This window comes from Trichomycterus rosablanca, chromosome 14 (genome assembly GCF_030014385.1).
Source record: "Trichomycterus rosablanca isolate fTriRos1 chromosome 14, fTriRos1.hap1, whole genome shotgun sequence".
Taxonomy (NCBI): Eukaryota; Metazoa; Chordata; class Actinopteri; order Siluriformes; family Trichomycteridae; genus Trichomycterus; species Trichomycterus rosablanca.
Window position 1 is genome coordinate 7,860,193 of NC_086001.1, and position 72,089 is coordinate 7,932,281.

The following is a 72,089-nucleotide window of genomic DNA, read 5'->3' on the forward strand; positions in this document are numbered from 1 at the left end:
AACTAAGCTTTTCTTCATGTCATATACAGGGGTTGGACAAAATAACTGAAACACCTGTCATTTTAGTGTGGGAGGTTTCATGGCTAAATTGGACCAGTCTGGTGGCCAATCTTCATTAATTGCACATTGCACCAGTAAGAGCAGAGTGTGAAGGTTCAATTAGCAGGGTAAGAGCACAGTTTTGCTCAAAATATTGCAATGCACACAACATTATGGGTGACATACCAGAGTTCAAAAGAGGACAAATTGTTGGTGCACGTCTTGCTGGCGCATCTGTGACCAAGACAGCAAGTCTTTGTGATGTATCAAGAGCCACAGTATCCAGGGTAATGTCAGCATACCACCAAGAAGGACAAACCACATCCAACAGGATTAACTGTGGACGCAAGAGGAAGCTGTCTGAAAGGGATGTTCGGGTGCTAACCCGGATTGTATCCAAAAAACATAAAACCACGGCTGCCCAAATCACGGCAGAATTAAATGTGCACCTCAACTCTCCTGTTTCCACCAGAACTGTCCGTCGGGAGCTCCACAGGGTCAATATACACGGCCGGGCTGCTATAGCCAAACCTTTGGTCACTCGTGCCAATGCCAAACGTCGGTTTCAATGGTGCAAGGAGCGCAAATCTTGGGCTGTGGACAATGTGAAACATGTATTGTTCTCTGATGAGTCCACCTTTACTGTTTTCCCCACATCCGGGAGAGTTACGGTGTGGAGAAGCCCCAAAGAAGCGTACCACCCAGACTGTTGCATGCCCAGAGTGAAGCATGGGGGTGGATCAGTGATGGTTTGGGCTGCCATATCATGGCATTCCCTTGGCCCAATACTTGTGCTAGATGGGCGCGTCACTGCCAAGGACTACTGAACCATTCTGGAGGACCATGTGCATCCAATGGCGGTGCCGTGTATCAGGATGACAATGCACCAATACACACAGCAAGACTGGTGAAAGATTGGTTTGATGAACATGAAAGTGAAGTTGAACATCTCCCATGGCCTGCACAGTCACCAGATCTAAATATTATTGAGCCACTTTGGGGTGTTTTTGGAGAAGCGAGTCAGGAAACGTTTTCCTCCACCAGCATCACGTAGTGACCTGGCCACTATCCTGCAAGAAGAATGGCTTAAAATCCCTCTGACCACTGTGCAGGACTTGTATATGTCATTTCCAAGACGAATTGACGCTGTATTGGCCGCAAAAGGAGGCCCTACACCATACTAATAAATTATTGTGGTCTAAAACCAGGTGTTTCAGTTATTTTGTCCAACCCCTGTAGAGCTTGCTTTGTGCACAGGGGCACAGGTATGCTGGAACAGGAACGGGCCTTCCCTAAACTGTTGCTGCAAAGTTGGGTGCATATAATTTCTTGTACAGAATTGATTTATTACACCTGATTACACCACTTTTGTCCATACAGTGTAGAATCATTTCTTACTTTTTAAAGTGAAAACGATAATTTAGTCTGTTACAAATATAGCTAGTTTCTACAGAATAGATACATTATTTCTATGATCTATTAAAATATATTGTAAATGCAGAATTCATACTGATGATCGCTAGAAAATGTATTTATTTAGACATTCCACAAATACATTTAAACTAGGGCTGTCAAACGATTACAATTTTTAATCGCGATTAATCTCAGAATTTCATATAGTTAATCGCGATTAATCGCATAAAAAAAAAAATCTGTGTAAATGTTATAGAAAACAAGGATTTTTAAGTGAAATGTTACCATTAAAATGGTGAACACATTTTATGCTAAATGTACTTATGTTAAAAACTGTTGGGACAAGAGAAAACTGTAAGAGAGTTTTATTCACTCACATACTAGGCAGTAATACTATCCAGCAGAGACCCCTGACTTCGTATACAGGTTCTTCTAAAAAAATTAGCATATTGTGATAAAGTTCATTATTTTCCATAATGTAATGATAAAAATTAAACTTTCATATATTTTAGATTCATTGCACACCAACTGAAATATTTCAGATCTTTTATTGTTTTAATACTGATGATTTTGGCATACAGCTCATGAAAACCCAAAAATCTCAATTTCTCAATATCTCAAAAAATTAGCATATTTCATCCGACCAATAAAAGAAAAGTGTTTTTAATACAAAAAAAGTCAACCTTCAAATAATTATGTTCAGTTATGCACTCAATACTTGGTCGGGAATCCTTTTGCAGAAATGACTGCTTCAATGCGGCGAGGCATGGAGGCAATCAGCCTGTGGCACTGCTGAGGTGTTATGGAGGCCCAGGATGCTTCGATAGCGGCCTTAAGCTCATCCAGAGTGTTGGGTCTTGTGTCTCTCAACTTTCTCTTCACAATATCCCACAGATTCTCTATGGGGTTCAGGTCAGGAGAGTTGGCAGGCCAATTGAGCACAGTAATACCATGGTCAGTAAACCATTCACCAGTGGTTTTGGCACTGTGAGCAGGTGCCAGGTCGTGCTGAAAAATGAAATCTTCATCTCCATAAAGCTTTTCAGCAGATGGAAGCATGAAGTGCTCCAAAATCTCCTGATAGCTAGCTGCATTGACCCTGCCCTTGATAAAACACAGTGGACCAACACCAGCAGCTGACATGGCACCCCAGACCATCACTGACTGTGGGTACTTGACACTGGACTTCAGGCATTTTGGCATTTCCTTCTCCCCAGTCTTCCTCCAGACTCTGGCACCTTGATTTCCGAAAACAGTACTTTGGACCACTGAGCAACAGTCCAGTGCTGCTTCTCTGTAGCCCAGGTCAGGCGCTTCTGCCGCTGTTTCTGGTTCAAAAGTGGCTTGACCTGGGGAATGCGGCACCTGTAGCCCATTTCCTGCACACGCCTGTGCACGGTGGCTCTGGATGTTTCTACTCCAGACTCAGTCCACTGCTTCCGCAGGTCCCCCAAGGTCTGGAATCGGCCCTTCTCCACAATCTTCCTCAGGGTCCGGTCACCTCTTCTCGTTGTGCAGCGTTTTCTGCCACACTTTTTCCTTCCCACAGACTTCCCACTGAGGTGCCTTGATACAGCACTCTGGGAACAGCCTATTCGTTCAGAAATTTCTTTCTGTGTCTTACCCTCTTGCTTGAGGGTGTCAATGATGGCCTTCTGGACAGCAGTCAGGTCGGCAGTCTTACCCATGATTGCAGTTTTGAGTAATGAACCAGGCTGGGAGTTTTTAAAAGCCTCAGGAATCTTTTGCAGGTGTTTAGAGTTAATTCGTTGATTCAGATGATTAGGTTAATAGCTCGTTTAGAGAACCTTTTCATGATATGCTAATTTTTTGAGATAGGAATTTTGGGTTTTCATGAGCTGTATGCCAAAATCATCAGTATTAAAACAATAAAAGACCTGAAATATTTCAGTTGGTGTGCAATTAATCTAAAATATATGAAAGTTTAATTTTTATCATTACATTATGGAAAATAATGAACTTTATCACAATATGCTAATTTTTTGAGAAGGACCTGTATATGTCAGATTGTAGGTTAAAATTTCACCATTAGCAAACATTGTAGATCAGCGGTGCTTTAGGTGGGATAAGGCGTAGTTATTGTAACAGACTTTTCTGTGGTTGTATCGTGACAATGGTTTGATGGACGTTTCTACACGAAGTAAGTGTGTTTTGACCCTTTGGGGCTTCCATAGTTCATGTAATAGCATGCTTGGCTAACGCGAGGACTCTCGGTACCGTAACAGAAGAAGTTAATAAAAGTGTTCTGCTTCCGACAACTTGTGAATATAGCGTGTATTTATTTCTTTATTAAGCGAGTGCATCACTACGACGCTCGGTTACATTATGATAACAAACCGCAAATAAAACAAACGGTGGCAAGTCCGCCCCACACTTTGAGAAACGCTGTCTTAATGAGAGATGCCGTGCACAGTCAAGTCTCCACATGAATTACGGATGACTCGCAGGGCCAAATAGAATTTGTGTTAACGGCACTATTTTTTTAAATCGCTAATAATTGAGATCGCGTTAATGCGTTATTATCGCGTTAACTTCGACAGCCCTAATTTAAACTTAACCTATTTTAAAAGGAGCAGATGACAAATCACTATCCGACTTTGTGACCGTTTCTCTTTACGACTTTGACCAATGGCCCAACAAACTGAACAACTGTAAAAATATAACCAAACATTGTTCATCCTGTACAGAAACGATAACACATACAGTACCTGCAGATGTTATATGCATATTTATATAATACAGCATAGTCTTTGATTAACACCCACATCTCTCTTTGTATTAAACTGTACAGGTTTGAAAGCCAGACTGCTAGCTCAATATTTAGGAAATGATTCTTTCTGTAGTACTGGATAAAAGGCAAAAATGTACCCACAAGTTTAAAGCACCCCTGAACTGAGATCATTTAAATCCCACTGATTTCTGTTATATAATAGGCAAGTAAATCCCAAAAACAGTCCTGACATCATGACGATTTATCTTTATTGTCTGCCAGAGGCAAAGATTTTGGTATTGCTAAATATGAATATTGTAGGGCTTTTGCACGTCCCACAATAAGGAAACTGTGTGGTCCACAAAAGTCAAAAGTGTGCTAGCAAGGGTGTGGTTCAACTGACAGAGGTTGCCAGTGTCCAGATAATTATGTAAATCTGGCAATGAACAAATAAATAAAAGATTTGTCATTTTGCCTCATTCTCTAATATAAAAGTAAGACTTCTGGCTGTATCTCTATTTGATTAGCATACGTAGTCGTAATACAATGATAGAATGAAGAATTTGGACTCCAGTATCAGGTTTGGTTCTGCTATTTATCTTCAAGTTATTGTACTACGGCCGCTCAGGTGGCGCAGCGGTAAAAAGAAACGCGCTGCAACCAGGGCTGGATTCTGAGAGCGTGGTATCGAATCCAGCCTTGCTTTACCGGTTCGAAGCTGAGTGGCTATATGAGCATCGATTGGCCGGTTGCTCATGTGGGGGGTGGGACAAAGAACCGGATGTGGGTCTCTCTCTGTCAGAATGCGATTGCGTTCTCTGCCGGCTGATTGGAGGCGCTTACACAGAGATGGGAGGGGGTGCCCTTAGGGTGTGTCTCTCCGCATGCAACGCTGGGTGGCGCCAAACTCGTCAATGTGTGGGTGGCAAAGATGCATCTGGCTGCTGCTCGTGTTTCGGAGGGGATACGGGTTAGCTTCAATCACCTCCGTCAGGGCAGGGTTCGGCATAGACAGAGAGGAAGCACGATGCTAATTGAACAATTGGATGCGCTAAAAAAAAAAGGAGAAAATGGGGTAAAAAAAAAAAAAATAATAATTTATTGTACTACTATATTTCTATTGTTTTGAAATGACTTGTTCAGGGGTACTTCAAATGTGTGCAAAATACTAACAATGGATGAAGGCTAGTGGCTACAAAATCAACCTTGCATAATGCTAACTGGCTATATGTTTTCCTATGCTGGCATTTTTGGTTATATTACTGAGGAAAAGTACAAACCCCTTTATTTCGGACATGCTCATTGAGCCTTTGCATTTTGTAAATATTGTGTTTGTTGTTTTTACTGTATGAGCCATTATGGTTTTCACACGTTCAGCAGCACCCATGTGTTATATTTCAGCTATTGTACAGGATGTACATTCTCACCTGAATACCAGCGAGAGCAACACTCACACCATATACTTCATTCACTGGTTTCTTCATATGATCTGACAGATATAAACCAGCACTATTTCTAGAACTGCTATTTATTGGAAAAGCACGTTACAATTAGAGCACCGAACATTCTCTCCATCGCAGTGCTCGATTCTTAAGGCAGCACCTCAGGGTCTAGCTAAACACGACCCGAACTTACCACTGAACGCTTGAATGAACCTTGAACCTTAACGATCCTCTCCTCTCAGTTCCCCTGTCAAAGCTTCAGCTCATCTGCGATCTTACAGGCGATGTTCTTGAAGGCGATCGATGTACCAGAGATGCGCTTGAATCGGACGCCGTTGAGCGAGAGGCGCGGCAGCTTGCACACCTCCATCTCCCACTGGACCAGGTTGTCGTGCCGTGCGTCGCCGTTCACGCAGAAGAGCAGGAAGCGTTCGCGCTGCTCGAAGTCGCAGCCGTTGGCGTCCAGGACCTTGCGGATCTCGCGCATCATGTCGCCGGGTTCCATGGACGATGTCGTCTTCATGCTCCACGTGAAGCGCAGCGATCGCGGCTTGGAGTCTCTGCTCTCGTCTCGGGATTCTCCTGAAGCGCTCCTGTGTGCAAGGTGGAGGGTTTTGGTGGGGTCAGGCGATAGATGCGCCAATTAAGCCATTGGTGAACCAACTAACATCACAGCCTTCTTAGCGAACACTTAAGAAGGGCGCACTAGGTTGTGACCTGAATTAATAACCCCTATGTGCCTCAGCATACAGTACTTTACATGGCCAAAAGTATGTGGACACCCAGTCATGAGCTTTTCGGACATGCCATTTCACAACCAAGGATTTTAATACTGAGTTGGACCTCTTAGTGTAGCTATTAAAGCCTTTACTTTTCTTTAATTTCTGGAGAGTGATAGGCCCATTCTGTTAATAGGTTATTTGTCAGGTGGGGTACTGATGTTGGTTGAGGCTCGCTCCAATTCAGACGTTCCAATTCAATCCAAAGGTATTTAGTAAGTTAGGGTGTTGGGTTTAGTTCAGGACCCTGTGGAGGCCACTGGAGTTCTTCCACACCAAATTTCTTCATCACAAGGGTGCTGGGTTCAACCGTTTCATCCTGGAAAGGCTGTAGCGGATCTGGTTCCAACGGGAAACACTAGGCACAAGACATGAATACTCTGGACTGGGCACCAAACTATCGCAGATCTTTAGCCATCCTCCCCTTCAGACATAGCCAATCATGTTCGTGTATACAAACGCCCTAGTGTAATAGACTGCTGACCCACTGAGACGTTCTAATTGATCCCAGAGTTATTTCGAGAGGTTGAGACCAGGGTTTTGGACAAGCCACTGGGGTTCCTTCACACCAAATTCCTTCATCACAAGGGTGCTGAGTACAGATCAGGGCCTTGTGTAGAATTTCAAGAGCTTAAAAATTAGGAATGGTGTCCAAATACCAAATACTTTTGCCCATGTAATGTAGTTCAGTGCAGAAAATGACAGCACACTAAACCTTAACTGTTGTATAGGCAAGCAAAAGGGTAAAAATAGGGTGGTGCAATTCATTTGTTGGCAAAAAAAAAAAACTCACCTTGGCGTCTCTGTCTTGCCACTTGACTCTCCTTCACTAGGAACCCTTAAAAGCAACCACAACACAATTTAGCAGCACATACTGGATTTACTGGCATACATGCACTATATGGCCAAAAGTATGTGGACACGCCTCCTAGTGACTAAATTTGGATGGCTATGGATGATATTAAGCTACAAAGGAAAGAGGGAGTAATTCAATATAAATGGCCATGGCTTTGAAATGGGATGTCCAACAAGCTCATGGTCAGGTGTCCTAATACTTTTGTCCATATAGTGTACGTTCAGGTTACATTTTAAACCATGTCTTCTCCGGTTCCACTACCGCTGGGATTCAGGGTTTGAATCCCCTGTTGGCATTGGTCAGCTGGGTGTCTACATACAGACATGTGTGACTGTGTGTGTGTGTGTGTTGGGGGGAGGGGTGTCCGGGGTGTGTTACTGCATTGCACACGTGATTCCGGGAAAGCCAGACTAAGATAAAGCCGTGGTAAAACATGAAAACGTGGTAAAACGTAAAAATATTATGCAACAAACAACCACTTGGCACCACTGACCTGCGGGCAAACTTGGAGGTAATTTTGCTGATGATGCCAGTGGAAGTGCCACGGCGTGCCGGTGTCAGGTCGCTCGTGTCGTCGCAGAGTGTGGGCGAGGCGGGTGGGCCGTTGTAGGTGGCACTGCGGCGCTCACGTAGCTGGGCTCCATGGAAGGTGCTGCGACTGGTCGTTCCTCGTGGAAAACGAGAGTGTTCTGGAGTGCTAATGCTGTGATCGGAGGGTGAGGTGGGCAGAGGCTTGGTGTTTGGACTGGAAAAAGAGTCAAACGTTATAGAAAAACAATCGAGGACACTGTGAGGGAGCTGCGTATTTGTGGTCTTTGTTCTCACCTTCCTTTGTATTCAGTGTTGTCTTCTATTGGGGGCAGGGTGGTTTTAGAGGAGGCTCCAGTGGAGGACATGGACTTGAGGTGTCTCTGTCTTGTGGATGCCAGAGCTGAAGCAGTGCCTGGAGCTGAGGTAGTGCTGCCAGAGACCTCTGATAAACTGGACACAAGCAAATTCCACTCTTTAAAGCTGTACAGTAGGTTCTAAGTCGACTAATTTTGATAAAACTAAGCTGACGCTAGTTGTTTTAAAAATTCTAAATCCAAACAAACATATAGCTCCTGCCTCAGTGTCAGTGTTCAGCTTTTACATGTTTTTAACCCTGAATTATAGAAAAATAATGTAGTGCATTATTAAGAAACAGAACTTATTAATTAATTAATAACCCCTAAGTGCCTCAACATACAGTACTTTACATGGCCAAAGGTATGTGGACACCCGCTCCTGAGATTTTTAAACGTGCCATTTCACAACCATTGAATTTAATATTGATTTGTACCTCTTAGTGCAGCTGTTAAAGCCTTTGCTTTTTTGGAAAGGCTTTTCACAACATTTCTAGAGTGTGTCAATGGGAATTTGTACCCATTTTGTTAATAGTTTATTAGTAAGGTGAGGCACTGATGTTGGTTGAGACTCGCAGTAGACGATTCAATTCATCCCAAAGGAATTTAGTGAGACTGAGGTCAGGGTTTTGGACAAGCCACTGAAGTTCTTCCACACCAAATTCCTTCATCACAAAGGTATATATATATATACCGATGAGGCATAACATTATGACCACCTTTGTAATATTGTGTTGGTCCCCCTTTTGCTGCCAAAGCAGCCCTGCAACTGTGATGCACTGTGTATTTTGACACCTGTCTTTCAGAACCAGCATTAACTTCTTCAGCAGTTTGAGCTGCAGTAGTCTGTCGTCTGTTGGATCGGACCACACGGGCCAGCCTTCGCTCCCCACGTGCATCATGAGCCTTGGTCGCCCATGACCCTGTCGCCGGTTTACCACTGTTCTTTTCTTTGGACCACTTTTAATAGATATTGACCACTGCAGACCGGGAACACCCCACAAGAGCTGCAGTTTTGGAGATGCTCTGACCCAGTTGTCTAGCCATCACAATTTGGCCCTCATCAAACTCGCTCAAATTCTTACACTTGCCCATTTTTCCTGCTTCTAACATCAACTTTGAGGATAAAATGTTCACTTGCTGCCTAATATATCCCACCCACTAACAGGTGCCGTGATGAAGAGATTATTGCTGTTATTCACTTCACCTGTCTCACACACACACACACACACACACACACACACACACACACACACACACACACACACACACACACACACATATACTGTATATACCTGATTCACTTTTATATTTAAAAAAAAAAGGACATTTTAAGGCTGTATAGTGTTAGTCAGAACTGAGGTCTGTTGATATGTGCATTTACCTGCTGTCTTTGCCATTGGTGATAGCCACACAGCGGTCAGCTAGGCGCTCACACACATATGTGTTTCTACGTGCCATGCCCCCATTGGTCTGCATAATAATTCCAAAATGGGTTGAGTAACAGAGAGAAAAAAGGGCATTTAATATCTGATATGACATAAATGTAAACATTTGACCACAATAGAACATGTATTGCTAAGCAGTAAACCGAACATGAGGTTCAACCATAAGAAAACAATGTTGGCTTGGGTCCTTACTCCAGCTGTAGAAATGGCTTTTTTCCTTTCTGGGACGTTGAGAGGAGAGGCTGGAACATCAGGCTTTGAGCTGGAGCTCAGTAGCTTGTGTGATTTCTCACATTCCTCCTTTTGCTCACTGTCCATACAGCTGCGTTTACTGTAGGACACGACCGGTGGCATCAAGGGACCCACTAAAACATAAACATAAATCACTGAAATAATGAAAACGGTGAAGAATAATAAGTTTGTATAATAGAAAATTGTATGACGTTATTAATTGCTGTATGGTTATATGCAAACGTTTGGACACCTCTGGTCAAATTAAATTGTTTTGTTGATTTTTACATATTAATAGAAATTTTATATAATAATACACTGTAGCATTACATGAGTGTACTTTATAATATAAAAATAGCTTAAAAAGATTATACGCTTCTACAAATATCAGTACTCAGATCTATTGACAGAAGAATAATTAGCATAAATAATTCGAGAATCAAGGGCGACACGGTGGCTCGGTGGGTGGCACTGTCGCCTCACAGCAAGAAGATCCTGGGTTCGATCCCCAGGCGGGGCGGTCCGGGTCCTTTCTGTGCAGAGTTAGCATGTTCTCGCCTTGTCTGCGTGGGTTTTCTTCCGGGAGCTCCGGTTTCCTCCCACAGTCCAAAAACATGCAGTCAAGTTAATTGGAGACACTGAATTGCTCTATTGGTGAGTGGGTGTGTGTGTCTGCCCTGCAATGAACTGGCACCCCGTCCAGGGTGTTATTGTGTGCCTTATGCCCATTGAAACCTGGGATAGGATTTAATTGGATAAGCGGTTAAGACAGTGAGTCAGTGAGTGAGTCAAGAGTCAAGGCGCTCGGGTAGTGGAACGGTAAATGACACTAGCTCACACTAGCTCCAAATCAGCAGTGGCATTGGTCAGTTGAGTGTCTACATACAGATGTGTGTGTTAGGGGAGGGTACTGGTGTCCTGTCCGGGGTGTGTTACTGCATTGCGCCCAGTAATTTCAAGAAAAGCCGGACTTGCCCCGCCCATACTGACTGAACAAATGATAGAATCATAAATACACTAATATCTAATTTATTATTTATTTAAAAAATAATTATCCAACTGATTCTATACTACACATAAAATATGATTAAGTGATCTTATTTAGCTCTACTTAGGAAAAACTTGGCAACCCTGTAGGTGTGAACTGCATGTGCTTAATTTTTATGATGTGAATTAAAACAACCATCATCCAGAAGGCAAGACAATGACCCAGCACACATTTTAAATTGTTTTGATGAAAACTGGAATTAATTTCATGCACCTCTTAGCAATGGGTGTGGCTGAAACATCGGAACTCACAAAACATCACCACTGTGTGCATACTTCAAGCCATAGTGTAGCTGCACCGGTAAGCACCTTACCATTATCACTGAACCGCCGCTGCTGCTTCTGATTGGCTGATATGCTGCGCTGCACTTTGGCGTGTGTGGGAGACTGGCTGGAGCTGGTATTGATGTCACTGATAGGGCGAGGCTTGGGACAAAGGCTGCTGTTAGACACAGACTCGCTGGCTTCAAACTACAAAGAAAAGGAAAAATACAAAAAGGGGCACCCCATAAGGTAAACAATTCATGTTCAGATCCAAAATCAGTTGCACAGAGCGGCACTGATAAATATGAGTGACGGTGACTTGCTGTAACATAATACGTGCTGAATAATACGTTCTGAATATTCATTCACTCATTCATTCACTGTTTTACCACTGCTTTATCCTGGTTAAAGTTGAGGTGGGTCAGATTCATTGGGCGAAAGAGAGGATACACCCCAGACAGGTCGCCAGTCCATCACAGGGCATACACACACATTTGCAATGTTTATTAACTTGTGAGAGGAAACCGGAGCACTCAGAGGAAACCCAGACAGAAAGAACTCAAACCCAGGCCATTCTGGCTCTGAGATGACAGCTCTACAGCCTCCCCCCTCTACAGGCCCCCCCCCCACACACACACACACCCAACGTGGGTCCTCAAGAAGAGCCGGCTCCAGAAAACAGACGCCACAACGGCTCAGGGGAAAAAGTATTCTGGCATCATGGACTGGATTTCATCAGGCATCACAGTTTTAAAAGAAAAGCAGATTTCCCAACAGAAAAGCTGCCAAATCTGTAAGGAAGAAACCGTGACAAATAGAACACTTCCACCTGGAGCGAATTAATGCTTAATAAGGTGAAGGTTACTGTCATGTCAATCATCTGCACCTCCATGCAACCTATGTGTGCCATATCTGGCAAGGCAGACAAACATGATGCTGTAACCGATTTTAGGAATTAAACAGTAATTGTATGTACTATGTTCAGGAGTGTTTCGTATGATTGATGCAACTTACTGTTGCTTGGAAAATCAACAAAACATGAAATCTGACCAGGGATGTCCAAACCTCTGCAGAGAAACCTTTGCAGACTTTATGTTTCCATTCAATAAAAGCTGACTGCTTAGCTTGTACCCTTCCCTTTGCCTGGCAGGAATATGCACAGATTAGGCTCGGCTCTCCTACATAAATAGGAAAAATCAATAGCTCATTTCAGCAGGCCACTGCCATCATTACTGTATTATCAACTTACTCAGAGTGAAAGATAGCCAAGAAAACACAGGCTGTCTCAGTTACCACAGCTAATCACTGCTACAGTCATGAGCGCCAGACGTATTACACAATTTCTGAGCTCAGGTGTTTGATCCACCCAGTGTTAACAGGGTATAAAATCAATTATATGAAATAAATGATATGCCTTTAACTTTGTGCAAATAGTTTAGGAAAGGATGTTTCCTGTTTCACCATGACAAAGCCGTTTTGGTGTGGGGGAATTCCAGTGGCCTGTACAGAACTCCGAACTCAATAACATTAAACACCTATGGGATAAACTGGAGTGTTGTTATGTTATGCCTAACAGCACAACTGCTTTTTGGACTGAACGAGCACAGATTTTCACAGACGCTCCAAAACAAGCTCACAGTCCGGTGCCCTTATGGTTTTGAGCAAATATTGTAGTATTGCGAAATCTATACTGGCGTTACGGTTCTAATACACTAATAAGCTTTTTCGACTCTCGAGAAGCTGATTCTCAGCGTTTATCAGCACCCCGAGCTGCATAACACAAGTTTAAAAGTAAAACCACCACACAGTGAAGTAAATACAGCTAAACATAGATACATGTGGACAGTTTTAAAGTAGATTTGATAGTTATTCCACATAAATGGATGTTCGTGTCGTGGAACACTTTAGTGATGTTTTACCGCATCGCTCAAGCCAAGTGTTGAGCAAAGCGGCTATTCGTGCCGAGGGTCGCAGTGAGAGCAAAGCGCAAAAGGCTTCTCCTGAGTAAGCAACAATGGCGACAAACACGAGGGACGGAGTCGCCTTCTATAGTAGTCTTCTTATCACTAATAGTTGATCAAACATCATCCGCCATCATGTTACTACTCTTTACTTTCATTGTGCAGTGCGCCCACTATTGATGACGCATGCTTGGCTCCCAAAAACTGGTGGAAGCGCAAGCTGGTTCTCTAAAAAACACCAATGTTCGGAGAAGCCTGGACGGAACCAGTTCAAAAACCAGAGTTCTTCTGTGGAAAAACGCTAACAGTGTGCTATTTGTAGGAAAAGTTCCAAATCAAAGTAAGAAAAGCATGAACTTTTGATATTCTTTACAGGGTTTAGGTACTTAACACTAAACGTCATATTAAATTACAACTTAACAGCTTTAAATCTAACATTAAGTGTGTTTTACTATTACTAATACTACTAAAAAATACTACTGCAAGTGCTCAGGTGGCGCAGTGGTCTATTATGCTGGATCCGGGTTCAAATCTCAGCAGTGCTATCAACCTGCCCCGCATCTACATAAACATGGTAGGCTGTGCCTAAGGGGAGGGGGGTGGTCAAAGCTTTGTAATGGATTGGGGCCCTTACTACAAAACAGACTGCAGCAAAAGTGTAGGGTGTACTATAAAGTGTGCAGTGGATCATTTGTTCAAATAAGCCAAATAAGCAGGTCCAAAACAAATAAAAAAAACTGCTAATTTTGTTTAGTTTGATTTAATAATAAGAGTTAAATATGTCAAACTACAACAAAACAATGACCAGTTAAATTAGGACAGCAATCAAAACAGATGTGTAATTATTGAAACAAATTTAAAGCATGCCATGCTTTATATTCAGCCTGTAAATTTTGTGCTGGGGTTATCAAGTTTGTACATTTTTAGATTTAATAATAATACATGTAACATCATACCCAGTTCATTTCCCCTACATACTAACCTCTGGAGGTTTCTGACCCAATAGGAGGTAAGTAGCCATGACCTCATCGTATTTTTGTGCCTCAAGGGCATTCGTGATCTCATCTTTCGGAAATCCCATCGTCACCATCAGCTCTAAAAAAACATAGTGAGTAGAGGTGAGCTCCAGTCAGCATTGTCATCATTATTTTCCTGTTCCATACCAAATATCTCAATTTAAAAATGCACTTTTTAACTGTGATATTTAAAATGCAATAAAAACACATCTGTGATTTGTGATCAGTGTCATTCTCATGAAGTTTTTAATTTTTTTCTAAAAAATGTTTTTCACTGACCAACTTAATTGTACTTTGTTTAAAAAAATAAAAGTATTTATTCAATTTTTGTTCATGATGTGCCAATAGGAAGACAGAATTGGACTGCAGGCAGGCTACTCAAGCACATGCACTCTGCTTTAGCAGAATGAGGCCTACAAGTGCTTCATATTGCTAAAATAATCATAGACTTAAACATCATCTTAATGGCAGCATGTGTCTTTCTAACATGTGTAACTTGTTAGAAATGAGTAAATTGTTAAGGTTACGTATGCAATTACAATTTTAACATTTACCAAATGCTTTTTAATTTTTAATATTAGTAATAAAAAATACAGTTTATGGGTTGAAAACATTCATTCGCCAGTCCATTGCAGGGCAGACACACACACACACACACCCATTCATTTATAAGCAATTCATTGTCTCCAATTAACCTGACTGCATGTTTTTGGACTGTCGGAGGAAACCCACGCAGACACGGGGAGAACATGTAAACTCGACCCGCCCTGCCCGGGAATCGAACCCAGGACCTTCTTGCTGTGAGGCGACAGTGCTACCCACTAAGCCACTGTGCTGCCCGGGTTGAAAACAAACAAATCCAGAACAGAGCTTGTAAACCCCTGAGCATAACAGTAACCTGTTTAATTTCCATTTAATTCCCGTTTAATTTCCATTTTGGGCAGCTTCTTTTACATTTATTTTCTGTTTAATTCACATTAAACTAACATTTATTTTATTCTCTTTTTGGAATTGGATTTGGTGGAAAAAGTGCTCTTTTATTAGTTCATCACTGTACTGTCCTGCTTCATAACTATTACAGAGTTGTTTCGATTAGTAGGAACTGACCGATCCTTTTGCTGTCACTGTAGTCGAGCTCGGGTTCTTTGTAAGGCAGCAGCTCCTCTTCCTCATGACCCACGTTCATCCATTTATCCTTCATGATTTGCTAAAAAGAGGCAAGACATAATTTACATGCTCAGTTACACAATTAAAGAACTAGAAAAAGCTTAAGGTATAAAAAAAACAGTTCACGTTTACCTCTAAACTGTTTCTTTTTAAAGGGTTCAACACTAAGAGCCTCTTGAGCAAGTTTTCACAGTCTGTGGACATGTAGAACGGGATGCGATACTTTCCTCTCAGCACTCGCTCTCTCAGCTCCTAAAAACAAAATCAAACAACATAAAAATACCCTACCTAATTCATGGCCGTGAAAATCACCTCACAAACCGTGAAATGAGCATTTTACCGTGTAATATGCAATTTGTTGTGAAATTTAAAGTTTAAGGTTTATGTTTAGCAATTAATCAGCAATCAAGTGCCTCACGTTTAGTGGTTAATTTGCACTATGAGGCAATTCAGTTAGCAATCAGTTAATCAAAATGTCAATGAGATGTTGAAGTCTGAAGCAGCTAAAAACACGACTTGAGTAATTGAGATTGGAAAACTCCCAACCAATTCTGTGGACGCAGAAGGGGGTGTGTAAATATATATATTTTTTTTTTTTGCATTTTCTCCCTTTTTCTCCAGATTTTTAGCGCATCCAATTTTTACCCCAATTGCGTTATGCTTCCTTTCCACTGGAGCAGACCCCGCCCGATTGAGGAGAGCGAGCCCCCTCCGACATGTGCACAGTAGCCGACTGCATTTTTTCACCTGCACGAGACAAGTTCATATGTCGATCAGCTTTGTGCATGCAGAGCCACACCCTGATCAGCATTATTCCCCAACTCTGTGCAGACACCATCAACCAGCCAGCAGAGGTCGTAATTCGCTCAGTTATGAGGAGTCCCGCATATCCTACACTATGAACAACAGCCAATGGTTATTCATGCACCCGACCAGCCCAGCTGGATGACAGAGTTGAGATTCAATATGATGTATTCGAAATCCCAGCTCTGGTGTGCTAGTGTATTTTAGAGCTGCGCCACCTGAGCGGCCTGATCTTTGAGACAGAACACGAAGCCTCACACTGTCCCTGAATGTTCTAGGTTTACATAGTTGTAGGTTTACATTATATTGTAGGTTTCATTCATTCTATTATTTAATTTATGAGTGTTATTTAATGACTGCCGTGAAATGTGGCACTTCTGTAAAAATCAGTGAAATCTGTGATTTTTGAAAAATGAGGTCCGTGAAATGAAGCACATTTTAACGTGAATTAAGTAGGGCTCTACTAATAATATAACAACAGAAAAAAATGATAATACTACATTGTTTATTTAAAAAAAAATTATCTTACAATGATCAGGGTGGTGATGGATCCAGATCACAAGGTTTTCTGACAGACTCAGAGAGTGTGTGTGTACAGTAGCTTGGCAAATGCAGTGTATGCATGTATAGAAAAACATATTTAGCTGTATAGCAGACTAGAAAAAACATAAACACACCTTCAGGTTTTGGCCGTCAAAGGGTAGCGATCCACTGACGAGTGTATACAGGATGACCCCAAGACTCCACACATCTACCTCAGGCCCATCGTATTTTTTGCCCTGGAAAAGTTCGGGGGCAGCATAGGGAGGACTGCCACAAAACGTGTCCAGCTTACTTCCCACCATGAACTCATTGCTGAAGCCAAAGTCTGCGATCTTGATGTTCATGTCGGCATCCAGTAACAGGTTCTCAGCCTTGGGTTTTTAATGAAGAGCCAATACTTGTAAATTCAAAGTTTGTGGAAGTTAGAAGTCACAGAATTCTTTTAATATTTACACATTTTTAAGCGTAGAATGTGTGCAGCACACCTGTTAGGACTGATAGACTAGCTGCCAGTTAGGTACATGGTACATAGTGGCCATTTATGTATACCTACCATACCATGCCTACTATAAGATGTCAATGGACTGTGTCCTGTCCATTAGTGAAAAGGGGGCACTATAGGATTATCAGACATCATTGGGAGGGTATTCTGTTAAAGTATTCTAGTCCATTCTAATAACATCACTGTAATACCATCTAATGGCAAGGAAAGTAAGTGCAGCGTAGACTACATGGCTACAAGTTTGTGGACATCTAAGAATGAGCATGTAGGGCATTTATATAATGCTGCCCTCTTGTTAAATCATGTCTTTACTGACCTTGCTTTGTGCACAGGGCACAGTAAGACATAATAAAACAAAAAGGGCTGTCCTAGAACTTTTGCCAAAAAAGTTTGAGTGGCAGTGGTAGCAACAGTGGTAGTGGCAGTGGTGGCAGTGGTAGTGACAGTGGGAGTGGCAGTGGTAGTGGCAGTGGCAGTGACAGTGGTAGTGACAGTGATAGCGACAGTGGTAATGGCAGTGGTAGTGACAGTGGCAGTGGTAGTGACAGTGGTAGTGGCAGTGGTAGTGACAGTGGTAGTGGCAGTGGTAGTGACAGTGGCAGCGACAATGGTAGTGGCAGTGGTAGCGACAGTGGTAGTGGCAATGGTAGTGGCAGTGACAGTGGTAGCGACAGTAGTAGTGACAGTGGTAGTGGCAGTGACAGTGGCAGTAGTAGTGGCAGTGGTAGTGACAGTGGCAGCAACAGTGGTAGTGGTAGCGACAGTAGTAGTGACAGTGGTAGTGGCAGTGACAGTGGCAGTAGTAGTGGCAGTGGTAGCGACAGTAGTAGTGGCAGTGGTAGTGGCAGTGACAGTGGTAGTGGCAGTGGTAGTGGTGGCAGTGGTAGTAACAGTGGTAGTAACAGTGGTAGTGGTGGCAGCGGTAGTGGCAGTGATAGTGGTGGTAGTGGGGGCAGCGGTAGTGACAGTGGTAGTGGTGGCAGTGGTAGTGGTGGTAGTGGTGGCAGTGGTAGTGGCAGCAGTATTGACAGTGGTAGTGGTGGCAGTGGTAGCGACAGTAGTAGTGGCAATGGTAGTGGCAGTGACAGTGGCAGTAGTAGTGGCAGTGGTAGTGACAGTGGCAGCGACAGTGGTAGTGGCAGTGGTAGCGACAGTGGTAGTGGCAATGGTAGTGGCAGTAGTAGTGGCAGTGGTAGCAACAGTGGTAGTGGCAGTGGTAACAACAGTGGTAGTGGCAGTGGTAGCGACAGTAGTAGTGACAGTGGTAGTGGCAGTGACAGCGGCAGTAGTAGTGGCAGTGGTAGCGACAGTAGTAGTGGCAGTGGTAGTGGCAGTGACAGCGGCAGTAGTAGTGGCAGTGGTAGCGACAGTAGTAGTGGCAGTGGTAGTGGCAGTGACAGTGGCAGTAGTAGCGACATTAGTAGTGGCAATGGTAGTGACAGTGGTAGTGGCAGTGGTAGCGACAGTGGTAGTGGTGGCAGTGGTAGTAACAGTGGTAGTGGTGGCAGCGGTAGTGGCAGTGATAGTGGTGGTAGTGGTGGTAGTGGGGGCAGCGGTAGTGACAGTGGCAGTGGTGGCAGTGGTGGCAGTGGTGGTGGTGGCAGTGGTAGTGACAGTGGTAGTGGTGGCAGTGGTAGTGGCAGCAGTATTGACAGTGGTAGTCGTGGCAGTGGTAGTGGCAGTGGTAGTGACAGTGGTAGTGGCAGCGGTAGTGACAGTGGTAGTGGTGGCAGTGGTAGTGGTGGCAGTGGTAGCGGCAGCGGTAGTGGCAGCGGTAGTGACAGTGGTAGTGGTGGCAGTGGTAGTGGCAGCGATAGTGACAATGGTAGTGGCAGCGGTAGTGACAGTGGTAGTGGTGACAGTGGTAGTGGCAGTGATAGTGACAGTAGTAGTGGCAGCGGTAGTGACAGTGGTAGTGGTGGCAGTGGTAGTGGCAGCGGTAGTGACAGTGGTAGTGGTGGCAGTGGTAGCGGCAGCGGTAGTGACAGTGGTAGTGGTAGTGGTGGCAGTGGCAGCGATAGTGACAGTGGTAGTGGCAGCGGTAGTGACAGTAGTAGTGGTGGCAGTGGTAGTGACAGTGGTAGTGGTGGCAGTGGTAGTGACAGTGGTAGTGGTGGCAGTGGTAGTGGTGGCAGTGGTAGTGGCAGCGATAGTGACAGTGGTAGTGGCAGCGGTAGTGACAGTGGTAGTGGTGGCAGTGGTAGTGGCAGTGATAGTGACAGTAGTAGTGGCAGCGGTAGTGACAGTGGTAGTGGTGGCAGTGGTAGTGGCAGCGGTAGTGACAGTGGTAGTGGTGGCAGTGGTAGCGGCAGCGGTAGTGACAGTGGTAGTGGTAGTGGTGGCAGTGGCAGCGATAGTGACAGTGGTAGTGGCAGCGGTAGTGACAGTAGTAGTGGTGGCAGTGGTAGTGACAGTGGTAGTGGTGGCAGTGGTAGTGACAGTGGTAGTGGTGGCAGTGGTAGTGGTGGCAGTGGTAGTGGCAGCGATAGTGACAGTGGTAGTGGCAGCGGTAGTGACAGTGGTAGTGGTGGCAGTGGTAGTGGCAGTGGTAGTGACAGTGGTAGTGGTAGTGACAGTGGTAGTGGTGGCAGTGGCAGCGATAGTGACAGTGGTAGTGGCAGCGGTAGTGACAGTAGTAGTGGTGGCAGTGGTAGTGGTAGTGGCAGCGGTAGTGACAATGGTAGTGGTGGCAGTGGTAGTGGCAGTGGTAGTGACAGTGGTAGTGGTGGCAGTGGTAGTGGTGGCAGTGGTAGTGGCAGCGATAGTGACAGTGGTAGTGGCAGCGGTAGTGACAGTAAAAGTGGTGGCAGTGGTAGTGGTGGCAGTGGTAGTGGCAGTGATAGTGACAGTGGTAGTGGCAGCGGTAGTGACAGTGGTAGTGGTGGCAGTGGTAGCGGCAGCAGTAGTGACAGTGGTAGTGGCAGCGGTAGTGACAGTGGTAGTGGTGGCAGTGGTAGTGGCAGCGATAGTGACAGTGGTAGTGGCAGCGGTAGTGACAGTGGTAGTGGTGGCAGTGGTAGTGGCAGTGGTAGTGGTGGCAGTGACAGTGACAGTGGTAGTGGCAGCGGTAGTGACAGTGGTAGTGGTGGCAGTGGTAGTGGCAGTGGTAGTGACAGTGGTAGTGACAGTGGTAGTGGTGGCAGTGGTAGTGGCAGCGGTAGTGACAGTGGTAGTGGTGGCAGTGGTAGTGGCAGTGGTAGTGGTGGCAGTGGTAGTGGCAGCGGTAGTGACAGTAGTAGTGGTGGCAGTGGTAGTGGTGGCAGTGGTAGTGGCAGCGATAGTGACAGTGGTAGTGGCAGCGGTAGTGACAGTAGTAGTGGTGGCAGTGGTAGTGACAGTGGTAGTGGTGGCAGTGATAGTGGTGGCAGTGGTAGTGGCAGCGGTAGTGACAGTAGTAGTGGTGGCAGTGGTAGTGGCAGCGGTAGTGACAGTGGTAGTGGTGGCAGTGGTAGTGGTGGCAGTGGCAGCGATAGTGACAGTGGTAGTGGCAGCGGTAGTGACAGTAGTAGTGACAGTGGTAGTGGTGGCAGCGATAGTGACAGTGGTAGTGACAGTGGTAGTGGTGGCAGTGGTAGTGGTGGCAGTGGTAGTGGCAGCGATAGTGACAGTGGTAGTGGCAGCGGTAGTGACAGTAGTAGTGGTGGCAGTGGTAGTGACAGTGGTAGTGGTGGCAGTGGTAGTGGTGGCAGTGGTAGCGGTAGTGACAGTGGTAGTGGTGGCAGTGGTAGTGACAGTGGTAGTGGTGGCAGTGGTAGCGGTAGTGACAGTAGTAGTGGTGGCAGTGGTAGTGACAGTGGTAGTGGTGGCAGTGGTAGTGGCAGCAGTATTGAAAGTGGTAGTGGTGGCAGTGGTAGTGGCAGCGGTAGTGACAGTAGTAGTGGTGGCAGTGGTAGTGACAGTGGTAGTGGTGGCAGTGGTAGTGGCAGCAGTATTGACAGTGGTAGTGGTGGCAGTGGTAGTGGCAGCAGTATTGACAGTGGTAGTGGTGGCAGTGGTAGCGGTAGTGACAGTGGTAGTGGTGGCAGTGGTAGTGACAGTGGTAGTGGTGGCAGTGGTAGTGGCAGCAGTATTGACAGTGGTAGTGGTGGCAGTGGTAGTGGCAGCAGTATTGACAGTGGTAGTGGTGGCAGTGGTAGTGGCAGCAGTATTGACAGTGGTAGCGGTAGTGACAGTGGTAGTGGTGGCAGTGGTAGTGACAGCGGTAGTGGTGGCAGTGGTAGCTCAGTGGTTAAGGTACTGGACTAGGAATCAAAAGGTTGCCAATCCAAGCCACACCACTGCCAAGTGGCCACTTTTGGGCTCCTGAGCAAGGCCCTTAACCCTAAATTGCTTAAATTGTGTGTTCAGCCATAACTGTGAGTAGCTTTAAATAAAAGCGTCTGCTAAATGCCTAAAATGTAAAGTTGAAGCCATATTATTTATTTTGTATAATAAAATTTATACACCTGTTAACAATGGGTGTGGCTACAACCTGAACTTAATGTCGAAGGGTGTCCACTTACTTTCATATAGTAAAGATAATAGATATAACATAATAAACTGGCTACAGGTGCTAATTGTATTTTTATTTTCTCATTATTCAATTTAATAGCAAATACAATGCAAAACTGAACCAAAGCTCAGGCGTACCTTGAGATCTCTGTGCACTATTTTCTTCTGATGGCAGTACTGCACCGCTGACACAATCTACAGCACCAAAAAACAAGACACAACAAAACATCCAAAGCGACTTACAATGTGACTGTATACATTGCAAGCACTTGAAAATTAAGGACCTGAACCAGTGAAATTAATGACATCAGTGACCTGATGATTACTAGTCCTGTACCTAAACCACTAAGCTACAACTGCTACCAAAAGTGTTTTAAATATCATGTTAGAAATCCTGCTGTTTCCATTTATCCATTTATGCTGCTAAAATTTGTATGAACATGATAGAACGACCCAATGGTAGATTTAAATTTAAGCAGAATGTCTGCTCACAACACATTTATAAAGCAGTTGGCATTTACTGGCATATAGGCAGCGCTTTAGATCATTAGTATGCAAAGCACAAAATGGAAAAAATGCTTTAAAAAGGTCAGATCGACAAGTAGTCTGGACCATCACAGGAAACAGGCATACCAAGAATAAAAAAGCCCGGCAGATCAGAGCAATACCAGAGCAATACCAAACCTCCTAACAGCTTACAAAGATATGCCAGTTATACATGCTGACTCAGTTTTTCTGATTCATATAAACCACAGCTGTCATGAAGAGTCAAATGGCTAATTACTCATTTTTATACATATAAAGATTTGGTTTATACTTCCCACATTTGGGCTTAATCTAAAAAACAGATCTTCAAAAGCCCTTTAGTTTGTGATATAATTTTTGTAAGGGTGTGTTTTTTATAGAATTTAAAACAGTTTTAAGAATGTTATGTTCATGTTGTAAACATGTACCATTGCACATATATCCTAAATGTATCCACTAGGTGATGGCAGGTTAACAGATTTATACAATAACCATCATGTTTAGCTGCCCTGGTTCCAGTTTATTTTCTCCAATAACATATCAGAAAATGCTTGAATAATAATATAAAACCATCAAACCAAACCAGCCATCTACAAGACCAATCATGACATAAATGGTGTGTTCGAAAACCTAGTGAGCTGCCTTGCTGTCTTACTGCCTACATAGGCAGCTGCCTCAGTAGAGAGGATTCTAATAAGTCAATGACTTATAAGGCAGGTTATTCAAACTCGCTACTTAGACAGCGATTCCATCGGGTTTCGCTTACTAAGCTAACACAGTTAGCATCTTGCCATTCAACCAATGGGATGGGGTGGCACAGCGCGCTAGCATGTCAACTAACATCTCCCTTCGTGTACCGAAAACGGTTAAACCGTCCCTGACAAGCCGGAACTTGCAAATAAAAACAATTGTGCAAGTTAATACAAGTTAAAAATTAATAATCATTTATTAACATTAAAAAAAACTTGTTTCCCTGCACCGTCAGCCATGTTTTTTGTTTTTTTTCTGTGAGAGAAGAGCTGCCATACTGAATGCTGGGATTGCCTTGATCATTAAGGACGCTTCCGATGCTCACTCGTTCTTGAGTCAAAATAACATTGACATTTTAAGATGCCTTAATAGTGAGCATATTAAGGCATCTAGGATTTCGAACAGCCTCATTCTCGGGAGCACGCGTAGGATGACGTAAAACGCTGTCCCTGTAGAGAGCTCACTAGCTTTTCGAACACACACATGGTGTATTCATGGCTTGGTTTACCTGCCGGAACTTTGCTCTGGCTTCCTTCTCTTTCATCCTGCCATGAGCCACCAAGTAGTCAAACACCTCACCTGTTACAAAATACAACAGAGGGTTTTTACATCTATCACATACCCTAATGAAAGTGTTTAAATACAGATCCATTGTTTGATTTTTTTGCATTTGGAGCCAACTACTCCAGTTGACAACTACTGTAAGTCATAGCCCATGCCAGGCATTTTGCCTTGTTCACAAAAATACTAATGTGTTAACTTAAACAAGCTTCTAATGAGTAGATCAAATCCAGTTCCTTGAGCAGACATCTGTTGCTGTAATATGGAGAAACCCTATCCAACCTTTCTTTCCTCAGTTTGTTTGTTTATTAGGATTTTAACCTCATGTTTTACACACTTTCGTAGATACTAAACACACAATAGTTACTCATTACACAAAATTCATCAGATCAAAAGGTTATATAACACAGTCATGGACAATTTTGTATCTCCAATTCACCTCACTTGCATGTCTTTGGACTGTGGGTGGACACCGGAGCACCCAGAGGAAACCAACGCAGACAAGGGGAGAACATGCAAACTTCACACAAAAAGGACCCGGACCGACCCACCTGGGGATCGAACCCAGGACCTTCTTGCTGTAAGGCGACAGTGCTACTCAACTAGCCACCCTTCCTTCCTGTTAAGTGCCTGGCAACCACTGAGTTGCCAGGCAACTCTACATGGTGGTGGGCTAACCCATTGGACCGCTGCACCACTAAGTACAAATTACTTAATAATGTGTCAAAATTTCAAGTCCTGCCAAACACTGTATTAAGTGATTGTGCAAACACTCTTTTCCTACGACTTTCTTTAACAGTCTTCTAAACATGCAGAAAGTTTCTGAAATTTATGTTGGTGAAAAAGATGATAGTTGATTAACTCACCTCCACTGGCATATTCCATTATTAAAAAAAGTGTGCTTTCACTTTCAATGACTTCGAATAACTTTACTGCAAAGGAAAAAAGAAGAACGTGTTTTAAATACTACCAAATCCTAAAGTTAATTTGTTAAACCATTACATTAAATCAAAGTTGGTGAAAGATTGTTTAGTCTTTTAGTAGCCGGACGGCATTGTCTAAGGGAAAGGACACGCCACGATCATGACTGGGACAAAGCCATTGATAAAATGAGACAGGGCACAGTCATACTGGAACAATAAGGTCCTTCTTCTAACTGTTGCTACAAAGTTTCATTTATTTATAAATTTAACTTTTTTTAACTATTGTTTTTACTCCTGTTGCTCCTTTGAACTCTAGAAGAGATGTCCACACACTTTTGGTCATAAAGTATGCACAGATTCCTCTGAAGTTATCAGTTATAAGCTAACAAAAAAAACAACTGTACTTACCTATATTTGGATGATTCAACAACTTCATTATTTTGACTTCTCTGGTAAGCTGTTAGAAACAAACAGACAAACAAAGATTTTAGGGACTAAATTACCTCAAACAAAAAGTGGAATAAATCCTGATTGGCAAAGATAAGAAGACCATGTCTGTTTAATAATTGCTAATTTCTCGATTCTTTGGCTACACTTTGTGCCATCAGGGTTGATCACTGCCATACAAGTTAAATAGAACCTTTTCTGCAATGTAAAGTAAAACAATTGAAAGAAATTCTAAAATCATTTAAATATATTAGTCAGACAAAAATTTAAAGAAAGACTCCAGCAAACCACAGTGAGAGCCATTATTTTCAAATGGCAAAAAACTTGAAACACTAGTAAAATCCCCCAGAAGTCGCTGGCTTATCAAAATTCCTCAAAAGGTGCAAGAAAAACTCAACCAGAAAGTACCAAAGTCAAACATAGAACTCACACTATAATAGAGCTATCGGTCGTCCAGGCATCTACACAGACATGATTTGATATTTGTGTGTTTGGTTTGAGCAGGGATTGTGGGGAACTAATTGGTCAAAGCCCTGCAATGGATTAGTACCCTGTACAGAGTATTCCTGTGTTGTGCCAGGTGTTTCCCGGTGCCACAGACCTGACCAGGATACAGAGGTTGATAAAAATGAAATGAAACAATAAGAAGCTTAAACCATTTAGTGTGAAAAATAAATAAAAACATCTGAGCTAAAATATACTAAAGACAAAACATTTTCACTCCCACATTTAAATAAAGCAGTTGTTTATTTCCACTCATTTCTAAACCCACAGAAGAGGAGTGTCAACAGTTCAACCATTCAACAATGCTTAAAACGAGGTAAAAGGGTCACACACTATAAGCAAATAATGAACACATAAAAAATCTCTCTGACACGGACTGGTCCGATCTGTACCAATGACCTACATACAGCTACCCTGGGGCACCTAGTCTCCCAAATTCCACCTAATTAATGAAATGTAATTTAACAACTGAAGCCAGTTTCACAGAAACATATGTTCCTGGCACAGCAGAATCATTCATTAATTCTAGAGAATAAACACACACACACTTTTTTATTTTAGATAGATAGATAGATAGATAGATAGATAGATAGATAGATAGATAGATAGATAGATAGATAGATAGATAGATAGATAGATAGATAGATAGATAGATAGATAGCAAAAACATTCACAACAACCAAAGCTGAATGGTTACTTTACTTTAAATATAATAATGTAAATAGTACAGTGACATGTGACAGGTATTGCACAATGAGTTGGGCCAAAGTAGCTTTGCGGCCAAAAATTACTTTAATTTACTATTACTATGAAGTTCAGTTCAGCACCACCTTATCCTTGTCAGGGTCGTGGTGGATCCAGCTTCCATGTATTCACTGGGTGCTCGTGTGGCCCGACTGAAACAGCCGGGTTTCAGCCCCACTTATTATATGGTGTCTTGTCATAGCAAAATAATAAAAAAACTCCCCACTACGTTCCTTTCATATAATGTATTTACACTATCCACCCACCTTATTATTTGTGACAATTATCTGTATCTAATGACAGAACATCAGTGGAACCTTCCAAACTAAATGGTGCTGTTCTATGATACATGCCTTTGTGCTCTGAATTTTAAGGGTGTGCCAACCTCTGCACTGGGCATACACGTGCAGGCACACACACAGCCTCGTTTCCTGTGCACTATTTTTGATTCTGGTCCTAGTCTGACCTCTACTACCTGGGTGTATTATGACAGGATTTCATCATTATTATTTGCTCTGTACAGGATTAAAGCTGCATTGAGGGATTTGGGCACAGCAAACTGACAGCTTGTCATTAAATTTCCTAAACCACCGAGGGATCAGAACAAGGACGTGTCGTCTTATGAGCTCATAGAGGAAGAGCTCTGAATAACACAGCAAATAAAATAAAAATAGGGAAATTTTTTTTACTAATTACTTGTGAATTTGCAGTAGTAAACAGTGGGTTCCATCAGTTCTGCATTTGTAAATATTATGTATTGGGCCATGCATGCAGATACACTGATCAACCATAACATTAAAACCACCTCCTTGTTTCTACACTCACTGTCCATTTTACCATATAGAAGCACTTTGTAGTTCTACAATTACTGACTGTAGTCCATCTGTTTCTCTACATACCTTTGTAGCCTGCTTTCGCCCTGTTCTTCAACGTTCAGGACCCCCACAGGACCACTACAGAGTAGGTATTATTTGGGTGGTGGATCATTCTCAGCACTGCAGTGACACTGACATGGTGGTGGTGTGTTAGTGTGTGTTGTGCTGGTATGAGTGGATCAGACACAGCAGCGCTGATGGAGTTTTTAAATACCATGTCCACTCACTGTCCACTCTATTAAACAGTCCTACCTAGTTGGTCCACCTTGTAGATGTAAAGTCAGAGACGATTGCTCATCTATTGCTGCTGTTTGAGTTGGTCATCTTCTAGACCTTCATCAGTGGTCACAGGATGCTGTTGGCTGGATATATTTTTGGTTGGTGGACTATTCTCAGTCCAGCAGTGACAGTGAGGTGTTTAAAAACTCCATCAGTGCTGCTGTGTCTTATCCACTCATACCAGCACAACACACACTAAAACACCACCACCATGTCAGTGTCACTGCAGTGCTTAGAATGATCCACCACCTAAACAATACCTGTCCTGTAGTGGTCCTGTGGGGGTCCTGACCATTGAAAAACAGCATGAAAGGGGGCTAACAAAGCATGCAGAGAAACAGATGGACTACAGTCAGTAATTGTAGAACTACAAAGTGCTTCTATATGGTAAGTGGAGCTGATAAAATGGACAGTGAGTGTAGAAACAAGGAGGTGGTTTTAATGTTATGGCTGATCAGTGTATTGTAAAACAATCACTATGGAGACTGGCCCTACTGGTTAAAAACCTACTGGTTGAGAACTACTGTCTTAGATGATGTTTTTTTCAGATACACTGGCCAGCACTAATTAAAGAAGAACCATTAAAAACAAGTCTGCCATAAACTAAAAGACTTACAAGACTATTAGGAAGCTTCTAAGCACTTGCTGTTGTAAAGCTTGGTTGACTGTGGAAGGTGTCACCCATATACCAGCAGTTTTCCTTTCACGACAGCCTCTTAACCCATGCTGATAAAAATCCAATCCAGCTGTATCTGAGACAGTAGTAGCTTAGTGGTTAAGGCACTGGACTAGTAAATCAAGCCCCACCACCACCACCACAGTGCCACTGTTGGGCCACTGAGCAGAGTCCTTAACCCTCAATTGCTTAAAATGTATTTAGTCGCTTTGCTAAAATTGAGGGCAGTTATAGCCTAGCGGATAACATACTGGACCAAGAATGAGAAGGTCACTGGTTTAAACCCCACCATTGAGCGAGGCCCTTAACCCTCAATTGCTCAGACTGTATACAGTTACAGTATACAGTCGCTTTGGATAAAGGCGTCTGCTAAATGAAGAATATGTAAAGGTACTGTAAGTATATCTTGTATCTTTAATCTACCGCTGCAGACTTCTATCCACAGGAGGACTGTATCAGGAAGGAAGGGCATCTGGTGTAAAAACTGTGCCAAGTCTGACATGCAGACCAAATCTGCTGTGGTAACCCTTAAATACAGAAGCAGCCAAAAAAAGCCATTGTCCTCTGGTTCTTTATTCAACCCAATGGGATTTTTAGGTTGGATTCACTCTTCAATGATCATTTTTCCTAAAAGCTGCTACAAAGCTAAGCTAGTTTCACTATAATTTGAGAGACTTTTCTGATAATGAAGTCATTTCCCAGATGGTAGCCTTGAACAGGTTTCTAGTGTGCATTGGTAAATGATCTTATGCCAGATGCCATGCACAGTGCCCAATGCAGCAGATGGAAGACCCAGGGTTTCATGTGACTGCAGCACACACAACGTAGAGGATGGTAAGATATTTTAAAACTGAGAAGATTACAAGTGGGTATCAAACAGAGCTTATGCCCAACCAATGCACATCAAACTGCCAAACAACTCCCAAACACAGCTTCACTAACACTAACTATCTGGACCTTTAAATTTAAGATTCAATCAAAATTGAATGATCTTGTTTTTGCCACACAAATGGGCTATACTAAAAGTTAAGAACTTTGCACTTTTAAGGGGAGTCAATCAAATATTTGGCAATTTCCAAAGACCCAACATGGGCTATGGGTAGTTTAGGATAGATATATATGACATCATAGATTTATATGAACCCCCCCACAGGCTCACTGCCAAACCCAATGCCCGCCAAACTCCCAAACAACTCCCAAACACAGCTTCACTAAAGCTGACTATCTGGACCTTTAAATTCAAGATGTAATCAAAATTGTAAATGATCTTGTTTTTGCCCCACAGATGGACCATAGTCCAAAGAAAGTTGGGAAGATAGGTTGTGCCACCGCCCTAAAAAAATATTAAATTAAATAGTAAAACCGGAAAACTCCTGAAATCAATACTGGTGGTGGTGGGGATTTTGTTCTCTACTCTCTCTCTCGTGAATTTTCCACTATTTTTCCCAATCTAGTCATATCCAATTACCAATGTGTAGCTCCTCTATTGCTGCTAAAGGGCTGTACTCAACATGCACCCCCTCCGACGTGTGCAGATGCCAATTGCTTCTTTTCACTTGTCACACACTGCTCTCCATTATTCACAATCTCTGGTGCTACAACTGCAGCAGTAATGAGAAATCCCTCATTACTGAGATACCCAGCCGGTCGATAGCACAGCTGAGATTTAAACTCAGATCTCAGAGTTAGTGGGATAGCGCATTAGACCGCTGCGCCACTCGAGCACCCCACTGCATTTACTATTCGCTATAACATCCTCTAAGCCATGACTCAGCAACCTTCTGGAATGCTGCTCAGGGACCATAAGCAGACTTTTAGATGTCTAACTGAATGGAGGCTAAATATTCCCAGTAACACTTCTGGAAATGCAAACTGCTATTTCTGGGACAGCGTAGCTCACTAGGTACCAAGAAAAGGCTTACATTTAAATGCAGCACATGGAAAAGTGCAGGGAGGTAAATTATAGAAAATCAATAAGTGAGTCAAGGGCAGATGGAGGAGGGGGGTGATGCATTAACGTCTGAATGTCTCCGTTTTAGCTATCCCTGTATAAGTGGCTCTTCTGAGATGCCTGGATGTGATGTAAAGGTTATTTTATCAATAGTGATATAATAAGTACTGGGGCAACACTTGCTTCTGTAAATTCTGCAGTGTATATGCAATACATTTGTAAAACTAAACAAATATAAAATGAATCGTATGACTTGCAACTTTTTTATGAATATTTAAAAAATAAAAAAGTCATGGGCTCTGTCCCAATTAAGGTGCCTTAATTCTGAACGATAATCTGACTAAAAAACAAGGTAGCATCCGATGACTCCTTAGCGGTGAATTCACTGTTTTTGGTACACGGAGGGAGATGTTAGCTGGCATGCTAGCAGGTTGTGCCACCTCAGCCCATTGGTTTGAATGGCTAAGTAGTGCATCTAAATAATCTGCCTTATAAGTTCAATGTCTTATTAGAATCCTCTCTACTTAGGCAGCTGTTTAGGTAGGCCGTAGACAGCAAGGCAGCTCACTAGGTTTTCGAACAGACACCTAATCTACAAAGCAGAGGTACATCCTGCTAAGTAAGTTCCTGGGCCTGATTCACTGGTCAGATGGCTTGAGTAAGGTCCCTAACTCTATCAGCTTAAGGTGCGCCATATAATGGCTTACCCAGCGCTCTGACCCCAGCTTCCAAACAGTGTCCATATTTTTGGTCATATTGTATCTCTTGGATATAGAAATAAAACTTACTGATCAAGAATCTAAACTACTTACTGCAATACTCTACTCTTGTGGATCTTCCCCCTTATGACTCAGAGAATAGTAGGATAAAAATGAAATGTGGGCCCCGGAGGCAAGAGAACAATAGCCAGCTATGACTCATATTTGGGCAAAATTGCACCATGGAGCCAGAATAGGAAGCCCTGACTTGTTTATCTTATAGAGAATTGAGTCTGCTACAGAGATGTGAATTGTTTGAGGTATCCGTACTCATCCGGCCACTTCTGAGACTTTTTTCTCTAAACGCTTTAAATGACGTTTTGAAACCTCGGCTCAGACATCTGACATCAGATCCACAAATCGAAGCATTTACTCAGACTTTAGTGAGAGGCTTTTGAAAACAATGATTTCCTGTTGCCACAGAATTAAATGACTGTTATGACAAGTTGTGTGGCCCTTTTTGGCCCAGCCAAAGGATTTTAGAATTCTATTGGTACTGTACATGGACTATTTAACTCAATGCCAATAAATGAATCTGTAATAAGACATTAGTATAGAATAAGGATGCAAATCGTCCCAATTGTACTTAAACCAATAACCAACTGTCACTGGTCGACATGTAAGCAATAACCAACAAGCTTAACCTTCCCCATCAAAGTATAAGTAAGTCTAATGTAGTTTACATAGAGGTGACGTAGAACAGTAACTTGAATGAAAACACTGTAAACTAGTTTCACGTTCTGAATGTATATTTTAAACAACAAAGGTAGAATAAAGTTCGTTACAATGGCTAACCAAGTGATATTGTATCTCACTGGTGATGTGCTACACTAATAAACCGCTGCGCCACCTGAGTGCTCATGCAATGATATTATTAATAAATAAAAGCTTACATTACATACAGTTGAACTGTTATTAAAAAAACCCTAATTAGAAGGTTAAAACGTTGGCACATATATTCATTGCACATTAAAGCAACATATCATGACTGAGTTATTCTTCCAAATTACTGATGGCCTGTGATCCCTTTGCTACTTTGCTAAGTATTTGTTATATTTAAATTAAAAGTAAGCTGTTAGTACTGGTTATGTAGCTGATATATTCATGGTTGTGTTTCAAACTAAATAAATAGCCTGGAATGAAAAAGCTTTACCTTTTGTAGACTTGCTTGGGTCATGTAGGTCTTGTCTATTATCTTGACAGCCACCTGTGTGAAGAAATGTTTAATTAAATGTCTGTAAAATTGTTTACAAATTACTGCTTTCTGTAATTATATTAAATAAATAATAAGTTGTTTGAACCCCAGTTAACACCTTTGAGATGAGTTAATAAGAGTAGTTGGAACAATGACTGTGTGCCGGGCCTTCTTGTCCAAAAAGGGGGGATTTTAGAGCGAGGTGCATTATACACCGATCAGCCATAACATTAAAACCACCTCCTGGTTTTTACACACACTGTCTATTTTATCAGCTCCACTTACCATATAAAAGCACTTCTGTCACTGTAGTTCTACAATTACTGACTGTAGTCCATCTGTTTCTCTACATACTTTTTTAGCCTGCTTTCGCCCTGTTCGTCAATGGTCAGGACCCCCACAGGACCACTACAGAGCAGGTATTATTTGGGTGGTGGATCATTCTCAGCACTGCAGTGACACTGACATGGTGGTGGTGTGTTAGTGTGTGTTGTGCTGGTATGAGTGGATCAGACAGCAGCACTGCTGGAGTTTTTAAGGACCGTGTCCACTCACTGTCCCCTCTAATAGACACACCTACTTAGTTGGTCTACCTTGTAGATGTAAAGTCAGAGACGATCGCTCATCTATTGCTGCTCTTTGAGTTTGTCATCTTGTAGACCTTCATCAGTGGTCATAGGATGCTGCCCACAGGGCTCTGTTGGCTGGATATTTTTGGTTGGTGGACTATTCTCAGGCCAGTCCAGCAGTGACAGTGAGGTGTCCATCAGCATTGCTGTATCTGATCCACTCATACCAGCACAACACACACTAACACACCACCACCATGTCAGTGTCACTGCAGTGCTGAGAATGACCCACCACCCAAATAATACCTACTCTGTGGGGGTCCTGACCATTGAAGAACAGCATGAAAGCGGGCTAACAAAGCATGCAGAGAAACAGATGGACTACAGTCAGTAATTGTAAAACTACAAAGTACTTCTACATGGTAAGTGGAGCTGATAAAATAGACAGGCAGTGTAGAAACAAGGAGGTGGTTTTAATGTTATGGCTGTCTGGGTGTTTAGGCTTGTGCACCATGCGTAGGCACGCTGATTGTGTCTGAAATTAGGTGAAAAAAAGCACACAGTCATGTATTTTACCGACGATGATAATGAAGTGCTTCTTTGAAACAGTACAAGGTGAGGAAGCGTTAATGTCAGGTCAGAAATAAGCTCTTTAATGGCAGCACTGTTTGTGTGGGAGGCGTCGATGGAGGGAACGGCAACGCGAGGCGAAGGACAAAGAGAAAGTCTCGGGAAAAGAAAGCAAGTTAGAGGCACGACGTGTGCAGGTGGCTGCTATTTTTGGTTCCAGTCCGGTGGGTAGGTGAACAGACAGACTGTGCATCCTCTCTGCAGCTCAAAACCACTCGGGTTCAACGTGACAGCAAAACCTCCATGTCCAGAATCTAATCACACTAAGGTTAAGCCAGGCGAGTCGTTATATAAGTGTCATTTTATCAAATGTTTTCGTATGGCAGTGCGAGTTAATACATTTAGCTGTAAATTATTCAACCTTTAGTGGACGGAAACGCAATGTGTGTCGTGGTGCATTATTTACGCAGCCAGTCTCACACAATGCATCTGCCTATACTCTAGGGAGAAAGGTACAGTATGGGTTTGCACAAACCTAAGCTTTCAAGTAAAGGACCTTCCCTAAACTGTTTCCACAAAGTTGCTATACAGATTTTCTCTAGGAATTCACCAACATATGTAGTAGTAAAAGAAATAGTATCTTATAGTATCTTATAGTAGATACACTATATAGCCAAAACTATGTGGACACCACTCCCTCTTTCTGAGTTCAGGCTTTTCTGTTGCTAAAAAGTCCATAATTTAAATACAAGTCGAAATGAATTGGCGAATCATTGCTGTTTGTTTTCATTTACCTAACTCTTATCCTACTGTCCCAACTTTTTAGGAACTTACACAAAATTCATTAGTTCAGTTTTTTAATGTCAAACACAGTTATGGACAATTTTGTATCTCCAATTAACCTGACTGCATGTCTGTGGACTGTGGGAGGAAACCGGAGCCCCCTGAGGAAACCAACGCAGACACGGGGAGAACATGCAAACTCTGCACAGAAAGGACCCGGACCACCCGCCTGGGGATCGAACCCAGGAACTTCTTGCTGTGAGGCGACAGTGCTAAAAATGTTTGGATGTGGAGAAATTAGTGGCCGGCACAGAGCACTGACCTCAACCTTAATGACCACATTTGGGATGAATCAGAACACTGACCGTGAGCCAGGCCTTCTGCCAACATTAGGGCCTCACTCACGTTCTTAACCACTTATCCAATCAGGGTCGCGGGGGGTGCTGGAGCCTATCCCAGCTTTTCAATGGGCGCAAGGCACACAGTAACACCCTGGACGGGGCGCCAGTCCATTGCAGGGCAGACACACATATACACACCCATTCATCTGTAGGGCAATTCAGTGTCTTCAAATAACTTGGCTGCATGTTTTTGGACTGTGGGAGGAAACCGGAGCTTCCAGAGGAAACCCCCGCAGAGAGGCGGAGAACATGCAAACTCCGCACAGAAAGGACCCGGACCGCTCTACCTGGGGATCTACCAGGACCTTCTTGCTGTGAGGCGACAGTGCTAAAAATGTTTGGATGTTTTGAAGTTTGATGTGGAGAAATTAGTGGCCAGCACAGAGCACTGACCTCAACCTTAAAGACCACATTTGGGATGAATCAGAACATCGACCGTGAGCCAGGCCGTCTGCCAACATCAGCACCTGACCTTAAAAAATCCCCTTTAGACACAGTGGGCACAAATTGTGGAAACACTTCGTATTTGTTGTCGAATGTCAACCAAGCTCATGATCAGGTGTCCACATACTTTTGCACGTAAATCTGTCATCTGTATGTCCTGCTACATAAGTGTGACTTTTCCTTAATTCACTCACCTCGCGTCCCGTGAGGACGTGCCGTGCCAGCTTGACCTTGGCGAAGTTCCCCTTCCCGATGGTCTTGAGCAGACGGTAGGAGCCGACATGCGGCTGCTCGTCCACGCTGGAGCCCACGTAGTTCCTGCAGCGCGGCAGCCCCTGGCGACCCGTCAGCTTGGCAGGAAAACCATCCAGGGACGTGTGCTGGAGATGGAGAAGAAAGAAGCCAGGTTAGTCCCGTCAGACATCAGCACTGTGGCCTGCTGTGTGTGTGACATTTACATCCACTCGGTAGCTTTTAAGGTCGGATTATATAAATGGCACGGTCAATAATTTAAAGAAGGGACTTATAGAAGGGATGCTGAGTATTAGATCACTATCAGATTGTAAAATATGTGCAACCGCAAATCAGAAAAAGTTGGGACAGTATGAAAAATGCGAAATAAAATAAAATTGCAGTGTTCCTTACATTTACTTTGACTTTTATTTGATTGCAGACAGTTTGAACCCAAGATAATCATGTTTTGTCTGTTCAACTTCATTTCATTTATTAATAAACCTCAATTCCTGCATTTCAAGCCTGCAACACATTCCAAAAAAAGTTGGGACAAGGGCAATTTAGGGCTAGTAATGAGGTGAAAAAACTAAATAATAATGTAATTACAAACAGGTGATTGTAATCATGGTTTGAGTCTTTGATGAGCAAAGATGATCAGAGGATCTCCAGTTTGTCCACAAATGTGTGAGAAAATGATTAAAATGTTTACAATGTACCTTAAAGAAAGATTGGAATGGATTTGCATATTTCTCCCTCTACAGTGCATAATATTATTAAACCATTCAAGGAATCGGGAGGAATTTCAGTGCGTAAAGGCCAAGGGCGCAAGCTTAAGCTGAATGCCTGTGATCTTTAATCCCTCAGACTGAACTGCATCAAGAACCGCCTCTCAACAACAGCTGAAATAACCACATGGGTGAGGGATTACTTTGGCAAACCTTTGTCAAGCACTACAATACAGAGTTACATGCACAAATGCCACTTAACACTTTACTGTGCAAAAAAGAAGCCTTATGTTAACCATGTCCAGAAGCGGAGTCGACTTCTCTGGGCTCTGAGGCATCTAGGATGGACCATCACACAGTGGAAACGTGTATTGTGGTCAGATGAATCAGCATTCCAGGTCATTCCAGACTGTTATCAGCAACAAGTCCAAAAGCCAGGGTCTGTCATGGTATTGGGTGTGTCAGTGCCCTTGGCAAAGGTAATTTACACTTCTGTGATGGCATCATTAATGCAGAAAAGTACACTGAGGTCTTAGAGCAACATGTGCTGCCTTCAAGACGTCGTCTTTTCCAGGGACGTCCATGCATTTTTCAACAAGACGATGCAAAATCACATGCTGCACACGTTACAAAGGCATGGCTGCGGAGGAAGAGGGTACGGGTACTGGACTGGCCTGCCTGCAGTCCTGACCTGTCCCCAATACAGAATGCGACAACGACGACCCCGTACTTTTGTACATCTTAAGACTAAATCGCTTGGTGTCATTGGTGCCAAAACGTCTTTTAAGTGTGGTGAAAAGGAATGGCAACATTACAAAGTGGTAAATGCTTTACTGTCCCAACTTTTTTTTGGAATGTGTTGCATTCAGATTGTTTAGCTGTTTGACACATTTTGAAACGAAAATCATAGATTTTCGTTTCAAAATGTGTCAAACAGCTAAACAATCTGATTGTCCTACAAGTGCTTGGTCTAATAACTAAACTGCACTAAGACGGACACCCGGTATAGTACCATAGTACACGTGGGTCACGCTGCATTACAAACAGACTAACAGCTAAATCTGAGCGACTGAATGCTGCAGTGGAAGCTTCTAAGTGCTCCTTGGCTCCAGTTAACTTCAGTAATAACTGCCTGAGAATGCTGGCTCACTCAAATTTAAAACACTGCAAGGCAGAAAAATAATGTTGGACCGAGATATTACTTAACCACGTCTAAGCGAACGAAGTATAGACGGTGAGGAAATATGAGAGGAACGTCTGGGTGCAATTTAGCCTAATTGAATCTCTCTTTCATGCCCACCGCAAAACAAATGACGGATTTGATTCAGCCAATACATTTGAAGATTTGTAAGTGGTGTATAAAATCAATCATATGCCTCAGATTTTATGGCAATAGTTTCGGGAAGGCTCTTTCCTGTTTCAGCATGACAAGCTTGGTGTGGACAAACTGCAGTGGCCTTCACGAAGCCCTGACTTCAACCCTATTAAACAACTTAATGATCAATCAAATCAGACCAACAACGATGTCTAACCTCAAGATAAGTGGAGGCAAGAGGGATGGAAGGGTTGAAGGAGCTCTGTATGGAATGGGTGGTTCACAGTCAGGTGTCTACATACTTTTGGCCATATTGTAGTAAAACCCACTAATGCAAAAATCACTTGCAACTTGAAGTGTTTCTATTCTAAAAGATTTCACCAACTTCTTTACTTATCTTCACTTATCTGTGTCGATATATAATGAAATCACCCGTCCACATATTTAAAATTTCATTTAAAAAGCTGTAGTTTGCATTTCCTAAAGTAGTTTATTATAGATTTTGAGATGAGCCCTTAGCGGAACCCTTTTTCACCTATGCACTCTGCACAAGCGCCTCTCTACCTGCTAATCAGGGTCCCTACACATCGTTTTAAGACCCCATCCACATAGTCCCACATAGTCCGGTCATCCCGCCCTAGCAGAAACGTGTCTGCTGCAAGCACTGCCAATTATGCCCGCTAGATGGCGCCCAGCTGCCCGGTGGCAACGCTGACTTTCGAACCGAGGCGTTCAGAATCTCGGTGCTGGTGTGCTAGCGGATTATCCCGCTGTACCACCTGGGCGCCGCACACAGTATTTTTTAATAAGCCTCTACCAGACAGTTGAGACAGTTGATCACAAAAATCATACAACTTCAGCTGCTAGCTGTTTTCTTAAAACCATCTACCAATAATTTGAAGTTTAAGACGTCAACCAAGGAGTAGATACGGCCCAAACAGGATTATTTAAATACAGCTTATTTTTACACAAGTACAGTGTATCACAAAAGTGAGTACACCCCTCACATTTCTGCAGATATTTAAGTATATCTTTTCATGGGACAACACTGACAAAATGACACTTTGACACAATGAAAAGTACTCTGTGTGCAGCTTATATAACAGTGTAAATTTATTCTTCCCTCAAAATAACTCAATATACAGCCATTAATGTCTAAACCACCGGCAACAAAAGTGAGTACACCCCTAAGAGACTACACCCCTAAATGTCCAAATTGAGCACTGCTTGTCATTTTCCTTCCAAAATGTCATGTGATTTGTTAGTGTTACTAGGTCTCAGGTGTGCATAGGGAGCAGGTGTGTTCAATTTAGTAGTACAGCTCTCACACTCTCTCATACTGGTCACTGAAAGTTCCAACATGGCACCTCATGGCAAAGAACTCTCTGAGGATCTTAAAAGACGAATTGTTGCGCTACCTGAAGATGGCCAAGGCTACAAGAAGATTGCCAACACCCTGAAACTGAGCTGCAGCACAGTGGCCAAGATCATCCAGCGTTTTAAAAGAGCAGGGTCCACTCAGAACAGACCTCGCATTATTCGTCCAAAGAAGCTGAGTGCACGTGCTCAGCGTCACATCCAACTGCTGTCTTTGAAAGATAGGCGCAGGAGTGCTGTCAGCATTGCTGCAGAGATTGAAAAGGTGGGGGGTCAGCCTGTCAGTGCTCAGACCATACGCCGCACACTACATCAAATTGGTCTGCATGGCTGTCACCCCAGAAGGAAGCCTCTTCTGAAGTCTCTACACAAGAAAGCCCGCAAACAGTTTGCTGAAGACATGTCAACAAAGGACATGAATTACTGGAACCATGTCCTATGGTCTGATGAGACCAAGATTAATTTGTTTGGTTCAGATGGTCTCAAGCATGTGTGGCGGCAATCAGGTGAGGAGTACAAAGATAAGTGTGTCATGCCTACAGTCAAGCATGGTGGTGGGAATGCCATGGTCTGGGGCTGCATGAGTGCAGCAGGTGTTGGGGAGTTACATTTCATTGAGGGACACATGAACTCCAATATGTACTGTGAAATACTGAAGCAGAGCATGATCCCCTCCCTCCGGAAACTGGGTCGCAGGGCAGTGTTCCAGCATGATAATGACCCCAAACACACCTCTAAGACAACCACTGCTTTATTGAAGAGGCTGAGCGTAAAGGTGATGGACTGGCCAAGCATGTCTCCAGACCTAAACCCAAAAGAACATCTTTGGGGCATCCTCAAGCGGAAGGTGGAGGAGCGCAAAGTCTCGAATATCCGCCAGCTCCGTGATGTCGTCATGGAGGAGTGGAAAAGCATTCCAGTGGCAACCTGTGAAGCTCTGGTAAACTCCATGCCCAGGAGAGTTAAGGCAGTTCTGGGAAATAATGGTGGCCACACAAAATATTGACACTTCAGGAACTTTCACTAAGGGGTGTACTCACTTTTGTTGCCAGTGGTTTAGACATTAATGGCTGTATATTGAGTTATTTTGAGGGAAGAATAAATTTACACTGTTATATAAGCTGCACACAGACTACTTTTCATTGTGTCAAAGTGTCATTTTGTCAGTGTTGTCCCATGAAAAGATATACTTAAATATCTGCAGAAATGTGAGGGGTGTACTCACTTTTGTGATACACTGTATCTAGACTAAAAGTAAGCTCAACCAAATAGTTAAGCAGACCATCAAATGGTTAACACCTTAATAAATTGTTTTTTTTTTTTCAACTTCATCACTTATTTCCAAAGAACCTTATTTAAATGCTTGTTTAATTACTACACATTAAGGTAAGTAATCCATCTGATGAGACGTCCATGTAGATCATGTCTGTGCTGATAATGCTGCATTGTGGAGCAGTGCACAACCACAACTTTGTCAGATGACCGTCTTGCAGGTTTTTTTCTGTTATGTGAAGCTTTTACTGTCTTTCTAACCCGCATAAGAGAGAGTATTGACGATCTGAGAGTACTGTGACTGCTGAGTGCTGAACCATATATAATTTACGAATCGTCCGTCCTTAACTGTAGAGCTTTGAAATGCAGGGATAGTGTAAGAACTGGTCATTTGAGGTTTTCATGGTCAAGCATCTGCACACAATTCAAAGCTCAATGTGAAAAATAGTAAGTGTTGGCTGGAGTGCTGTAATCCACGTGTCTACTGGATTGTCTATTTTGGAACAATCACAATTTCTTTAAATATAATAGATTATGCTTCGCCATTCGACAGTCTCCAACTACAGATTTGTGGAAAGGTTTTAAGGGAGGTCATTTTCTGTTTCAGTATGCCATGGTGTTGACACTTTTAATTGATCTGTACCAAGCTGGACAGTAGATCTTTGATCACAACCCTATCCAACAACTTTAAGATGGGAGAGCTACTGAATTTTGCATTATTACACAACATCAGTGGCCAATCTTATTAATACTCCTGACTGAAAGCAAATACCTGCAGTCCTGTCCCAAAATCTAGTGGAAAGCCATCCTACAACAGAGATGAGCCTTAAAACAAGGACATATGGATGTGATGTTTGGGTGTCCTTGTACTTTTGCGATGAAGTGATTCATCATTATTCAGAATAACATGCCAGAATGTAAAACAAGCATGCATTCTAGGATATATAGGAGAAAACGTAATGGGAGTCGTTTAAGCACCATCGGGAACACCAGGGCAGCTGCTGCTGTCCATCTTCGGTCTCGAAAACAAAACTCGGCTCAGGTTTCGAAGTTGCCGTCACACCCTGTTCTGCTGTAATGCTGCAGTGATCAGCACTGAAGTGCAAAGAACAGCATTTTAGAACATAGTGTGAGGTACTTCAAGGGGACTAAAGTATCCCTACTTTTTAGTCAACATTAATATTTAATTTTAAAGACACAATATACACTATATTCCTGGATAGTACATCTACCCATCCCAGAAACACCCTGGTCCATTGCCATAGTCGCCATGCTTGAGATACAGAACCCCCCTTCACAATGTGTTTCATAATTTTAAGCTACAAGAAAACTGAGTTGACTGAGGACCCCAATTGAGGACCACCCAAGTGTGGTGGGCGTTCATGGTTCTGATTAGGCATTGCAGTTTGAGCTTTGGATACCACCCTGGATCCAAAATTTATGTTAATTTGGATTTTAACGTCATGCCACTCATTACACAAGGTTCATCACTTCTCAAGGTTATATCAAACACAGTCATGGCCAATTTAGTGTCTCCAATTGACCTCACTTGCATGTCTTTGGACTGTGGGAGGAAACCGGGGCACCCGGAGGAAACCCACGCAGACACGGGGAGAACATGGGAGAACATGGGAGAACATGCAAACTCTACACAGAAAGGACCCGGACCGCCCCACCTGGGGATCAAACCCAGGACCTTCTTGCTGTGAGGCGGCAGTGCTACCCACTTAGCCGCTGTGCCGCCCGGGGGACTGTTGTGAGTTTCTTTCCAGGGCTCAATACACCCAAAACCATCCAGTGCACATCTCTACTCATATAACCACTTTCCAGTGTATCATTTATTATTAGCCCCTCGTTTCCACCAGGAACTTACCCAAAAATGCTGTTCTGGCAGATTATGAGTGGTTTAAATGCAGTAAGAGCATAAGGAAAGCTATTCTGGACTCACGTTGAAGAAAGGCGCACCTCCAATACCTAGTAGACTGGGATGGTTATGGACTAGAGTGAAGATCCTGGCAAAACTGACTTTCACCACCGGTGTCCAAAAAGAGCAGCACCACATCCATACGTCCATGAGATCAACCCCCCAATACTTCCAGTGCCTCAGTGGCCGCGCCTAGCGGAACGGCCTTGTGAGAACCACATCCTCCAACAGACATACAAAATGCTCTGCTTTCCCAGCGTACTAACCACGTTCCCATGTTATTGTTTGTACTCACTTCCCACACCGCCTCAGCCATTGGACGTTTAAGTTCATTCATGATGTGCAGCACCAGTGTCTAATCCCCTTGTGTGTATTTACATCCGTTCCTTTGTTTATTATCCTTGTGCCATGCCCATGTCTGTGCCGCCTACATTGACCTTTGTGTACTCCTGTATTTGTTTATTACTATCGAATACCTCAAATATGCACTCTGCTCTGTTTTCCTTTGTACTCCATGACACCATGAACTTTCTAGTCTATGACATCATGTTACTACGTTCCGACTGGCAGCGGTTTTTCGCCTCTTATCTCCCGAAACGCTCATCGCCCTGTGTTCACATCGGAAGTAGAGATGGGACGATCGATCGGCTACGAATCGGTATCGGCCGATTTTTAATCAAAATATGCTATCGGCGATCGGCGATATTTCCTAAAAGTAGCTGATCCGATCATGTGATATATAAAGACCACGTTAAGTTAACAGCTCAGTGGATTGATCCAGACTTTGAGCTACGAAGCACCAACCATCACATCACCATTCATCAACAATCGTACAGAAACCATCGTGAAAGCTCTTACGATATAATTTTGCTGATTATAATATTTACTTTAAAAAGATAATTCAACCCGGTCACATCTGAGTCGATTCTATCAGCACGTTATATAAACTCGTGGTTCACTTTAGTAAATCGGAAGCGGTTCTTACTTGTGATGTAGATGAGAACAGAAAACGTTACAGAGCCAATCCGAGGCAAAAGTTTATTCATTTAATGTAAGAGAGTCACACAAAATGTTCTGTAGTAGCTGGTGTTTATTTAAAACCACGACAATTAATTAATAACAGTAAACACGGAGAGATAACTGAGAAGAGAAACTTATGCTTCACATAAAAACGAATCAACTCATGAATCAATGAATCACTTATAGCGATACTGTGAACTCTGCGTCTCTGTAACTCTGTAACTGCGTCTCTTTTAAAGGCACACACACACACACACACACACACGCTGCTCCGGTTTATCTTTACTGTGAGGCTCTTTTTAAGTTTATTTACTGCTAATCCCCCCCCCCCGGATTGGAATCGGCTATCGGCCGATGTCCCTGAAAGGAGATCGGAGATCGGAATCGGTGTCAAAAACCCAGATCGGTCCATCTCTAATCGGAAGCGTCATCATCGCCTGTTGGAGTTTGGTTGCCGTGGTTTCTCTAGTAGGAACTTCTATGTAAAAACCAAAAATTGAGCATACTGTTTCACTGTGGCAGAGATAACGTCTTTACCGCCCTGCTAAATGCTCAATAGCTATTGGTAATGCCACATCACTTTGCTCCTAATTTGCATAAAATTAAATTGCTTAAATTTTTGTGTTGCTGACCCCGCCCACTTTGTCTTTCAAGTTTCAAAGTTTAATTTGTCACATACAGGTCACACATGAGGCTGGCACGGTGGCTCAGGGGGTAGCACTGTCACCTCACAACAAGAGGATCCTGGGTTCGATCCCCAGGTGGAACGTCCGGGTCCTTTCTGTGTGGAGTTTGCATGTTCTCCCCGTGTCTGTGTGGGTTTCCTCCGGGAATTCCGGTTTCCTCCCACAGTCCAAAAATATTCAGTCAGGTTAATTGAAGATACTGAATTGTCCTATAGGTGAATGGGTGTGTGTATGGCGTGCCGTCCAGGGTGTTACTGTGTGCCTTGCGCCCACTGAAAAGCTGGAATAGACTCCAGCACCACAACACTGGATGCAACCCTTCTACTTTTATCTGGGCTTGGGACCGGTTCTGAGAGTGCACCTCCCAATGTTTAAGCTGTTTTTAAGTCACCGACCCCCATTTGGACATTTGCCAATCATGTCCATGAGATTCGGGGCGAATATCATGGCTTTGAGTACCAGTTAATATTAAGACTGAGAGCAGGAAACTAAACTCCTAACAGTAAACAAGCCAGAGAGTTGTGCAAAACATTAAATGCACAGTGGGAGCAATTATTTCCCGTGTTTATGCGAAAGATCTAAATTGGGTCAGCCAACATCTAAAAGATCCAGATCTTAAACCTGCATTGGCCCCAATATTAATCCTTCCTGAACATTGGATCAGGACGTCCACCTTCTTTCAGTCTTAAATAGGGATGTCCCGATCCGATCTCAAAGATCGGGATCGGGGCCGATCAAGGCATTTTTTAATTGATCGGAATCGGCTTTACTAAACCCGATCTTAATCCCGATCTTTTGTGTTACGTCAGCATGTCCGCTGTGTGGAAATACTTTAAATTGAAAAGTGAAACAAGTCCAGCAGTGAAGTGTAACGTCTGCAGTGTGAGCGTTTCACGAGGCGGTGGGAGCAGAGCTGCGTTCATGTGTGAGAGTGTGTGTGAGTTAAGGATCACACCGGTTTACAAAACAACGTAGTGATGCACTCGTTTAATAAAGAAATAAATGCACGGTATATTCACATATTGTCGGGAGCAGAACACTTTATTAACTTCTTCTGTTACGGTACCAAATAGCCGACAGTTGAGTCAAGCACGCTATTTCATGTTCTATGGAAGGCCTAAAGGGTCAAAACACACTTACTTCGTGTACAAACGTCCATCAAACCACTGTCACAATACAAGCACTTTAAGAACTGGCTTTCCTTCATAACAAAAGAGCCTTTCCATTTTATTTTGGTATTCAGGTTTTACTGTAATGCTTTTAAGTAACTTTTTTTCTTATATTCAAGTTAAGCTGCTACACAGATTTCTGTTTATTTTTAGTGCATCACTGCATTAAACATTTTTTTTCTTTGAATGTAAAGTTTAAAGTAAAACTAATTATCTCACTCATTTTGATTGATTTTGTAAAAATACAAAAACATTAAGCAATAGCTTGGATGCAGCATTTTTCCCTTCAGCACTGCAGAGCTATTTAGTTGTTAAACATATACACTGGATTAATTTGAATAACTGTAATGTACTTGAAGTGTGCACTGTGTGAACAGTATTATCTAGTTCTTATCTAGACAATATCTAGAAAATACAAGTATCGGTTTGAGAATCGGGATCAAAATTAATAATCGGGATCGGTATCGGGAACAAAAAAACGTGATCGGGACATCCCTAGTCTTAAATACAGGTGCTATTCTAAATTTCTAAGAAGGCCAGGTTAAAAGTGAGTTTGAAAGTCCACAGCCCTACACGGAAGAAATCTGGCAACCATGAAGACAAGCTTTCTGCACGTATGTTTCATTCATGTTGAATTGGCAGCCCAGAAATTAGGCTACGTATTGTAAGATCTGGATATGGACGCTTTCTTAATGTATCTATTGGCACTATTTCACCCCTCCCTGAATAGCGCCTTGAGAGAGGGGAGAGTTTTACTGGGATGAAAGTGAAATGGGAGAATCCACTGCTTCCTCTGGGATGACTAATAGCCCCTGACAATAGAAAAAGTGTGTGTGTGTGCATGAGTGTGTGTGTGAGTGTGTGTACGACGGAAAGAAAAGGAGAGAGATTAAATAAATGTAGGAAAGTCCCTGAGCAAGTGTAAGTCAACCGTCAACACCTAATACTACTTTTCCAATAATGATGAGCTGCCGACCCACCGCGTTAACACATTACTAGGAGGCACAGCTGCCAAAAATACCACACACACACACCAACCAATTAAATACATCACTGTAGATATTAATGTTACCGTAAATACAGTTCACAGAGTCCCAGTCATTTCTGTCAGATGTAAGATGAGTTTGGATGTGATTAAAGAATGGATGTGTCCCAAATTGCTTACTGTGTACTACATAGTGTTTGTATACCAGATCCAATGCAGGGCACCAATCAATCACTAATCAAGAAGCCAGTCCACACTTCACATGTTTTTAGAAGATAGGAGGAAATCCAAGCTCCCAGAGAAGAACATGCAAAACTTGCAGACATTGACCGAGGCAGGAATCAAACCTAGGTCCTCAGAACCTTTATTGCAATGCAGCATCCACTCTGCTAGCAGTTCCACTGAGCCACCCGCTGGTTTAGAATAATGGTTTTTAGTTGTAAGAATGTGTCGGAGGGTCGTTCAGGTGGTGCAGCGGTAAAAACACACGCTTGAACACCAGAGCTGGGATCTTGAATACATCGTGTCGAGTCTTAGCTCTGCCTGCTGGCTGGGCTGAGCAGCCACGTGAACAACAATTGGCCTGTTGTTCAGATAGGGGTGGGATATTAAAAAGCCGGATAGGGACTCTCTCATAACTAATGCAATTATGACCTCTGCTGGCTGATTGATGGTGCCTGCACAGAGACGGGAAAAGAGTGCTGTCAGGGTGTGTCTCTCCGTACACAGTGCTGATCCGCATTGCACTCGTCAAAGTGTAGGTGACAAATTGCATATGGCTGCTGCCCACGTGTCGGAGGGGGGCGTGGGTTAGCTTCGTTCTCCTCAATCAGAGCGGGGATCGGCATTGGTGGAGAGGAAGCCCCCATCTGATTTGTAAACAAATTCAGATGTACTGTGGATACCTAAACGTTTTAATCAGACCCCATATCAATATCTGTTGAGTTCAGCATGATGATCTTGTTGCACAGAGAAAAAGTTGGCACCTAAAAACAACTCAGATTTCCTACACAGAGGCATTTTTCTTAAAAATATAAGACTCCTCAGGGCTTGTGCTGCGTCTTCGCGTGGACTATTGATCGTGGTGTTCTGCTCGGACATGGTGGAGAATTTCCCTGGCGCCGTGCTGAGTCATTAATAAATGAGGTGGAACTAAACGTGTATATACACAGTACCACAAGTCTGACCTGGAATGACCTGAATGTTTGTGCCAATTTCTTATAAAACATGCTTATCATAATTACATACTTTCTTTCATATCATTTTCCAGACAAATCACGGTTAAAAATGAACGAGAGGGCGGCTTTGTCAGGTCGCTTTGCTGCCTATATAAGCGTATCTTCGAATGACCTGGATGTTTGCTCCAATTTCTAATCATTTTTCATTTTGTTTATGCATTTTCTCCCCTTTTTTCTCCTTTTTAGTGCGTCCAATTGAAGAAGAAGAAGAGAAGATATACTTTATTTATCATATATACTACAGTTGTACAGTACAATGAAATTCTTTCTTCGCATATCCCAGCTTGTTTGGAAGTTGGGGTCAGCCATCGTACGGCGCCCCTGGAGCAGACAGGGTTAAGGGCCTTGCTCTTAACCCGATTGCATCATGCTTCCTCTCCACCAATGGCGATCCCTGCTCTGATTGAGGAGAACGAAGCTAACCCACGCCCCCTCCGACACGTGGGCAGCAGCCGTATGCATCTTATCACCTGTACTTTGACGAGTGCAGTACAGAGAGACACACGCTAAGATAACTCTTTTCTTATCTCTGTGCAGGTGCTATCAATCAGCCAGCAGAGGTCGTAATTGCACCAGTCATGGGAGAGAGACCCTATCCGGCTTAGTCCCGCCCATATCTGAACAACAGGCCAATCGATGTTCATGTGGCCGCTCAGCCTTAGCCGGCAGACAGAGCTGGGATTCGATACGATGTATTCGAGATACCAGCTCTGGTTCCAGCGTGTGTTTTTACCGCTGTGCCACCTGAGCGGCTTCAATTTCTAATAAAACATGGACTAATCATAATTACACAGACTTCCTTTCATATCATTTTCCAGACAAACTGAAGATCTGTTTATTCGAATTGGACCGTACGAATAAAAAATAAAGAAGAATTTCTAAGAAGAATCATACAGAAGCATGTGAAGCACTTGGGTGCGGCTGTAGACCACAGTAGTCCGCCAGTGCCTCAGATCTGCTATCAACCAACCGGGCGCCTAGACAGACAATAACTGGCTTGTCTGAGGGAGGGAGGGCCGGAAAGACTCCACATAACATTTACATTCTCGGCATATAGCAGATGCTTTTATCTAAAGCGACTTACAGAACTGTGGCAGCATATCGTCTAAGCAATTGAGAATTAAGGGCCTTGCTTAAGGGCCCAACAGTAGCAACCTGGCAGTGGTGGGGCTTGAACCAGCAACAATTTGATTACTAGTCCAGTACCTTAACTGCTAGGCTACAACTGCTCTACATAACTGCTGCAATTACGACCTCTGCTGACTGGTCGATGGTGTCTGCACAGAGACAGGAGATAATGGAGATCAGTGCGTGACTCTCCGTGCTTGATACGGATCTCCAAATGAACCCGTCTGGTGCGGGTAAAAAGAAGAGGTCGGCTACTGCACATGCCAGAAGGGCCGTGTGTTAGATACGGCCCTCCTCGGTAGGGAGTGGAGTTCCGCAGCAATAGAGGAGAAAGCTATCCCTGGGGTGGGCATCCTGCCAAGATCATACAAGAGCACAGGAGGTAAAAAAAATTATGCTAGCTCACTACAAATGGGGTCCAGGGTTCGAATTACCACTGGTGCTATCAGCCGGTCTGGAAGGGCGGGTAAAAATGTACAGTTGTTATTTCTTACAACTGTACGTCTTGTTTTCTGTTTGGTGCTTGCCGGCCCATCTGGATGTTACAATAGCCTGCCGGGAGCGCTGTAAATGAATAAAGAACACCAGTAAATGAAAACCAACAGATAAGCAGATGGCATGATCTCATTGACACCATGCTAAGTGGCCCCTACTACCTCACAGTTGTTGCTTGGCAGTGTTGGTATTTATGGGATGAGGTGTTTTGTGGCATCTACTGTGTGGTCAGTGCTGCTTCAGCTCTAACCAGTGATGTAGCTGCTGTGGAGCAGAGCCAGCTGGAATCATTCTGGTAGGATGATTCATTAATGAACATGCCAGTGCTATGCATCTGTTGCCTTGAGAGTGGGACTGCATGAGTTTACTACCCATGGCCACTAGGAGTCCAGAGCTGAGAATCAAGCCACAATGAAAAGGCTGGGGTGGGACAAGGGGCATCAAGGTTGGACACACATTTATTTATTGAGTGGATGCTTTTATTCAAATACAACAATTGTAGGACAGTTGTAGCCTAGTGGCTATGGTACTGGACTAGCAATCAAAAGGTTGCTGGTTCAAGCTTCACCACTGCCAGGTTGCTGCTGTTGGGCCCTTGAGCAAGGCCCTTAACCCTCAATTGCTTAGACTGTATACTGTCACAGTACAGTGAGTCGCTTTGGATAAAGGCATCTGCTGAAAATGAATAATGTAAATTGGTTGTTCATAGTGACTGAGTAATGCTGGTAGGGATGTGAAAGCTTAGCCATCACATGATGCTCCTTCCTGACGTTCCTTTCTGATGTTCCTGACTTTCCCGATTTAATTTCCTGACTGACTTTCTTGAAGTTTCTTTTTTAATGTTCCTGACGTCCCTGATTAACTTTCCTGACGTTCCTAATTTACTTTCCTAACGTTCCTGATTTACTTTCCTGACATTCCTGATTTACTTTCCTGACACTCCTGACTGATGTTCCTGATCCACTTTCCTGACACTCCTGTTTTACTTTCCTGACATTCCTTATTAACTCTGCTGACGTTCCTTTCTGACGTTCCTAATTTACTTTCCTGACGTTCCTGACTGACTTTCCTGATCCACTTTCCTGACACTCCTTACTGACGTTCCTAATATACTTTCCTGACACTCCTGACTGACGTTCCTGATCCACTTTCCTGACTGACGTTCCTAATATACTTTCCTGACACTCCTGACTGACGTTCCTAATATACTTTCCTGACACTCCTGACTGACGTTCCTGATCCACTTTCCTGACTGACGTTCCTAATATACTTTCCTGACACTCCTGACTGACGTTCCTAATATACTTTCCTGACACTCCTGACTGACGTTCCTGATCCACTTTCCTGACTGACGTTCCTAATATACTTTCCTGACACTCCTGACTGACGTTCCTGATCCACTTTCCTGACACTCCTGACTGACGTTCCTAATATACTTTCCTGACACTCCTGACTGACGTTCCTGATCCACTTTCCTGACACTCCTGACTGATGTTCCTGATCCACTTTCCTGACACTCCTGACTGACGTTCATAATATACTTTCCTGACACTCCTGACTGACATTCCTGATCCACTTTCCTGACACTCCTGACTGACGTTCCTGACTGACATCTCTGATGCTCCTTCCTGATGTTCCTGACTTTCCCGATTGAAATTCCTGACTGATTTTCTTGATGTTCCTTTTTTGACATTCCTGACATTCCTGACTCACTTTCCAGGAACGTAAGAAAGGAACGTCATGAAAGTAAATTAAGAACGTCAGGAAAGTCAATGAGGAATGTCAGGAACGCCAGTCAGGAAAGTCAGTCAGAAAAGTCAGGCAGGAAAGTAAATTAGGAACGTCAGTTAGGAACGTCAGTTAGGATCGTCAGGAAGGAACGTCAGTTAGGAACGCCAAAAAAGAACGTCAGTCAGGAAAGTCAGGCAGGAAAGTAAATTAGGAACGCCAAAAAGGAACGTCAGGAAGGGACGTCAGGAAAGTAAATCAGGAATATCAGAAAGGAACGTCAGGAAAGTAAATTAGGAACGTCAGGAATGTCAAACAGGAACATCAGGAACGTCAGGTACTGGACTAGTAATCAGAAGTTAAAGCTCTGTTGGGCCCCTGTAAGCGTCTGCTAAATGCCATAAAACGTAAGTGCGTAAACTGCGTGAATTTCATCATGGCAACTCATGATGTGTCTCTGTGGTGTGTATGGCCACTACGTGCCTGTACACACTCCCATCTTCACGTCTGGGCATCTCCGATGAGATGGTGGATGGTGTTCTGGGGGATCTCCTCCCAGACCTGGATCAGGGCATCACTAAGCTCCTGGACAGTAACATGCACTGATACATAACGTCCCAGACGTCCTCAATTGGATTCAGGTCTGAGGAACGTGAGGACTTTCAACACACTCTGGCCACATGAGGACAGGAACTGTACTGCACCAGTGTAAGGTCTGACAGTGGCTCGTGAATTCACGTTCATCGTTTCTTTATCTTGATCAGGGTCGTGGTGGGTCCTGTTTATCCAGAAACAATAGACACAAGACAGGAATGCACAGGGCACCAATACACTTCCTTCCCAAGTCAGACTGTTGTTGGAAAAACGTAATGAATTATATAATTTACTAACTGTTTTCCTACATTAATAGTGTGGGACTATTTAAATGAGTTACTAGTTAACTCATTCCTGGAGGAATACTACTTAAGTGGTGCTCTGTATGAGTAGCCGCTGCAAAATGCAATAGTTTCACATTCGTCTGACTTTTTTAAGTACCGGACCATACCGGATTCATCTGGACCACGTACTGCCGTGGGATGATGCTGATTAACTTATCTGATTCTGTCTCCCAGAATATAGCAACTGCAATGAGATCGTATTTCAGTCATGATATGGACCAAAGCTCACAGCTGGGCCAGCTGGAAATAGATCACAGCCGTTACATATGGCCCATCCTGGCCCAGATTACAAATATATTGAAAACTTTATGCCAGGGTAGTGATATTACAACCATGGCTGCCTAGAAGAAGCCATTTTTAGCATCTTTTTTTTTATTTGTTTGTGCTCTGTGGACAACTGGCATCATTTATTTTTATGCTTTACCATTACTTTTTCCTGGACAGGGTTGCAGCAGATCCAGCTTTTCTGGAATCACAGACGCAATGCAGTAACACACCCCGGACAGGACACTAACCTCATTGCATGCATGGTGTTGCAAGAGAAACTGTCATGCTACTGTGATAAATATAGCCACTTTGGAAAACCATTGTAACTTAACACAGTCTACCACTGCATCAAGTAATGCAACCTGAAACTCTATTATGCAGACAGTGAGCCATTTATCAATTACATGCAGAAATGTCACAGAGTTTGTCTCAGATGGACTGTAAGGCAGTAAAAATGTGTGCTGTGTTCAGATGAGTTTGAAGGGGTATTTATTTACATCACAAAGAGAGTCCCTGAAAATCAATACACGTGTGCTCTGACTGATCTCCTGGTCATCAGTGCAAAAGCATTACAGTTTTGCACAACAACAGTATTCAATTACCACAAGGTAACCATCAAATAACATTAGATAGACCAGCTTAGACAATTGTGTGAAGCTGCTGGGTGAAAGTCCAGCATGGCCAAGTTAGTTATAATGGTTGACCATTCTGCTCAAGCTGGTTATGTTGTTTGACCACCTTGGGCAAGCTGCTCATATTTGTCCACGACCCTGGTCAAGCTGTTAATGGTCTGTTAAAAGCTTTAACAGGGCAGTTCTATCTTAGTGGTTAAGATACTGTGCTAGTAATCAAAAAGTTTTCCAGTTCAAGTCCCAACACTGCCAGGTTGTCACTGTTGGGCCCTTGAGAAAGACCCTTAGATTGTATACTGCCACAACTGTAAGTCGCTCTGGATAAAAGCATCTGCTTAATGCCAAAAATGTAAATGTGCAGACCAGATTGTTTAATCTGGCTATGCTGGTTGACCAGCTTAACCTATATTAACAAAGGCCAGATAAACTATCAAACATGTGACCAACAAAAACTTATTTACTCACTTTCTTAACTGCTTATTCAATCATGGTCAGGAGGGGGGGCAAGCATATCCCAGCTTTTCAATGGGTGCAAGGCACACAGTAACACCCTGGACGCCGGGGCGCCAGTCCATCTCAGGGCAGACACACATACACACACCCACTCACCTATAGGGCAATTCAGTGTCTCCAATTAACATGACTGCATGTTTTTGGACTGTGGGAGGAGACCGGAACTCCCGGAGGAAACCCACGCAGACACGGGGAGAACATGCAAACTCCACACAGAAAGGACCCGGACCACCCCACCTGTGGATCGAACCCAGGACCATCTTGCTCTGAGGCGACAGTGCTACCCACCTAGCCACAGTGTCGCCACAATAAAAACTGCTCAGGTCAATTATTAACTGATAAGTAAACCAGATAAACACTCAAACTAAGTTGAAAACAAATCATACGCTAACCAACAACCAGCTTGAGCTGGTCAGAATGCTGGTTATCAATCAATAACACAGTGCATGACCAAAGACCAGTCAGGTTGACCCTCATGAACTGGCAGATCAGCTAAACCTAGGGTTGCCAACCGTCCCGTAAAATACGGAATCGTTCCTTATTTGGAAACTTAACGTCGCGTTCCGTATTGAACTGATACGGGACACGCTTTGTTCCGTATTTTATCAATGGGAGAGAAATGCTTCAGATTAGACTGAGACAGGCCGATATGTATGAAACAGAAGGAAACTGCTGCTACTGTGGTAATTAGAAAGCGTTTGGTTATTATTTTAAGTAGTGTTCACTTTTAGTCTTAGCAACGCCGTGTGTGCGCAGGCTTATCAGCATAACAACCTGTTTAATATACATTTGTTTGAGTAGCGCAGTGGGCAGAGCGCATCGCGCATATATTTCCGCCCTGGGTTTGAATCCGGCTTAGGGCGAAACTAAAGTAACACAAGCAGGGCCCCCCCAGATTTTCTCACTGCCCCCCTAAGCAACGCAGTCCACAACCGGGGCTGCATGTCAGTGTGTAGATGGATTATGTAAAAATGTTGTTTGCACTATAGAGAAAAAATGTTACCTATGAAGGTGTAAGACCCGTTATATTTTTTATAGGTGCAACCCTAACCGCCTACCCCCTACTCCCGCTCAGGTAAACACCTGCCATCCCACCCCCCACCCTATGCCCTCTGCCAACCCGCCAGCCCAGGGTGTTCCTTATTTCCAGTTCTGAAAGTTGGCAACCCTAGCTAAACCATCAAACAGAAATTAAAGCACATGTGATAATGGCAGGTCAACAAGCTGCTATTCTAGCTGGTCGACCAGCTTAACCAGCTTCAGCTTCCCAAGGGTAAAAGGCATCTAGAACCCTTGTAACCAGCAGAAGCTTTGAGCCAATATAGGACGTCCCAAAAGAGAACAGCACTAACATACTAACATGTACATAACAATACATCTCAGTTCGAGCGAATAACCGTTCATTCGAGAAGATTCCATTACTAGTAAATCAATGTAAATACAGCACCTATAGACTTAGACTTTACATATATGTAAATATATATATATATATATATATATATATAAAGCTAATAAGTATTACATCTTATAAATAATGCTAAACATGTACAGAAGTGTTTGGACAAAATATTTGAGTAAAAACGTCAATATTTTGTGAAACGTTTGTGTAGAAACAGACGACTGAGGTATGACAGGGTATCGATAGCGCTTCCTAACAGTGACACAGCAAAGCATTGTTTAATAAACACAGCACTTAAATTAAAATAAACATTTGCACTATAGATAATTTTATACTCACATTTTCAGCCTCTCGCTCGTTTACTGTCGGTAACGGCATTCTGACTGGTTTTACTGGTTTTTGAGGTCGGTCAGTCTCATCTCAGCAGCACTAACGTTAACGTTACATCTCTAACGGCCTGTCAGACCGGTCGCGCTAAACAACCGATTAAAAACAAACACATGTCGGTTTATTTGTGTCCAAACAATCCTCTAGGGTTATAAAAAATAAACCAGTCCAGTGTGAGAGAAAATACCAGTAACAAGGAGCTCTTTTGAATAACCACAGTGTTACTCCAGTCTCATATGGGCGCAGCGTTGAACCGGAGGGATGAGAGGATAGGCTGTATCTCAAACACACCTGTACTCCCTATCCAGGTCCCCTTCGTGGCTCAACACACCGTTCGGTTTACTGTACGACAGGCATGATTCAGCAACTGAATTTCTCCACCTTCCGGACGAAAAATTAAACAGCACTAAAGCAACAAAGCAACATCTTTTTACCGAACCCCTGAAGATACATGGTGTATTTTTTTAGGTAAAAAAAATATATATTAAGAAAAAAAAAACATTTAAGTAAAAAAGTGGTGCGCACCAGATACTCTGTGGTGCGCACCAGATACTATGTTTGTAAGAACACTTACATTCTAACAATTTGACATATAAAGTATTTAAACGACGTATGCTGTCAAAGGGCGGCACGGTGGCTTAGTGGGTAGCAGTAGCACTGTCGCCTCACAGCAAGAAGGTCCTGGGTTCGATCCCCAGGTGGGGTGGTCCGGGTCCTTTCTGTGCGGAGTTTGCATATTCTCCCCGTGTCTGTGCAGGTTTCCTCCCACAGTCCAAAAACATGCCACCAGGCTAATTGGAAACACTGAATTGTCCTATAGGTACAGGCGGCACGGTGGCTAAGTGGGTAGCACTGACGCCTCACAGCAAGAAGGTCCTGGGTTCGATTCCCAGGTGGGGCGGTCCAGGTCCTTTCTGTGTGGAGTTCCCCGTGTCTGCGTGGGTTTCTTCCGGGTGCTCCGGAAGACATGCAAGTCTTTCCTCCCACAGTCCAAAGACATGCAAGTGAGGTGAATTGAAGATATTAAATTGTCCAAGACTGTTTGATATAACCGTGTGAACTGATGAATCTTGTGTAATGAGTAACTACCGTTTCTGTCATGAATGTAACCAAAGTGTAAAACATGACATTAAAATCCTAATAAACAAACAAACAAACCTATAGGTACCTAGCCGCTAGATGCACAAACCAGTGCATTGTAGTGCCGGTCCCAAGCCCGGATAAAATAGGGAGGGTTGCGTCAGATGCGCCAAATGCAAAAAACAGAGAACCAAACATGCCTAAAAGAAAACTGAAAGGGGGGGTAGAAGGGATCACCCTAACCAGAGTGATCCGAGGCCTCTAAACCAAGAGCAAATCATCAATAAACTACAAAATAAAGAAGGAAATAAAAGAACAAAAAAGTAATCAGACTGGAAATGCCAGTTACTCTTATTCAGTCCACCAGCAAATCTCAACCAGCCATAACATTAAAACCACCTCCTTGTTCCTACACTCACTGTCCATTTTATCATCTCCACTTACTGGACTGTAGTCCATCTGTTTCTCTGCATACTTTTTTTAGCCTGCTTTCACCCTGTTCTTCAAAGGTCAGGACCCCCACAGGACCACCACAGAGCAGGTATTATTTAGGTGGTGGATCATTCTCAGCACTGCGGTGACACTGACATGGTGGTGGTGTGTTAGTGTGTTGTGCTGGTATGAGTGGATCAGACACAGCAGTGCTGCTGGAGTTTTTAAATACCGTGTCCACTCACTGTCCACTCTATTAGACACTCCTACCTAGTTGGTCCACCTTGTAGATGTAAACGACAATAAGAGATGATCACTCATCTATTGCTGCTGTTTGAGTTGGTCATCTTATAGACCTTCATCAGTGGTCACAGGACGCTGCCCATGGGGCGCTGTTGGCTGGATATATTTTTGGTTGGTGGACTATTTTCAGTCCAGCAGTGACAGTGAGGTGTTTAAATACTCCATCAGCATTGCTTTGTCTGATCCACTCATACAAGCACAACACACACTAACACACCACCACCATGTCAGTATCACTGCAGTGCTGAGAATGATCCACCACCCGAATAATACCTGCTCTGTAGTGGTCCTGGGAGAGTTCTGACCATTGAAGAACAGCATGAAAGGGGGCTAACAAAGCATGCAGAGAAACAAATGGACTACAGTCAGTAACTGTAGAACTACAAAGTGTTTCTATATGGTAAGTGGAGCTGATAAAATGGAGTGTACACAGTATTGTACACCAGATGGCAGAATTGTATCATTGTTTTAGTGTGGACGCCTGTGCTTTGCAGAACAGCTTTAAATTAGATGCAGTTTTTCCAAACATAAACTGCTAATTTCAGGTTTCACCACAGCTGACCTTGAGACAACTCTTGGCTTTGAGTCATGACTTTGACTAGGTCAGTTTTAGTTTCTTTTTAACCCTTACAATGTGGATTTACTATTGTACTATTAGTATTAGCTTAAACTCACAGACCTTACACTGTTTTCAATAATGCATATCCTCCTGGACCTCCTGCATTTAGACATAGTTGCTCTTACTGTCCTAAAGACTAAGATATGACTTTATAAGCTTGTCTTGATGTAGTTAAAATACTTTTCTTATTTCTACTGAAATCGCATTCAGCTGTGGTATAGTGTTTCTATAGAAACTTTGAGGTAAGGTTTAAGATGAATGATTCATATTACACAGAGCTGAAATCAAAACTTGTGTTGAATTATTAACAGTAAAAAAAACTGACAGCAGTTTGAATTATAGCATTAGATAAACTATTTGAATGTTGTGATGAATGTATTAATTATATATCTACTGTAGTATCTTTATTTCCACTCTTTTTAATTCCCAGAAACCATGTAGCATTAGTATTATATTTCCATTATGATTGATAATCCTAAACTCCTGTTTAAGAGTCATGCATGCGTGCTAAAACTGAAAAGAGGAAAAAAAAAACCCTGGAGCTTGGCACAGAGATGAGCATTGCTGGAATTCTGTATCTGATCTGCCCAGGCTGCATAACTCTCTCTCTCTCTCTCTGAACTTTCTGCTGACTTATTTACACAATAAGAAGATTTACAGTCATTAATAAACATCGTTTATCCACATACTTGGTCTTATTTTTAAGATTACTATGGCTTGCATGCATGGTGCTTTGTTTTATGCATACTGACACACTTTTTAAGTAATGCATTGTGCTATTTGAGTCACACTCATTGTTAACAGGTGCATAAACATGTACACAATGTTGTACAACCCCAAAGAAAAGGTGGGATGGTATATTAAATTGCATTGTTTATTTATTTATTAGAATTTATTTTTAACATCATGTTTGACATACTTTTGTTACATTAATGACAGGACACATAGTTTCTAGTTACACAAGATTCATCAGTTCACAGGTTTTAATCTCAAATGCAGTCATGGACAATTTAGTACCTTCAATTAACCTGACTGCATGTCTTTGGACTGTGGGAGGAAACCGGAGCACCCAGAGAAAACGCACACAGACACGGGAAGAACATGCGAACTCCACACAGAAAGGACCCGGACCGCCCCACCTGGAGATCGAATCCTGGACCTGTGAGGCGACAGTGCCGCCCACTGAGCCACCGTGTCGCCCAAAATTGCATTGACTTTGACTTCTAATTTTTGCAGACAGCATGAATCCATGTGTTGTTTGGCCTATCCATTCCTGCATTTTAGGCCTGCAACACAATACAAAAATGTTGGGACGCTAAAGCATTTACCACTTTGTAATGTTGCTATTTCTTCTCACAGCACTTAAAAGACGTTTTGGCACAGAGGATTCCAAGTGGTAAAGTTTTCCAGATGTAAAACACATGTATTTTTATGCCAGTTATGGGATTTCACTTATGCAGAAGCTGTTTTTGGGTAGCACTGATGCCTCATAACAAGAAGGTCCTGGGTTCGATTCTCAGGTGGAACAGTCTGGGTCCTTTCTGTGTGGAGTTTCCATGTTCTCTATTTGTCTGTGTGGGTTTCCTAACATGCAGTTAGGTTAACTGGAGTAACTAAACTTACCCTAGATGTGTGTGTGTGTGTGTTTGCCCTGTGATGGACTGGCAACCTGTCCGGGGTGTGTCCTACCTTTGTCCTGGTGAACTGTACACACTGCGTCACTGAATAGGATAGAGTGGTGGTAATACAGCTGGAAGGTCACTGGTTCAAACCCCACATCTGTCACTGTTGATGGTGCTGAATGCTGAAAATGTAAACATATACATATACATATATTTCTCTACATACCTTTTTTAGCCTGCTTTCATCCTGTTTCTCAATGGTCAGGACCCCCACAGAGTAGGTATTTAGGTGGTGGAGGATTCTCAGCACTGCAGTGACACTGACATGGTGGTGGTGTGTTAGTGTGTGTTGTGCTGATACAGCAGTGCTGCTGGAGTTTTTAAATACCGTGTCCACTCACTGTCCACTCTATTAGACACTCCTACCTAGTTGGTCTACCTCGTAGATGTAAAGTCAGAGACGATCGCTCATCTATTGCTGCTGTTTGAGTTGGTCATCTACTAGACCTTCATCAGTGGTCACAAGATGCTGCCCATATTTTTGGTTGGTGGACTATTCTCAGTCCAGCAGTGACAGTGAGGTTTTTAAAAACTCTGCACTGCTGTGTCTGATCCACTCATACCAGCACAACACACACTAACACACCACCACCATGTCAGTGTCACTGCAGTGCTGAGAATGATCCACCACCCAAATAATACCTGCTCTGTAGTGGTCCTGTGGGGGTCCTGACCATTGAAGAACAGCATGATAATATGGACAGTGAGTGCAGAAACAAGGAGGTGGTTTTACTGTAATGGCTGATCTGTGTGTGTATATATATAAATATATACAGGTCCTTCTCAAAAAATTAGCATATTGTGATAAAGTTCATTATTTTCCATAATGTAATGATAAAAATTTAACTTTCATATATTTTAGATTCATTGCACACCAACTGAAATATTTCAGGTCTTTTATTGTTTTAATACTGATGATTTTGGCATACAGCTCATGAAAACCCAAAATTCCTATCTCAAAAAATTAGCATATCATGAAAAGGTTCTCTAAACGAGCTATTAACCTAATCATCTGAATCAACGAATTAACTCTAAACACCTGCAAAAGATTCCTGAGGCTTTTAAAAACTGCCAGCCTGGTTCATTACTCAAAACTGCAATCATGGGTAAGACTGCCGACCTGACTGCTGTCCAGAAGGCCATCATTGACACCCTCAAGCAAGAGGGTAAGACACAGAAAGAAATTTCTGAACGAATAGGCTGTTCCCAGAGTGCTGTATCAAGGCACCTCAGTGGGAAGTCTGTGGGAAGGAAAAAGTGTGGCAGAAAACGCTGCACAACGAGAAGAGGTGACCGGACCCTGAGGAAGATTGTGGAGAAGGGCCGATTCCAGACCTTGGGGGACCTGCGGAAGCAGTGGACTGAGTCTGGAGTAGAAACATCCAGAGCCACCGTGCACAGGCGTGTGCAGGAAATGGGCTACAGGTGCCGCATTCCCCAGGTCAAGCCACTTTTGAACCAGAAACAGCGGCAGAAGCGCCTGACCTGGGCTACAGAGAAGCAGCACTGGACTGTTGCTCAGTGGTCCAAAGTACTGTTTTCGGAAATCAAGGTGCCAGAGTCTGGAGGAAGACTGGGGAGAAGGAAATGCCAAAATGCCTGAAGTCCAGTGTCAAGTACCCACAGTCAGTGATGGTCTGGGGTGCCATGTCAGCTGCTGGTGTTGGTCCACTGTGTTTTATCAAGGGCAGGGTCAATGCAGATTTTGGAGCACTTCATGCTTCCATCTGCTGAAAAGCTTTATGGAGATGAAGATTTCATTTTTCAGCACGACCTGGCACCTGCTTACAGTGCCAAAACCACTGGTGAATGGTTTACTGACCATGGTATTACTGTGCTCAATTGGCCTGCCAACTCTCCTGACCTGAACCCCATAGAGAATCTGTGGGATATTGTGAAGAGAAAGTTGAGAGACACAAGACCCAACACTCTGGATGAGCTTAAGGCCGCTATCGAAGCATCCTGGGCCTCCATAACACCTCAGCAGTGCCACAGGCTGATTGCCTCCATGCCACGCCGCATTGAAGCAGTCATTTCTGCAAAAGGATTCCCGACCAAGTATTGAGTGCATAACTGAACATAATTATTTGAAGGTTGACTTTTTTTGTATTAAAAACACTTTTCTTTTATTGGTCGGATGAAATATGCTAATCTTTTGAGATAGGAATTTTGGGTTTTCATGAGCTGTATGCCAAAATCATCAGTATTAAAACAATAAAAGACCTGAAATATTTCAGTTGGTGTGCAATGAATCTAAAATATATAAAAGTTTAATTTTTATCATTACATTATGGAAAATAATGAACTTTATCACAATATGCTAATTTTTTGAGAAGGACCTGTATACTGCAAACAACATGTACAAAAGGGAAAACATGTTAATCCGTGATAGAATCTGAGTTACAGTTTAATTATTGCTTCTTTTAAGTCAGCATGAGACCCCTTTTACAAGCATGTCTCAAATAACACTAAGTCTGCTAAAATGTTCCCTGCCAGCTTTGCGGTAAGGACTTCCCTGGATTAGCTCACTGCATTACGACCTTAATCAGCAACATACAGCTCTGCTACACCGCGTAAAACATGTTTCTTCTCCTGTTTTAACTGGCCGTGCCCCATTAGAACCACCGTATTGCTCCTGGCAAGCACAGCACGCTTGAACCCCACTGCAGCACTCAGAAGAGGGGAGCCACCCTGATGAGATCGTTTTCAAATGTAAAATTCCTTGTAAAATCAAACTGAGGACAAGTTTATGCTGCTTAATAGCTCATTATTTCCTCATGTTCGCCTGTCATGACAGAATTATTGGAAGGGCCTGAGGGTTTATATAGCAGGCACCATGAGGTTTGACCGCGCTGGTTCACGGTGGTGTTCCACGGCTTGTCATCACGTCGAGTTAAATAAGTGGAATTAGGATTTGGTTCTTTTCTTGGTTCTAAAACATTTATTACGGGTCAGCATAAAAAGTCTAACCTACATGGTCAAAAATATAACAGCCTACTATTTTCTGCCATGGCTTAACAAGAGTTTGGAGTGTGTATTTGGAAATTTGTGCCCATTTATTCAAAAGATCATTTGTAATTAGTGAAGTTGGTGACAGGGCTTTGTGCAGGGCACTGGAGTTTTTCCACACCAGTTAGGAGGTGTGTTTACATACTTGGTAGTCATACTGTGTAGATACACTTAGAGTACAGGTTCACACATCCCTAACATGTACCTTAAAGTTTCAGCTTCGTGGTTTAGGTTCCAATAGCCAATCATTCACAAAAATAAGCATCAGCTGGGGTTGTGTAAAGTACACTGCTATTGCGCTATCCAGCACTGGAAACACATTCTATTGACAGGTTAATTAGGATTTGCCATTGTGCCATATCTTCTAATAGACAAACCTGCATATGCCAATAAGACCTAAAGCCATCTTTAAAGTGTGGTGGAGGAGGTATACGAAGTATATAGAGCCAAAAGTATGTACGTAGGTGCCTGACAATTGTTGAAAAACGAATTTCAAAATTGTTCAGGGGTGCCCACACTTTTGTGGCTTGAGATCTACTATTTCAGTCGACAGGTCATCGTGATCTACTTTTTGAAGTTGGCCTCATCATTTTTAAGCTTTTTTGAATGCCCTTCAGTTGCCTATATTGATATTCAGCATTACAGGGCAAGACTGTAGGGTTAGAATTTCTGTATGCAACATGAGATCTGAACATTCTCCATCAGCTTCTTCCACGTATGAACGAAACAGCCGTCTATGCCGTGGTCTTGCCCAAATCGAACCGTTTTTGGTTTTTCTTTGTGCTTGGTTGCGCAATCATCTTTACAAAATGTGAAGGTTACAAAAGGAAAATTGCAAAAATGGCGCAAACTGGCTACTGATGAATGAAAACTTTCTAGATTAGTGGTGCTTTAGGCGGGCTGAGGCGTAGCTATGGTAACAAAGAGCAAATTAAAGAAACAGTGGCCACATTTCATGTCAATCACGTTGGACTGTTTGAATGAGGCGCGATCTACCAGCGTGCACTGTGCGATCGACTGGTAGATTGCAATCGACAATTCTCCAGGAGAAAGGTAGGACACACCCCGGCCAGGTCGCCAGTCCATCACAGGGCAAACACACACACACACACACACACACACATATTTTTAGTAGCTCCAATTATGACTAGATGTCAGGAAACCCACGCAGACATGGGGAGAACATGGGAACTCCACGCAGATAAACTCAGACTGCTCCACCTGAGAATTGAACCCAGGACCTTCTTGTTGTGAGGCATCAGTGCTACCCATCAAGCCACGAGCTGCCCAAAAACAGCTTTTGCATAAGTAAAATCCCACAACTGCTATACAATACATGCTTTACATCCTCTATTCCTCGGTTATTCTTCTATTCATGGCAATGTCTGATAAGAAATGGAATGCTGAGGTTAGGCTGCAGAGAACCCTTAAACGCAAACACTTTTGGAATGAATTGGAGTGCCAACTGTGTGTCAGGGGTTATTGCTCAACAGCAGTGCACAACCTCTGTAGACATTTTTGTAGCTGAAGTCAGGTGTCCAAGTACTTAACCATTAACAGTATTACATCTTGTCTTGCTACCTTACCTCACTTACTTCAGGTTATGTGTAAAAGGCAGATGATAATACAAACCAAACAAGCCGTTATACCCCGCCACTCCACCCCTGAGTCTTTAAAAGCGTTTGATAAACGAGTACAGAACGCTTTACAAGGCAGAGCTTGCTCCCTCTGTTTGCTCCAACAAGTCAATAAAACATGCTGGTATGCCGAACATCTTTGGAAGGTGAGATATGCAAGGGCGAGGGCGAAATTTAATCAGGGATAAAGTGATCCCGTATTACAGCGCCAGGCCGACGTGCCTGGAAAACACACCCCCTGACTGAAGTTCATAACAAAAAAGACAGTCTGTCACTGTCAAGATTTGAGGCAGTCTGTGTACAGTGTTTCTGGATACCCCAGTTTTACCCTTTAATAGCTAATGTGATGTGTCTGTCCAGGTATTATCACCACCATGTGTCCTATACGTTGGGAATATACCCTGGACCCACCATAAACCTGACCATTATGGCCTAATTACTAGAAGAAGAACACCTTAATTTGTCATATATACATATACAGGTGTACAGTACAATTAAATTAAGGGTTAAGGGCCTTGCTCAAGGACCCAACAGTGGGGATTCCAACTCTCAACCTTTCAGTTATTAGCCCTAAGCTCTACCCACTAGACTACCACTGTCCCTAGTTTGGTCCCCGGTGGGTCACATGTAAAAAAAAAAAAAGGGTTGCAGGGCAATAATAATATTTAAATAAACTTGAGGCTTTTTAATATACGTATATATATATATATATATATATATATACAGTGTATCACAAAAGTGAGTACACCCCTCACATTTCTGCAAATATTTTATTATATCTTTTCATGGGACAACACTATAGAAATAAAACTTGGATATAACTTAGAGTAGTCAGTGTACAACTTGTATAGCAGTGTAGATTTACTGTCTTCTGAAAATAACTCAACACACAGCCATTAATGTCTAAATGGCTGGCAACATAAGTGAGTACACCCCACAGTGAACATGTCCAAATTGTGCCCAAAGTGTAAATATTTTGTGTGACCACCATTATTATCCAGCACTGCCTTAACCCTCCTGGGCATGGAATTCACCAGAGCTGCACAGGTTGCTACTGGAATCCTCTTCCACTCCTCCATGATGACATCACGGAGCTGGTGGATGTTAGACACCTTGAACTCCTCCACCTTCCACTTGAGGATGCGCCACAGGTGCTCAATTGGGTTTAGTCCATCACCTTTACCTTCAGCTTTCTCAGCAAGGCAGTTGTCATCTTGGAGGTTGTGTTTGGGGTCGTTATCCTGTTGGAAAACTGCCATGAGGCCCAGTTTTCGAAGGGAGGGGATCATGCTCTGTTTCAAAATGTCACAGTACATGTTGGAATTCATGTTTCCCTCAATGAACTGCAGCTCCCCAGTGCCAGCAACACTCATGCAGCCCAAGACCATGATGCTACCACCACCAGGCTTGACTGTAGGCAAGATACAGTTGTCTTGGTACTTCTCACCAGGGCGCCGCCACACATGCTGGACACCATCTGAGCCAAACAAGTTTATCTTGGTCTCGTCAGACCACAGGGCATTCCAGTAATCCATGTTCTTGGACTGCTTGTCTTTAGCAAACTGTTTGCGGGCTTTCTTGTGCGTCAGCTTCCTTCTGGGATGACGACCATGCAGACCGAGTTGATGCAGTGTGCGGCGTATGGTCTGAGCACTGACAGGCTGACCTCCCACGTCTTCAACCTCTGCATCAATGCTGGCAGCACTCATGTGTCTATTTTTTAAAGCCAACCTCTGGATATGACGCCGAACACGTGGACTCAACTTCTTTGGTCGACCCTGGCGAAGCCTGTTCCGAGTGGAACCTGTCCTGGAAAACCGCTGTATGACCTTGGCCACCATGCTGTAGCTCAGTTTCAGGGTGTTAGCAATCTTCTTATAGCCCAGGCCATCTTTGTGGAGAGCAACAATTCTATTTCTCACATCCTCAGAGAGTTCTTTGCCATGAGGTGCCATGTTGAATATCCAGTGGCCAGTATGAGAGAATTGTACCCAAAACACCAAATTTAACAGCCCTGCTCCCCATTTACACCTGGGACCTTGACACATGACACCAGGGAGGGACAACGACACATTTGGGCACAATTTGGACATGTTCACGGTGGGGTGTACTCACTTATGTTGCCAGCCATTTAGACATTAATGGCTGTGTGTTGAGTTATTTTCAGAAGACAGTAAATCTACACTGCTATACAAGCTGTACACTGACTACTCTAAGTTATATCCAAGTTTTATTTCTATAGTGTTGTCCCATGAAAAGATATAATGAAATATTTGCAGAAATGTGAGGGGTGTACTCACTTTTGTGATACACTGTATATATATATATATATATATATATATATATATATATACAGGGGTTGGACAAAATAACTGAAACACCTGGTTTTAGACCACAATAATTTATTAGTATTTGCTCTGTGTTTTCAAGTACGCCTAGTACTCTGACCAGGATTAAAGGGGTTATATGGCTAAAAGTATGCGGACACCTGAACAATGGTTAGAGATGCACCCCCTTTTACAGCTAGAACAGCCTCGACTTCTGGGAAGGCCTATATATACAATATATTTTTTAATAGCTTATGTGAGGTTAGGCAGTGATGTTGGACATGAAAGCCTGGCTCACAATCAATGTTCCAATTTATCTAAATCATTGGTAAAAGGAAAGTAAAGAACAGGAGAACCTTCTCAATTTCATTACCGAGACACAAGGATAACATTCCTTTCCCAAGGACCCTGGAGTTGTGCAGCACCTATACTACCTGCTGCGCCAATGTGAACCCTATAAATGATTAAATAAGTGTAAGCACATGGAAGGCAGACCTAATACAATATTTTTTTTTGCTTTGTGCTGGCTTGGATCGCATGTCACCGAGTTAAATGCAAGGCACCAAGTGTTCATTATCTGGCTTGTTTTCAGCTGCAATTGTATGTACGACGTGCCAAGCTAGCAACTCGACATAGTGTCAGTCAACACAGAAGTTTAAACTGGCAGCTGGCACAACACCGCTTTGATAAATGAGCCCCTTATTTCAGTCTGTGCGTATATGTGAGTGGGAATCTGGGGGGTGGGTTGGTGAATGCCACTTTTAAATACAACGTTTGCCAAAAGTAAAAAGTGACCTCATCTAATTTTTTTTCAATTCTAAATACCATCCATTAAGGCTGCTATATTGACTGGCGTTTTGTTAGCCTGAACAGTTCTCTTCTAAGTCCAGTTAATACTGGAAATGCATTGATTCTATTAATTTATGCATTTTCTCCCATTATCTCCCGATTTAGTGTAGCCAATCTGTCTTCCGCTGCTGGAGATCCCTGATTGCATTCAAGGAGGGTATGTTGCTGCTCACAGCTTCTCCGACACGTGCGCAGTCCTAGCATTAGACTGACCCCTTCTTTTCGCCCATGCATTCTGCACAGGCACCTCTACCTGATAATCAGGGTCCTTGCACAGCGTTTGAAGACCTTACCCACATCCGGTCATCCCTCCCTTGCAGACAAGGTAGTCAATTAGTATCTGCTGCAGGCACTGCCAATTATGCCTGCTAGATGGCGCCCAGCCGACTCGTGACAACGCCGAGTTTCGAACCGAGGAGTTCAGAATCTCGGCGCTGGTGTGCTAGCGGAATATCCCGCTGCGCCACCTGGGCGCCGTACCAACTTTTTAATGCCATCAGCAAAAAATTTATTTAGTTGAGCGCGTAGCCACTGATGCACCTCGCTTTCACATAATCATCACATGAAAATCTTCTTCCCTGTAAAGCTTCTTTGAACGTCCAAATAGGTGGAAATCAGATGGCGCTAAATCCAGACTATAAGCTCTCTCTCAGTCTCTCAGACACGACCAATTACTACCCCTCCCACCCTCACCGTTTCCAATGAAAATATAAAAGTGCCCCCCCCCCCTCCTTCACAGAATTGGTTGGGGGATTGGGACTCTGCACCCAGTGTTTTCTACAATTTAAGTAGAATTGGCCTGCCTAAATTGTGTGATGCCTTTCAGTGGTGCTCTGTCCAGGGTGTGGTCTTGAATAAATAAATACACTTGGCTTACTCTACCCCAGCATCTCTTTTTTAATACATTTTTTTTGTAATACATCAAGTAGGACAACTGTGTGTTTTAGGTTTCCCCACATCACACCCCATAAAAACATCAATAAAACTGTAATGTAATATCTGATTTATCTCCTCATTGTAATCCCGACCTTAACAGAATGTACTTGGAATGGGAAAAGTCACATTTTTGGATCTCAGCACATACTGAATTAGTTGTCTCTTTGTAATACTGAGGATGCTGTCACACAATGTTTTTTTAGAGGATTACTGAAATACTTGTGGTGTATCATCTTACACAGTGGTTCTCATGTCCTTCTTGTTTGCTTACATAAAGCCTTAACTGCACCGTACATCAGACCGAAGAATTATATTAAATTAATTTATAAAACCTGTAAAAAAAAGTGCTTAGCATTAAAATTAATTTGTTTCAATTCCATTTTAATTTTCTTAACAGCATATTACCCATAGAGAAGCATGTGTCCTGGATAGCATAAATTGGCATGAGACAAATAATTAAATAAATGAATTTAAATGCAAGTATATGTAAAACATGTCTTCATGCCAACATTACAGATTGCAAACCAGTTGACTAAGGTGGCACCAATTTCATTTCCAATTTCATACGCTGTTTCTTTTGTTCTTGTCATGTCTATGTTGGTTTCATCCAGATACTTTTAATTCTTTTACTGGTCCAGTACTGTAACATTACATGTACATTTTCGGCATTTAGAGGACGCTTTTATCCAAAGCGACTTACTTAGACAGTACTGAGACAGTATGCTGTCTAAGTCATTGAGTGTTAAGGGCCTTGCTCAAGGGCCCAACAGAGACAACCTGATAGTGGTGGGACTTGAATTGGCAACCTTCTGATTACTAGTCCAGTACCTTAACCTCTAGGCTACAACTGCCCAATTCTTTTGACTCACAAAACCAAGGCAGCAAGTGTATTGATGGCACCCAGCTGTGAAGTCTCTCTTTTTGCCAAATGTTTCTAAGACAGGATAGGGACAACCCACCACCTTAAACATGATAAATTAATTACTGAAGATAAATGATTGAATGTATCAATGAATGATTTGGACCTTAAAGTAATAGAAGTTTAATTACTAGAGAGTTGAGGGGGCTTGTGTAAACAGAACATGTCCTAACACCTATTAAGAGAATGGATTAAAATCATTATGTAGCAGGTGGAGAGCAGTTTGGAGTCCAGTGTATCTGAAGGGAGTAATTGAGGGATGATTTAAATGGTTTGCACATGTGTGTGCAATGTTTAGTAGTGCGGACTGAAAAACCACAAGTGCTAATAAGTTTTGTATGTATTTATATTAGTGGAAATCACGGGTGAATTAGTACTAAAAGCTGGGCAGTTTCTGAATAATTGGGGGCCTTGAGGGACATGTTGTTCAGTTACCTCTTACAGTTTAAATAGCAAGTTAGCTAGAAGAAAAAGGTTAATTGAGCATTATATATACTATTTACATTAAATAACTTCTGAGGAAAAGCAACCTTAAGATGAGCTTATTTTCAGAACTACACTACATGACCGAATACTTATTGAGTTCAGGGGTTTTAGCACCACACACTGTTAATGAGTGTATAAAATCGACTATATAAAATACATTATATGCTTTCAACTTAGTGAGTAAGTCATTTCCTGTTCCAGCAAGGTTGTGCACAAAGTGTGATCAGTAATAACATGGTTTCCACTGGTACAAGTTGCAGACATGATTGGCTAACAGGTGCCGGGTGGAAGGGCTGGAGGGATTCCTTATCACCGCTGTAATTACGGCCTCTTCTGGCTGTTCGAGGCACTGCTCAGAGACTGGGAATAATGCAGATCAGTGTGTGACTCTCTGTACGCAATACTGATCTCTGTGTGAACTCACCTCATGCAGGTGAATAGAGGTGGTTGGCAAATGCACACGTGGAGAAGGAGTGTGTTAGGTATGGCCCTCCTTGGCCAGGTAGGGATCTGCAGCTGTGGGGAGAGATATTACTTAGGTAATTGGATACGACTAGATTGGGAGAAAAGGTTTAATGTGTAGGAACATCAAAAAGTAAATAAATTAAATGAAATAATTGGGGTAAATGACACTACCAGTAAAAAAACCACTGGTGAAAGTAACACAACAATACCTCAAGTTTTCAATAAACAAGGTCAACATTATCTGTTACCTTCTGTTGACTCAGTGTTTGTGGACGTGATAAATAGAGATGCACAGGAGATGATTTAGTAGGAAGAACTCAGGCAAGTCTCAGGAGCGTTGGAACGCTTGGCCAGCGGAAGCAAAGACCAGAGTTAAGATGACAGTGACTGATCACATCTGAGAGAACATAACAGGGAGATGGTGACACACCCTGAATGATTGAGCGGCTTCTGGCTCAAATCGAATTGTAGGACAGCGGCTGTAGGATTTGCACCCAAGCGAGACGAGCCCCAACTGACTTTCTCTTCTCTGCCATAAACATGAGCTCAGATCGCGTGGACCCAATGGGTGTCCATGAGTCAAAGAGATATTTATCATCATGACATCGAGCAGTGAGATATTTAGTATCAAAACCTGACCACAATCTGTTTCACATTACCAAACCAAGTATCTGCTGCTTGGATACTTTTACTATTTGACCAAAAGTATGTGAATACCTAAGCATGACCTTGTTGAACATCCTATTCCAAAACCATGGGCATTAATTATGCCCCCCACCTCCACCACCACACACACCCCACCCCCTAACCACATGGCTATAACAACCTCCATTCTTCACAAGATTGTGGAAAATTTTGCCCTTTATGTAGGCCATCGAGTTCCTCCACACCATGTATTTATGGACCTCATTTGTGCTGCAACAATGTTGAAAGTATATAATTGATATTAATTTTATATATAAATCCAATTCCAAAAAAGTTGGTACAATAGAATCTCTTGATGCATGCTCAATAATCCAGGTACACAAGTCCACAAAGTTGAATCAGTTCATCTGGACACAAGTTTGTTGTAGAGATACGTTTCGCCACTCATCCAAGTGACTTCTTCAGTCTGAGCTGGTGGTGAATAACCCCAACCTTATATGCAGCTGATTTGCATAACGACCGATCACCGCCCATTGCATAACAATGGTCCATATGCAACAGGTCCATATGCAAATCACAATGACAGTTAATTACACTGGCCATGTGTGCCTTTCACACATGATTGGGGTATAGCTCCTATTACGGCGTTGTAAGATGTTGAAAGATGTACTCTCAGGCCCCCTCCCCGGTTCAGGGATGGTCATTCCCTCTTCACATAGATGGCCTCTTTGACTCCACATTCAAACCAGCGTTCCACCTTGTCAAGGATCTTCGCATCGTCATAATTAAATGAGTGGCTGCTGGCTACAATAGAATAATGTACAAACCCAGTTTCCAAAAAAAATGGGACATTGTTAAATGTAATTAAAAATAATCTATAATTTTTGTATCATTGTTTTGAATCTTTACTCAACCTAGATAGGCAGAAAGAAAATATTTTTAGTGTTTTTATCAACCAACTTAATTGTATTATGCAAATTATGTATTTGATGCCTGTAACATATTTTAAAAAGTTAGTACAGAGGTGTGTTTACCACTGTTTCATCACTGTTCCTATTATTGACACTTTTTAACAGTTTTTGCAACTGGAACAAATTGAATTTTATCCCATTCTTGCTTGATACGAGACCTAAGCTGCTCAACGGTTGGTGCTCTTCATTGTCTGATTCTCCTTTTTATGATGTGCCATACATTTTCAATAAAAAAAAAAACTAGACTGCTGGCAGGCCGGTCAAGCACACACACATTGTGTCTACAAAGCACTTTGCGCTAATTATTACCAAGCTAATGTGACTATATTTATAGAATAGAATAGAATAGAACGCCCTTATTTGTCATATATGTACATATACAGTTGTACAGTAAAATTAACATTTTTCTTTACATATCCCAGCTTGTTTGGAAGCTGGGGTCAGAGCGCAGGGTCAGCCATCAAACGGTGCCCCTGGAGCAGAGAGGGTTAGCATCCTTGATTCAAACTCTCAACCTTTCAGTTGATAGTTGTGATATTTTTCACAGTAGCATAACAGTTTCTTATGCAATGCCATCTGAGGGATCAAAGGTCACGCACATTCAGGGCTGCTCAGGTGGCATAGCGGACACTGCTAGCACACCAGAGCTCAGCTCTGCCAACCGACTGGGCTGGGTAGATACATGAACAACGATTGGCTTGTTGTTCATACAGGGTGGGACCTCATAACTGGTGCAATTACAAGCTCGGCTGGCTGATTGATGGTGCCTGTGCAGAGTTGGGAAATAATGCTGATCAGGGTTTGGCTCTTCGTGCACAAGGCTGGTTCGCATATGAACTCACCTCGTGCAGGTGAAAAGATGCAGTCAGTACTGCACACGTGTCGGAGGGGGTGTGTGTCAGTTGCGAAGCTCCTCAGTCAGCAGTGGAGGGTTGTATCTGTAGAGGTGAAGCGTAACGCAATCAGGGTAATTGGATATGACTAGATTAGCGGAGAAAATACAAATACGAGATATTTTATTTCATATTTCATTTTTACTAGTCGCTTTGTCTTTGGTTTAAATTTATATTGTCTTTTATTGCCTCTGTCCCAACCTTTTATGGAAAGTGTTGCAGCTATCCCAACTTTTTTGAAACTGGATTTATAATTGATTTAATAAACACGTTAGCCGTTTTGGTGGGCTGAGTGGTGTCACCATGCATTTGGCCATACTGTGTATAGAACATTTTTAAAGCATAACAAGGCAACCAGCAAAATGCTAACTTTCCAATCTCTTTTTAGCACATTAAGCAGTCCACTGGTAATCAACTTAACGACTGGAAAAAAATCTTTATCATGCATTTTTTCTATTATTTTGTATACACTTGGATCTCTGTGCAGAACATCCCAGTACAGATTCTTTAAAAAGCAGTGAATTTCCTGCACACATTGTAAAGCACAGCCAGTGTTACAGTGCACTACTTCATACCGCTCACCATCACTCAAGCTACATGTTTTGTAACACCAATTACAACTCAACACAAACTTGGCATTGTTCTGAAGCCAGTTCATAGACGGGAAACGCTGACTAACACTGCCACGCTCCAACGTCTAAACCCTCAGGATCTACAAAATAAGCTTTTTATTACTTACAGAAGGTTGCACTTATTTAAACTGACACTACATAAAGCTTACAGCAAACCAAATGTCCCCTGAGGTACTTTTTCCCCCCAGAGCCTAGATTT

At 42.8% G+C, this 72,089-nt stretch overlaps 2 protein-coding genes across 3 annotated transcripts; one reads left to right on the forward strand and one right to left on the reverse strand.

Annotated features, from left to right (window-relative positions):
* Positions 1-5,692: 5,692 nt before the first annotated feature.
* LOC134327000 (serine/threonine-protein kinase MARK1-like) lies at positions 5,693-54,130 on the reverse strand. 2 transcript variants are annotated; one of them, XM_063009091.1, is made up of 18 exons: positions 53,958-54,130; positions 34,768-34,953; positions 31,765-31,818; positions 24,786-24,834; positions 24,321-24,386; positions 23,402-23,472; positions 21,757-21,813; positions 16,760-16,996; positions 15,411-15,530; positions 15,219-15,318; positions 14,078-14,190; positions 11,185-11,341; positions 9,785-9,957; positions 9,529-9,617; positions 8,086-8,241; positions 7,754-8,005; positions 7,198-7,242; positions 5,693-6,218 (listed from the first exon to the last, which is right to left on the reverse strand). In XM_063009091.1, the coding sequence occupies exons 1-18, from the start codon at positions 53,994-53,996 to the stop codon at positions 5,876-5,878; spliced, it is 2,307 nt and encodes a 768-aa protein (XP_062865161.1). In that variant the 5' UTR covers positions 53,997-54,130; the 3' UTR covers positions 5,693-5,875. The 2 variants fall into 2 exon arrangements, with proteins under 2 accessions (XP_062865161.1, XP_062865162.1); XM_063009092.1 differs by lacking the exon at positions 24,321-24,386.
* On the forward strand, positions 17,385-21,738 carry LOC134326578 (serglycin-like). Its single transcript, XM_063008745.1, has 4 exons — positions 17,385-17,392; positions 18,861-18,976; positions 20,480-20,536; positions 21,719-21,738. The coding sequence occupies exons 1-4, from the start codon at positions 17,385-17,387 to the stop codon at positions 21,736-21,738; spliced, it is 201 nt and encodes a 66-aa protein (XP_062864815.1).
* Positions 54,131-72,089: the final 17,959 nt, after the last annotated feature.

Excerpts from the sequence above, each read along its gene's own strand:
- LOC134327000 (XM_063009091.1), bottom strand. The coding sequence starts at position 53,996 with ATGCCGTTACCGACAGTAAACGAGCGAGAGGCTGAAAAT. Across the intron at positions 23,473-24,320 it reads AATGGAATATGCCAGTGGAG|GTGAGGTGTTTGACTACTTG; the intron begins GTGAGTTAATCA and ends ATTTTGTAACAG. Across the intron at positions 15,531-16,759 it reads TTGACGGCCAAAACCTGAAG|GAGCTGAGAGAGCGAGTGCT; the intron begins GTGTGTTTATGT and ends TTTTGTTTTTAG.
- LOC134326578 (XM_063008745.1), top strand. Across the intron at positions 18,977-20,479 it reads TGGCAGCGGTAGTGACAGTG|GTGATAGTGGTGGCAGTGGT; the intron begins GTAGTGGTGACA and ends GTAGTGGTGGCA. Across the intron at positions 20,537-21,718 it reads CAGTAGTAGTGGTGGCAGTG|CAAATACAATGCAAAACTGA; the intron begins GTAGTGGCAGCG and ends TCAATTTAATAG.